Raw genomic sequence first — 67538 nt, 5'->3', positions numbered from 1 at the left:
ATGATGAGTGGGACCTCGTTGAAACGTCACCAAGAGTCTATCAACCTAACACGGGAAAAGACCTGAATATGTCAAGACACACACATACACACATATGAAATCTCTCTATATAAAAGCAAAAATCACACACGCATTAATTACAAAATCTCCAGAACCATAAAGCCTACAAACTTTAAATTTGCCGTGTATTTTCCTCTTGGCTTCTAGGTGCTCACTAAAAGGATTTTTCAAAATGACCATTGGAGCATGAGTATTTCTTACATTATTACTAGCTGATACCCATGCTTTGCTATGAAACTTTGTGATGGGGCTTGATAAATTGACACTTAAAGCTTAAAAATTAATGAGTACTTAAAAAGGGGACTGTATTATTTTGTTAGAGATGGTAAGCTAAGTTTCTGTTACAGGAGAAGATATTATTTGTGTAGCATAGACTTTGAATTTGTCCCTCAGATGAATTGCTCAGGACTTCTCTATAAACAACATTCCTAGTTTTGCTCTCTGGCTGGCGGGTGACCAGGCTATCAGGTGAACTGACTCTGCAGCATGCCACATAGAACTGCCCATGGGAGAAACAGTCAGCTTCCCTTACTTGTGTTTTTTCTAACTGCATCTGTAAATCTTTTCCTGCATTTTTTTTGCCTCTTTCCTAAAGTAACCAGATTTTAAGATTGGAAAAGAGGGACACCATTGAGCGTGGGGGGGGGGGGGGGCGGCTAAAAAAATTATTTTCTTTCTTTCCTTCTTTCTGTTTCTCTATTCCTTCCTCTTTTCTTTCTCTCCCTCCCTTTTTTCTTTCTCTCCCTTTCTTTTTTCTCTCTCTCTCCCTCCTTCCCTCCCTTTCTTTCTCTCCTTCCCTTCCTCTTCTCCCCTCCCTCCTCCCCCCTCACAAACCTAGCCCCTTCCCTGGGGCTCAGTAGGTGCTCCAGCCCAGGAAAGAGAGGGTGGGGCTTCCACTCCTTCGGGCTCAGAGGCCGATTGGCGGGACGTCTGCCCTGATGGTGTCCGGGTGGAGGCGAAGGCGGGAGAGGAGGCGGGGTGGGGAAACAGATGAGCAAAGGCCCTGCACAGCTGGCTGGAAGTAAGCACAGAGACCTCCGGACAAGGTGGGTTGGGGCAGGGCGGGCGAGGCAGCAGCGGAGAGCTCAGAATCCCCTCCCTCCAGCATCTTCCCAAGGGGGCTGGTTGGGAGGGAAAAAAAGCGGGACATTTTTCAAAAGGCGGACAGGGGACAAATAATGAAAAAGTGTGACTGTACCGCTGAAAGCGGGATGCCTAGTCATATTACTTTCCCCTTTAATTCGTGTTACAGTAGATGGAACAAATTTGTCTGAAACTGAGAAGGAAATTAAGGGGGGGGGGAGTCTACCAGCATCCACCGGTATTCATCTGGCTAGCTTCCTGTTTGTGTATGACAGAGATGAGGGGTCTTTGGAAACTCAGAGTATTTGCTGTGTGAGCAAGAAAGAGACAGGAAGTAGTCTATGTGGCTTAACTCAACTGTTCTGTAAAAAAGCTGCTTGCTGCTGTGAAAGCAAAAGCGAAACTGAAACTCCTGCTAAAAAGGATATGGCTTACACACCCTTTTTATGGGTTAGCAGTTACTGTTATCAACCTGGGTGAGATCATCCAAGGGCACGGGCTGAGTTACCATCAGAACACTGATGATACTCAGCTGTACATCTCCACCCCTTGTCCACTCAGTGAAGCAGTGGAAGTGATGTGCCGGTGTCTGGAGGCTGTCAGGGTCTGGATGGGTGCCAACAGGCTCAAACTCAATCCAGACAAGACAGAGGGGCTGTAGACACTGCCTCCCAAGGACATTTCCATCTGTCCGTCCATTATCCTGGGGGGGGTGTTGTGGTTGGCTCTGGCCCAGCTCCTGCCCCAAGGAATGTGGAGGTGGATGCAGGGGAAACATCAACATGTCATAGGCCTGTTTTATTGCCGACAGAGTCAGGTAGTGCAGTTTCCTCGGACGAAGGTGGGGGTGACTTGGAAGAGGGGGGCTTGGCACACAACCCAGGAAGCCAATCTCCATTATCTTCGGTTGATTCGGATGAGGAAGTGTTAGACCCACGCAGGCACAGACTTATGCATAGAAGAGACCAATTGAGGAAATATTACAAGAGATAAGAGAAGCCACCTGTGTTTGGGTGGAGCTCCAGTAATTAGAGCCACTGATATAAATAGCAGCGTGCTGGCTTGGGCTGTTGTGGAAGATTATCTGATCCTTGTTCTTCAGGACCGTGCCTTGCTGTTTGTTGATTTTTCACGACTTTGAAACCAAAGCAGAGCAAAGTGTGTGTATTTCACTTCGTGGAAGGAGGGCTGTGACATTTCTTCACAGCTGCTAGCTAAGTACTTAAGGACTGATTAAGGGGATTGTACAGACTACCACGTTGTTTTGGGACGAGTGCTCTTTGCAATACAAAAAGGGTGCTTTGTTTCTTTTCAATTTTTGTGATAAAGAACATTGTTTTTGAACTTTCAAGTGTGTCTGTGTCTGAAATTTGTACCCTTGAATTTTCGGGAGACTCATACCATAGAGCCCGGCAGAACAGGGGGGGGGTTATTACCCCCTCAGAGAGGGTCCACAACTTGGGCGTCCTCCTCGATCCACAGCTGACCTTAGAACACCATCTTTCGGCTGTGGCAAGGGGGGCGTTTGCCCAATTTCGCCTGGTGCATCAATTGCAGCCCTATTTGGACAGGGAGTCTTTGCTCACGGTCACTCATACCCTTAACACCTTGAGGTTCAACTACTGCAATGCTCTCTACATGGGGCTACCTTCAAAGAGTGTTCGGAAACTTCAAATCGTCCAAAATGCAGCCGCACGAGCAGTATTGGGCCTCCCGAGGCATGCCCATATCTCAACATCACTCCGCGGACTGCATTGGCTGCAGACTGGTTTCCGGACACAATTCGAAGTGTTGGTTATGACCTATAACACCCTACATGGCATAGGACCAGATTATCTCTGAGACTGCCTTCATCCCCACGAATCCCAGCGACCAGTGAGGACCCACAGAGTTGGTCTTCTCAGGGTCCCGTCAACCAGACAATGTCGACTGATGGGGCCTAGGGGAAGAGCCTTCTCTGTGGGAGCCCCAGCCCTCTGGAACCAGCTCCCTCCAGAGATACGCACTGCCCCCACTCTCCTTGCTTTCTGAAAAAGTTTGAAGAGTTATCTTTGCCGCCAGGCCTAGGGCCATTAGATCTCTCCCCTCCTGACCAACGGATGTGTTTAGAATAATCTATGGATTGAGTGAATGAGAATTGAATGTTTTTAAGCTTTTAGGATGTTTTTTAAGTCTTTTAACTGTTATTAATTGGATCAAATTGTTTTATTATGTACCCTATAGAAACATAAAAGTCCGACGGCAGAAAAAGACCTCATGGTCCATCTAGTCTGCCCTTATACTATTTTCTGTATTTTATCTTAGGATGGATAGATGTTTATCCCAGGCATGTTTAAATTCAGTTACTGTGGATTTATCTACCACGTCTGCTGGAAGTTTGTTCCAAGGATATACTACTCTTTCAGTAAAATAATATTTTCTCATGTTGCTTTTGATCTTTCCCCCAACTAACTTCAGATTGTGTCCCCTTGTTCTTGTGTTCACTTTCCTATTAAAAACACTTCCCTCCTGGACCTTATTTAACCCTTTAACATATTTAAATGTTTCAATCATGTCCCCCCTTTTTCTTCTGTCCTCCAGACTATACAGACTGAGTTCATTAAGTCTTTCCTGATACGTTTTATGCTTAAGACCTTCCACCATTCTTGTAGCCAGTGTTCCCTCTAATTTTTTTGGGGGGTGAGCGGAAAAGTATAGTGTCTGAGTGGCAGTCCCTTCGGGACTGGGCGGCACTCTTTCCCTCTCACTCTTTCCCTCCCGCTTCTGGGCAGGTTTGAAAAACGCTGAGTTGATGATGATTTTTAAGTGAGCCATTGCTCATTGCTCAGCTTAGAGGGAACTATGCTTGTAGCCCATCTTTGGACCCATTTAATTTTGTCAATATCTTTTTGTAGGTGAGGTCTCCAGAACTGAACACAGTATTCCAAATGTGGTCTCACCAGCACTCTATATAGCGGGATCATGTTTGTTTGTTGTGACCTGCCCCGAGTCCACAGAGAGGGGCAGCATACAAGTCCAATTAATAAATAAATAAACCACTATATATTCCTCCTTTCTCCCTTCTGTAAGGACTTCTTAAAACTAAGTTTGAGACATGGTCTTGTTTTGTGGATTTCCTCAGGGAAAAAAAAATGTACAAAGTACACAAAGGTTTGAATTTTGAATTTTAAAAGTTTACAAGGCACATTCTCCAACAGCATTGCAATACTGACAGCCAAGGTTTAGATCTTTGAGTATATGTGTTTTCAACAGCTATAATTGTTTTTGAACGATATTAAGTGTGGGGAATACATACTTATCATGCTTACATGATTCCACAACCTTGTTATTTTCCAAATCCAGAAGGAATAGCAAAAGGTTAAACACAATTCCCTAAATGCTCCAACACTTAATTCAGAAACCAGAAATGGAATTTAACACTGTTATAACTGAGCATTGGTCTCTGTTAACCTTTAGGAGCTGCTTTTTTTACATTACAATTCCTTTTCCAAAGCATCTCATTGTAACTCAGCATTTTAAAAGAGTTCACAACTTGAAAGTTCTTATACTTCAGTTCAAGCATAATCAGTGAAGTATTAGAAGATAACCCTCCTATGCACATTATTTAAATTATAAAAAACACTGACACTCAAGAGAGAGATACACATTTCTTGCTCATGCTCACAACTGTTTGCTGAGAATATACAGAACTAAAATTTTGTAACATCAATGTGTTACTATTCTCTAAAACTTTTACAATACTCAGCACTGGGAATAATAATCAAAAGGAATTCATTTTAGGATTGTGAAATTTTAACTGCACTGGTTGGAAGGATTGGGATTCATGAAAGGCCAATCCAATCCAACCATTTCAGAGAAGTAGAATTTGTGTTAAAAATTCAAGACTACCCAACAAAATGCTATTAGCTTCTAGCTGTAAATATCGCAATAGGCTTTGCAAATAAAAGTAAAAGAAAACAGCTTAATAACAAATGAACAGAGCATTTAAGAGCACCATTTCTCATCTCTCCCTCAAATGTCACAAAACCATGGTTAACAGTATTCTTGCAAAGTTAATTTCTTTTAGAACTTAAAGCAAATGTATCTTTCGTTAACTTACTAAAACATAAAAGCACAGAGACATAAACTTGTACAGAAATAAATGACTAACATTAAAGAAAATTATATTTCAACACATTTCAGATTTTAGTCCTTCTGAAGACAATTTTACTCAAACCCACTACAACAGATTGTGTGAAGTGATTTGGATTACAGTAGACCCCCGCTCGTTGCGAGGGTTCCGTTCCAGGACCCCCCGCAACGAGCGGGTTTTCGCGAAGTAGCGCTGCGGAAGTAAAAACACCATCTGCGCATGTGCAGATGGCGTTTTTACTCCCACAGCGCTAGCGAGGAGCCGAAGATTGGGGGCGGGGCGGCTGTTTGCCGCCGGCATGGAGGGCTTCCTAGCAGCCCCCCAAACCCGGGTTGGGGGTCCGGGGGGCGCTGGCTATCGGCGGTTTTGAGCTGAGTCCGGAAGCGAATTCGCTTCCGGACTCAGCTCAAAACCGCCGATACCAAGCGGCAAGGAACGGCTTGTCTCGGCGCTTTCGAGCTGACAGCTCGAAAGCGCCGAGACAAGCCGTTCCTTGCCGCTTGCTATCGGCGGTTTTGAGCTGAGTTCGCTTCCGGACTCAGCTCAAAACCGCCGATAGCAAGCGGCAAGGAACGGCTTGTCTCGGCGCTTTCGAGCTGACCGGACTCAGCTCGAAAGCGGCAAGAATGAACGGCGTGGGCGGGCGAAGGGCGGGCGGCAGCGAGGAGTTTGCGTGGGCGGTGGGGAAACTCCTCGCTGACGCCAGCAAGAGGGGGAAGACCCAGGGAAGCCGCTGCCATCTACGCATGCGTGCCCGGCACGCATGCGTAGATGGTATTTTTGACTTCCGGGTTGAAAAATAGCGAAGTACCCTGTTCGCAATGGTTGGGGACGCAATAAACGGGGGATCACTGTACACCCAAGACTGGTACACCCCTTCTCTGAGAAAATTGTCCCCTTCCCTGGACGGCACAGATTTGGGAGGGATGCACAGGGCACGGTGAAGGAGGAAGTGGACACTGCCTAGCCAGTCAAATGAAGCAAATCAGCCCTGGCAATCAATGGGGTCAAAGATGTCACAGCTAGATTGCCCGCACATCCAGCAGATTTGGAGTGATTATGGCAGGAAGCAGGGTAGCCTGATGTGAGGGGTCCAAAAATATCAAGATGGTATCCTAATTATGAGACCAAAGCCCTACCCTTTTTTATATGCACTAATGCACTTACTAACCTACCCAGGCTTCATGCTACAGGGCAGTGATGGCGAACCTTTTTTTCATCGGGTACCAAAAGAGCATGTGCGCACGCTATTGCACATGCAGGAGTGCTCACACACATAATTCAATGCCTAGGGAGGGTGAAAATGGCTTCCTCTGTCCCCCGGAGGCCCTCTGGAGGACAGAAACAGCCTGTTTCCCAACTTCTGGTGGGCCCAGTAGGCTTGTATTATGCCCTCCCCAGGTTCCAAAGGCTTCCCGGGAGCCGGCGGAGGGAAAAAAATGCCCTCCTCCATTTCCTCTGAGGTTCTCTGGCAGCCAAAAACGCCCTCCCAGAGCCTCTGTGCAAGCCAAAAATCAGCTGGCTGGCACACAAATGCATGTGTTGGTTATGACTTATAAAGCCCTTCATGGCATCAGACCAGAATATCTCCAGGACCGCCTTCTGCTGCACGAATCCCAGCGACCGGTTAGGTCCCACAGAGTTGGCCTTCTCCAGGTCCCGTCGACTAAACAATGTCATTTGGCGGGACCCAGGAGAAGAGCCTTCTCTGTGGTGGCCCCGACCCTCTGGAACCAGCTCCCCCCGGAGATCAGAACTGCCCCCACCCTCCTTGCCTTTCGTAAAGTTCTTAAGACCCATCTCTGCCGTCAGGCATGGGGGAACTGAGACATCTCCCCCGGGCCTATACAGTTTATACATGGTATGTTTGTGTGTTTGTTTGCTTTTAATAATGGGTTTTTTAGTGTTTTTTAAATTATTAGATTTGTTCTTACATGGTCTTTGTTATTGTTGTGAGCCGCCCCGACTCTACAGAGAGGGGCGGCATACAAATCTAATAAATAATAAAAATAATAATAATAATGTTGGAGCTGAGCTAGGGCAATGGCTCATGTGCCAGCAGATATGGCTGCGCGTGCCACCTGTTGCACCCGTGCCATAGGTTCGCCATCACTGCTCTAGGGAATCCAGAGTATGATACCATGGTCTTTCGACACTGAAGGATGCCAATGCAATGCACATACAAAAAAAAACAAAAAAAAGGACAGGGCTTTGATGTGGGCACCATATTACCATTTTTCAGCCTCTGGTATGGATATCCCTGGCAGGGTATTTCCAAGCTCAATTAAATGTAAAATAAAACAATTCCATTTTCAAATTCTTATGCTCAAGGAGCTTTGATTTGCACAATAAAAGGCAGCATTGATTAGCTTCCCTAAAAATGCCATACAACACAAGACAATGATAAAATATTCTCATTTTTTTTCCTCTCTGGCTATTTTGTTAACCATTGTATAAAGTCAGAAAAAATATAATAATTTTGGAATAAAATACTTTTTCAGCAAGTACACTAGGCACATTCACAAGGCATACACTTAAATAACTTTTTGATTCAAGAACATGAGATCAAAAACAGGAAAAAGTCAGAGGAAAAAAAAGTAGAAAAGAAAATTTAACAATAAAAAAGCTGCGAAGAACAAAGCTGTACTAAAATATAATAAGAACTTTTACTTTATGAAAATAAGCCAATTTGTATTATTAGTTTGGTCAGTAGTGGCATTTTAACTTCATTTTGCAGAAATATTTTAACCAGACAATTGCCACATTCAGATGTCAAGCCAGAAATCTGAATTTAATTACAAAAACAAAAATGAGTACATAAATATGGTTTGCTTGGATTTGTATGGATTTGTATGCCGCCCCTCTCCGAGGACTTGCCCCACCATTCAAATGGATGAAGAAATCAGGAATAAATAAAATTTAACTGCAGCTACTAAAATACATCAGGATTCATAAACAAAATCTATTCTTTTATTTTGGTTTACAAATCCAAATTTATCTGGGCATATTATAAAACCAAAGTATAGGACAAGAGAGCAAATTAAGACAAAATGGATAATTTGTCCTTATAATGTCTAGGACAAAATGATAAATGCAAATCATAAAAACATAAGAAACAAACAGAATAATCCCACAAAGTAGCAAGTAGTTGAAACTAAACTTCTAGAATATGTGCCGTCAACCTTTTCTTATTAAAGGGCTACATTTTATGTTAGTTCTTTACCTTTTTTAGATAGGATATAAGAGTGCCTAAAATATATGTTTTACAGGATTAAATAAAGGAAATCTTTATTTAATTCAACTTATTTAGAATACTGTTATTGACTGGGTACCTAAACCAAACCTTTCACCAAACATAAGAGTATAATAATGCTCTACTAAGAATAATAATAAAAGACAGCCCCAATTGGAAAGTTGCTCTCAGCCAACAGTTAAATCTGCACAGTCTTATTTCCAAGTCTATCATTCTCAGCCATTTGCCTCCCTATTTTTTCTATAATAACAAATTCCAGGAATATAGTGGGATTTCCAAACTATGAAAATAGCAGAACAATCCCCATCCACCCCACTTCCAAACCCAGATATATGCATATAACTGGAGAATAATGTCCAGCAAATTCTCTTATTTGGTTTTGTTTGTTTTTTGCATTTGCCAACATAAATAAACATAGCTAAAAAAGCAATTGCTATGAAACGAAATTGATGTTAAAAGTGAAAAGCGGGAAAAATGCCTTTTAATTCTTGGAAGACAGTTGTATCCTCTATGGTTCTGAGCATATCTCCTACTCGTTATGTCAGTCTGTAATAGTTGTGCAGAATACACTACACAGTTTTCATGTAGTCAGTGATGTGTCTTTGTGTGCATCTGCAATGCATACGCAATAGAAAAAAAGGTTTTTTGGACACCTTAACCTTTTTAAAAATTACGCAAAGTCCATCTTCAAAGGATGCGAATATCTCAGGATTGAAAAGATATTATAGAATTGATTTTATATACCAAGTAAGACCTATTCCAGTATACTCGTGTGAAGTAATTCACATATGGAGAATAGTTCATTTTGATCTCCTGACAAAACCGCCCATATTTTGAGTAGCTGGAGCTGTCGTTTTCTTCATAATAAACCTAGAGAAAAATAAGAAAAAATAAATAAACAACAAAATATATATTTATCTTTAGGGACGAATCAAACATATTTTACATTGGAATCCTTAATTAAATTCATGTTAATAATGCCAGATGTACCCTATGTAATATTTATCGGTGGCAATCACCATTGAACAAGTAGTTCTTACTTCCAAAAAACGTGCTGAATTTGGCTCACTGGTTTGTAACACACTTATTATGCAAATTATTAATGTATCCTGTAAACTACACAAGCTGGTGGCTGAACTATGTCACATAATTACTTACATGACCATTGGCAATATCTAGTAAGTCTTTAACCCTGCATCCTCTCACTGGTCCGACTTCATTGCAGATTGAATCTTCTATGACCAGATACGTAGCTTTGTAAGATGTGAGTATTTTGTAGATATCCTCAGCTGATCTTTTGGAATAGATCTGAAAAATCTGGATTTAAAAGATATTTAATTGAATACATATATATATATGTTGGAAGCAACAGCTGATTATCATTTTGGAAGACAAGATGGGCTGGAAGCAAAACCACCCATCCTCTCCCCAACTTAATCCAAAAAGACGACGAATTATTGAATGGTCTACAGCGAGTGTTCGGAAACTTCAGATCGTGCAGAACGCAGCCGCGAGAGCCATCGTGGGGCTTCCAAGATTCGCCCACGTTTCCTCAACACTCCGTGGCTTGCATTGGCTGCCGATCAGTTTCCGGTCACAATTCAAAGTGTTGGTCATGACCTTTAAAGCCCTACATGGCATTGGACCAGATTATCTCCGGAACCACCTGCTACCGCACGAATCCCAGCGACCGATAAGGTCCCACAGAGTTGGCCTTCTCTGGGTCCCGTCGACCAAACAATGTTGTTTGGCGGGCCCCAGGGGAAGAGCCTTCTCTGTGGTGGCCCTGGCCCTCTGGAACCAACTCCCCCCGGAAATTAGAATTGCTCCCACCCTCCCTGTCTTTCGTAAACTACTCAAGACTCATTTATACCGCCAGGCATGGGGGAGTTGAGATATTCCTTCCCCTTAGGCCATTACAAGTTATGCATGGTATGTTTGTCTGTATGTTTGGTTTTATTATAAGGGTTTTTAGTTGTTTTATTATTGGATTGTCACATGCTGTTTTTATTATTGTTGTTAACCGCCCCGAGTCTACGGAGAGGGGCGGCATACAAATCCAATTAATTATTATTATTATTATATTATGCACAACCCATAGTACAGTGATGGCAAACCTATGGCATAGGTGCCACAGGTGGCACGCGGAGCCATACGGGTTGGCACGCGAGCCATTGCCTTAGCTCAGCTCCAACGTGCATGTGTGTGCTGGTCAGCTGATTTTTGCCTTGCACAGAGGCTCTGTCTTGGAGGACGTTTTTGGCTTCCAGAGAGGCTCCGGGACAAGGGGTGAGGGCGTTTTTTTCCTTTCCCTAGCTCCAGGGAGGCCTTTGGAGCCTGGGGAGGGCGAAACACGAGCCTACTGGGCCCACCAGAAGTTGGGAAACAGGCCATTTCCTGCCTCCAGAGGGCCTCTGGGGGTGGGTGGGGGAAGCTGTTTTCGCCTTCCCCAGGCATTAAATTTGGGTGTGAGCACTTGCGCATAAGCACTTATTTATTTATTTATTAAATTTGTATGCCATCCCTCTCCGCAGACTCGGGGCGGCTCACAGCAACAGAAAACAATATATAATACAAATTCAATAATTAGAAAGCTAAAAACCCATAATTTAAAAAAATACAACATACCATACCTAAACAGTATGGGCCTGGGGAAGTTATCTCAGTTCCCCCATGCCTGATGGCAGCGGTGGGTTTTAAGGAGTTTACGAAAGGCAAGGAGGGTGGGGGCAATTCTAATCTCAGGGGGGAGCTGGTTCCAGAGGGCTGGGGCTGCCACAGAGAAGGCTCTTCCCCTGGGACCCGCCAAACGACATAGTTTAGTCAACGGGACCCGGAGAAGGCGAACTCTGTGGGAACTAATCAGTCGCTGGGATTTGTGCGGCAGAAGGTGGTCCCGGAGATATTCTGGTCCAATGCCATGAAGGGCTTTATAGGTCAAAACCAACACTTTGAATTGTGACTGGAAATTGATCGGCAACCAATGCAGACTGCGGAGTGTTGGTGTAACATGGCCATATTTAGGGAAGCCCATGATTGCTCTCGCAGCTGCATTCTTCACGATCTGACTTTTCCAAACACTTTTCAAAGGTAGCCCCATGTAGAGAGCATTACAGTAGTCGAATCTTGAGGTGATGAGGGCATGAGTGACTGTGAGCAGTGACTCCTGGTCCAAATAGGGCCGCAACTGGTGCACCAGGCGAACCTGGGCAAATGTCCCCCTCGCCACAGCTGAAAGAAGGTTCTCTAATGTGAGCTGTGGATCGAGGAGGACGCCACTTGAGGAAAAAAGCTTTGCCATCATTGCCATAATATGTAGAAGCACCCCAGAATATAAAGTAAAGCTAGACGGAGGGGGCAGAAAGATGGGAAAATATGACATAAAGGACCAAGCGTTTCAGGGGGGAAAAATGATGTCTGCAGTTTCAGAATAGATTTCAATGCCTCCCTGTGAGAAATCTATCTGGATCTCTGGATAAAGAGCAGCTGCCCCAAGTTTCAGAGATTGAAAAATTGTAATGTTTCCAAATGTAAAATAATGCACTTGGGGAAAAGGAATCCTCAATCTGAGTATTGTATTGGCAGTTCTGTCTTACCAAATACTTCAGAAGAAAAGGATTTGGGGTAGTGATTTCTGACAATCTCAAAATGGGTGAACAGTGCAGTCAGGCGGTAGGGAAAGCAAGTAGGATGCTTGGCTGCATAGCTAGAGGTATAACAAGCAGGAAGAGGGAGATTGTGATCCCCTTATATAGAGCGCTGGTGAGACCACATTTGGAATACTGTGTTCAGTTCTGGAGACCTCACCTACAAAAAGATATTGACAAAATTGAACGGGTCCAAAGACGGGCTACAAGAATGGTGGAAGGTCTTAAGCATAAAACGTATCAGGAAAGACTTAATGAACTCAGTCTGTATAGTCTGGAGGACAGAAGGAAAAGGGGGGACATGATCGAAACATTTAAATATATTAAAGGGTTAAATAAGGTCCAGGAGGGAAGTGTTTTTAATAGGAAAGTGAACACAAGAACAAGGGGGCATAATCTGAAGTTAGTTGGGGGAAAGATCAAAAGCAACATGAGAAAATATTATTTTACTGAAAGAGTAGTAGATCCTTGGAACAAACTTCCAGCAGACGTGGTAGATAAATCCACAGTAACTGAATTTAAACATGCCTGGGATAAACATATATCCATCCTAAGATAAAATAGAGAAAATAGTATAAGGGCAGACTAGATGGACCACGAGGTCTTTTTCTGCCGTCAGACTTCTATGTTTCCATGTACATTATTGAGTATTGTACATTATGTATTTACCTACAAAGTTTGAGTTCAGGTTATCTGTAAAGAGTTCCAAATTTTAGTTTTCCATGCAAGACACCTTCTATCTCAGGGTAAATAAAGACTCACATTTTCATTTCTCTTTTGCAGGTCATCATCATTATAGAGGGGTAGATTTGTCACCATCCATCCAGTGCACAGTCTGATTACACCCATTAACTGTGGACTTCCAGCAAAGACGGCAGCAATAGGAGCCTGTCTTCTGTAAAAAATAATAATAATAATGAAGCTTTGACTCTCACACATTCAATGAAGAATTCCATGAATTCAGAAATCCTGCTTGAGACAGATTTTGTTCCTGAATGTAAAGATCAGTTCTTAGCAAGAATCTAGGTGGTAGTTTTATAAATAGCTTACCAGTAACCAGTAAAAAGACCTGCCTTCTTGCCAATTGTTATTATAATTATAATGAAATTAGAAAAGGCTTTGTAATGAAATTATAATGAAATTACAAAAGGATTAGCCCAATTGATTTAGGGCAGTGTTTCCCAACCTTGGCAATTTGAAGATATCTGGACTTCAACTCCCAGAATTCCCCAGCCAGCAAATGCTGGCTGGGGAATTCTGGGAGTTGAAGTCCAGATATTTTCAAGTTGTCACGGTTGGGAAACACTGATTTAGGGGACAAAAGACTTGTAATGCTGGCAACCTAATCCCCATGACTTCAATAAATCTTAAAACAATTCTATAGGTTTATGCCTAGAAAAATAATTGCTGCCCCAAAGCCTGGCACCTAATGGCCCAGAAACAATGAGTCAGTGGTACTTTGGCACAGTTTCTAGCTGAACACACCTTTTCCTGCACAATTATACAGGTTCCCATAACTTCATAAAAATCTGGTAATGTGTTCCTTGAGGTCCTGCCTCTGAAAGGTTTTTGATTGAATATGTAGCTTTATCACTTTGTTTCTCTGTCTGGAAATGCTGTTTTTGCTTGTTAAGCTGGTGAATAGTTTGGGCCTATGTCAACGATAGAAATTTCCTCCTTCCTTCTTTATCTTATGTAAATTGAACTGTTTTCTTCTGGTGTGAGTTCCTGATTCAAATATTAATGCTACAGAAACTATGGTTTGTACAAATGCATCATGATAGTTTTTAAGCAGACCTGGGCATTGTACAGCCCAGGGGTAGGCAAAGTTGTTATTATTATTATTATTATTATTATTATTATTATTATTATTATTATTATTAATTAGATTTGTATGCCACCCCTCTCCGCAGACTCGGGGCGGCTCACAACAGTGATAAAACCAGTATACAATGACAAATCTAATATTAAAAGTCTATAATAATAAATCTAACATTAAAATTCTAAAAAAAACCATTGTTTAAAAATCATACATACAATATACCATACATAAAACTACATAGGCAAGGGGAGATATCTCAGTTCCCCCATGCCTGACGGCAGAGGTGGGTTTTAAGGAGTTTACAAAAGGCAAGGAGGGTGGGGGCAATCCTAATCTCTGTGGGGAGCTGGTTCCAGAGGGTTGGGGCCGCCAAAGAGAAGGCTCTTCCCCTGGGTCCCCCCAGCCGACATTGTTGGACCCGGAGAAGGCCAACTCTGTTGGACCTAACCGGCTGCTGGGATTCGTGCAGCAGAAGGCGATCTCGTAGATATTCTGGTCTGGTGCCATTAAGGGCTTTATAGGTCATAACCAACACTTTGAATTGTGACCAGAAACTGATCGGCAACCAACTTCTATGACTTGTGGACTTCATCTCCCAGAATTCCTGAGCCAACCATGCTAGCTCAGGAATTCTGGGAGTTGAAGTCCACATGTGAAAGAAGAGCCAATTTTGCCTACCCCTGCTACAGCCCATGGGCCATATCCATCCCTTTGGTGGTTTCTGTGAAAGTAGTGGCAGATGTGGTGGCATCATCCCTATTAGTTCAACCCTCTGACCAGTCCCAGTTCCCCAGGTGGCCTCATGGGAAAATTAATTGCCCACCCCTGTCCTGAAGCCTTCTCAATCACCATGTAATAATCAAATTTCAAACATGTGAAAATGATGGTGTATCAATTAAAGCTCATGTGGTTAAACAAGTCTGGATGTGATAAATGATGACTGAATCATAGATTACCAAAATATTCTGCAGTTAGGGGAAAAAAAATAAAGACTACTTACTTAATCCAGGTCATGAGTCCTGCTGTATCAGGGTCATAAAATTCTTGGAGCTCTGAGAGTTCTGCCATTATCCTAGGAAAAAACTAAAAGGAAGCACCAAGGCTATGAACTGTGGGAAGACAAATTACAAAACTTTAAATAATGCAGGAAAGTGGACTAAAAACACCTTTCTAGCTCCACCATCAAACCACCTTTTTACATGCTCAAAAACCCATTTGCTACATACAGCAAAATTCAGTTTCTTTATCATAACCTACCTTAATAGAATGCATCTAATTAAATCCCATAGCTTATTAATATGAGTACTCCTAGTTTCGTTAAGGTATTCAATATCATTCAAAGATCTTTTAAAAACATTGTTAGAATTGCATGCTGCACGAATCCCAGCGACCAGTTAGGTCCCACAGAGTGGGCCTTCTCCGGGTCCCGTCAACTAAACAATGTCGTTTGGCGGGACCCAGGGGAACAGCCTTCTCTGTGGCGGCCCCGGCCCTCTGGAACCAACTCCCCCCAGAGATTAGACTTGCCCCCACCCTCCCGCCAGGCATGGGGGAACTGAGATATTCTTTCCCCCTAGGCCTTTGCAATTTTATGCATGGTATGTTTGTATGTATGTTTGGTTTTATAATAAGGGTTTTTTAGTTGTTTTAGTATTGGATTGTTACATGCTGTTTTTATTACTGTTGTTAGCCGCCCCGAGTCTATGGAGAGGGGCGACATACAAATCCAGCTAAAACTTCCTTCAAGCCCACTCTATGTAATTTTCTTGGCAGCACTATAAAAAGCTTTTGCCACTGTTTTCTTCCAAGTTAGTTCTCTCTCTAGCTAGCGTGTTTCAAAATCTCCGCAACTTTAAGATTTATTTATTTAGCGTATGGCAAATGCATAGACTTATAGTACTGTATTTTTCGCTCTATAAGACGCACCTGCTGATAAGACGCACCTAGATTTTAGAGTAGGAAAATAGAAAAAAAATATTTTGAGCCAAAAAGTGGGCTAAAGAAAAGTTTGGACAAAAAAAATCTCTCTCTTCCTCCCTTTCGCTCTGTTTCTCCCTCCCTCATTCTCTTTCTTCCCTTCTTTCTCCATCCCTCTTTCTTTCTTTCTTCCTCTCTTTTTTGCTCTCTCCCTCCTTCCTTCCCTCCCTCTATGTCTTTCTCTCTCCCTTGCTCTCTCTCTCTCTGTCTCTCTTGCTATCTCTTTCTTGCTTTTTTCTCTCTCTCTCACTCTCTTCCTTCCTCACTCATCTTTCTCTTTCTTTCTCTCTTTCTTTCTTCCTCTCTCACACTCTCTTCCTTCCTCTCTCATCTCTCTTTCTTTCTCTCTCTCTCTTTATCTCTCCCCCTCTTTCTCTATCTTTCCCCCTCTTGCTCTTCTCTATTTTTCTCACTTTCCCTCTCTTGTTTTCTTTCTCACTCTCTTGTTTTCTCTCTCACACTTTCTCTCTCTCATTCTCTCTCTCTTGCTATCTCTTTCTCTACCCCCTCTTTGTCTCTCTCTCTCTTTCTCACTTTCTATCTTGCTCTGTCGCTCTCACTCTCTCGTTCTCAGGAGGTTAGCGAAAGTGATTTTTCCAAGGGTGCACCCGAAGCCGCGGCCGTCCCCCTGCCCCGCGCCCCTGGCCTCTCGCTGCTGCCTTCGCCGAAAGCGCTTTTCTCCCGGGCTCTCAGCGAGGGGGCTGCAGGAGAGGCGGCAAAGGCGATCTCTCTCGTTCTCCGGAGGCTGGCAAAAGTGATTTTCAATGTCGGAGGCGTGGTCCGGCGTGCGCTTTCCCCCTCCCCCTGTCACATTCAAAGTAAGCCGGCAGGGGGATGGGGAGAGAGAGCACGCCGGACCGCGCCTCCGACATTGAAAATCACTTTTGCCAGCCTCCGGAGAACGAAAGAGATCGCCTTCGCCGCCTCTCCTCAAGCCCCCTTGCTGAGAGCCCGGGAGAAAAGCGCTTTCGGCGAAGGCAGCGGGAGTAGCCAGGAGCGCGAGGGTGCATCCGACTAGCTCCTTTCGGCCCAGCATCCCGGGCCAAGCGGCTGCCTTCCGTCACTGAGCCTGGCTCGCCCGGAAGATCGTAGCTGGCTTCCTTCGCCGGCGCAGGCAACACGCGCTACGATCTTCCGGGCGAGCCAGGCTCAGTGACGGAAGGCAGCCGCTTGGCCCGGGATGCTGGGCCGAAAGGAGCCGGGCTTAAAGATCGCAGCGCGCGTTGGCTGCGGTGGCGAGGGCTTGCGATGGAGGGTGGAGGAAGCGGCCATGGGAGGGCGAGCTGCCTCAGGGAGGAGGATCGAGCGGGAACAGGTGGGGGCTGGAATTTCTCCGCTGGGAAGAAGCGGCGATGGAGGGGTTCGTATCTTCGCCGCCCCCCCTCTGCTCCAGCGCCTCCCCCCCCTCCCTGCCTGCATCTTCGCTCCATAAGACGCGATTGATTTTTCATCCTACTTTGGGAGGGGAAAAACTGCGTCTTATGGAGCGAAAAATACGGTAGTTCAAATGTTAATATCCATTCTACCCAGCCATTCAAGGATAGGATGGTCTATATTGAAAAAAACCCCAGACATTGCGCCGGTATAAGTTCTTGATGGACATTCGGACACAATGTGATGGATATTTTGTCAAGGAGCAGCACAGTTACACTGAGGGATTGAGATAAGAGCACACTTTATTTATTTATTTATTTATTTATTTATTTATTCATTCATTCATTCATTCATTCATTCATTCATTCATTCATTCATTCATTGGATTTGTATGCCGCCCCTCTCTGGAGACTTGGGGCAGCTAACAGCAATAATAAGACAGCATATAACAATAATCCAATACTAAAAACAATTAAAACCCATTATAATAAAAAACCAAACATACATACAGACATACCATGCATAAAATTGTAAAGGCCTAGGGGGAAAGGGTATCTCAATTCCCCCATGCCTGGCGGCAGAGGTGGGTTTTAAGTAGCTTACGAAAGGCAAGGAGGGTCATTTCTGGGGGGAGTCCGAAGTTAACCAAAGTTGAGGAAGGTCAAAACCTGACAACTTTAAGATGTGTGGGCTTTAATTTCCAGAGTTCCCCAGCCAGAATGTTCCAAAATTGGGAAACACTGCTGTAGCTTATCACCCTAGTATTCACTGGTTGGTTCCCATCCAAATGTTAACCAAGCCCAATCTTGCACATCTTGTGAATCCAAAGTCAGCCAAGTACAGTCATAGTTAAGATCGAAAGTAATATCTAGTTTTGTGTTCCATTTTAGGGTTACTGTTTTAGGTGCAGACATTTGGTTAAATGTCATTACAGTGTTCCCTCGATTTTCGCGGGGGATGCGTTCCGAGACCGCCCGCGAAAGTTGAATTTCCGCGAAGTAGAGATGCGGAAGTAAATACACTATTTTTGGCTATGAACAGTATCACAAGCCTTCCCTTAACACTTTAAATTGCAATTTCCCATTCCCTTAGCAACCATTTAGATTATTACTCACCATGTTTCTTTATTAAAGTTTATTAAAAAAATATTTATTAAAGGTGGACGAAAGTTTGGTGATGACCTATGACGTCATCGGGCAGGAAAAACCGTGGTATAGGGGGGAAAACCGCAAAGTATTTTTTAATTAATATTTTTGAAAAACCGTGGTATAGACTTTTCGTGAAGTTCGAACCCGCGAAAATCGAGGGAACACTGTATAGGAAAATTTCTATGTACATAATGTTGCGAACTGTATCAAAACCAAGTATTAGCTCTTATCATTAAATCTTCCAATATGCTGCATAGTTAGGGGGGGGGGGGAGGCAATAGTTATATTTTATATAATACTCTATTCTTACCTCTTTCCACAAACTAAAACCTATAATAGCTGGAACAGCCATACTCAGAATGAGAGCCTAGAAAAGTAAATAGACAGATAAAATAGTTATATATTTCAGACTTTCTTTATGGTCCCCACCCATGCAGATTCTTTCAAATCACTACTGTATGTCTTGGGGCTACAGATCTACTTAGGAATACACCTCATTGATCTTTTCTTTTTCTTAATAGGCATATTATATCCTAACATTGATGAAAGATGGCATATAGAGTTCTTTTGGAACAGAATAGCAGTCAGTAAGTACAAAAATACATGGTTCAAATGAGGAAATCCTCATTTAACGTTGCCAATACACCACCGTTAAAGGGCAAAAGAATTGTACCTCTAATGTATGCTCAGCTAGCAAAGAGATGTAAAAAACATATCACCTAGAAAATACCAAATTGGCAGATGGCAGCTCTACCAGGCTTGAACCTATGTTCAAAAAATGGCCAATAAATGTACAAAAGGAGCACGTTTTCGGCTATGTATTTATCATAGAAACATAGAAGACTGACGGCAGAAAAAGACCTCATGATCCATCTAGTCTGCCCTTATACTATTTTCTGTATTTTATCTTAGGATGGATATATGTTTATCCCAGGCATGTTTAAATTCAGTTACTGTGTATTTACCAACCACGTCTGCTGGAAGTTTGTTCCAAGGATCTACTACTCTTTCAGTAAAATAATATTTTCTCATGTTGCTTTTGATCTTTCCCCCAACTAACTTCAGATTGTGTCCCCTTGTTCTTGTGTTCACTTTCCTATTAAAAACCCTTCCCTCCTGAACCTTATTTAACCCTTTGACATATTTAAATGCTTCGATCATGTCCCCCCTTTTCCTTCTGTCCTCCAGACTATACAGATTGAGTTCATTAAGTCTTTCCTGATACGTTTTATGCTTAAGACCTTCCACCATTCTTGTAGCCCGTCTTTGGACCCGTTCAATTTTGTCAATATCTTTTTGTAGGTGAGGTCATGTAGGTGAGGTATCATGTAAGCATATGTGAGCCAGCAGACACACTCATAGAAGATATCAAAATGCCTGTATTTCTTCAGCTCCAGTGAGACAACCATCGACAAAGTTCAGACATTTACTCAACCAAGTACAGTATTCAGATTGCCATATGTTACTACAGCCTCTGCTTTGCAACCAAAAAAAGGGAAAGAAGAAGACAAGATATAATTTAGGGCCCCCTTAGCATTTTAAACAGGTTGCCTATATAGTCTTTCCTTCTCCTGATTTAGTCCTTGGCAAGACTGTTTTGCCAGGTAATCAGGATCACAGAATAAGAACAGTCACAGAATACCAATATTTCTGCATTCCACCTTGTCACGATCACACTGTGCCTCGCATTTTGCCTGACGTTTCTCTAAACCTGTAGCTCTTGAGCCAAAGAGCAAATCAAATACAGTGGTACCTCATCTTACGAACGCCTCTTCTAACGAACTTTTCAAGATACGAACCCGGTGTTTAAGATTTTTTTGCCTCTTCTTCCGAACTATTTTCACCTTACGAACCCAAGCAGCTGCTGCTGGGATGAAGGGGTTTCTTTTTCCCCCCTTTTTTGAAGAAAGAAAAGGGAGGGGCTGCTTGGAGTAGGAAACATTTTGCAGAGAACAACATGCTTGCAAAGGAACTGAAAGGGTATCTTTTTAAGAAAGAAAAGGGAGGAGGGAGGGGCAGCTTGGGGGAGGAAATTTTTTGCAGAGAACAACATGCTTGCAAAGGAACTGAAACGGTGTCTTTTGAAGAAAGAAAAGGGAGGGTTGCCCCCCTTGCCTTTCTTCCTTCCCACTCACCCTTTAGCCTAGCCTTGCTTCTTCCACCCGCCCCCTTTAGCTGCTCCTCCCTGCCCTCTGTTCGCCTCCCTTCTAAAGTTTGGGATTTTCCTGAAGGATTTGCACGCATTATTTGCTTTTACATTGATTCCTATGGGAAACATTATTTCATCTTACGAACTTTTCACCTTACGAACCTCCTCCTGGAACCAATTAAGTTCGTATCATGAGGTACCACTGTACAGTGATTCATCCTGAACTGCAACAATCATGTTAAAATAATATGCAACTTAGAGATAATACAAGTCTCGACAACCACAAGTCTTTTCCTGCCTTTACCTATAAAATCTATAGGGCAAGCCCCATCCATAAATCATTCCCTTTGAATCCTACTTACCATATTTTTCGGAGTATAAGACACACCTTAGTTTTGGGGAAGGAAAAAAAAGGGGGGGGGGGAATCTACCTATCAGGTATTCATCTGGGTAGCAGCCTTAGTCTGATCAGCTTCAGCACATTATTTTATCCCCTGGTTAGGCTGAAAAAAAAATCTATTTCGGAGGGAGTAGCAATGAAAACAAGCCTGCAAATACTTAGGGCTGGAAAAAAACTAGAGGGAGTAGGAATGAAAAAATCCTGCAAACCGGGAAGATCGCTAGCACCTCATTAGGGCTGGGAAAAAAATTGTTTGGAGGGAATAGCAATTAAAAACAAGCAAGGAAGAGCTGAGAAGATCATTATCACCTTAAGGCTGGGGGGGGGGAAAGTTTTGAAAAAGCTACATTCGGAGTATAAGGCACACCAAAAATTTCAGCCTCTTTTAAGGGGAAAATAGATACGTCTTATACTACAAAAAATACAGTACAGTGGTTCCTCATCTTACGAACGCCTCTTCTAACGAACTTTTCGAGATAAGAACCCGGTGTTTAAGATTTTTTTGCCTCTTCTTCCGAACTATTTTCACCTTACGAACCCAAGCCGCTGCTGCTGGGATGAAGGGATTTCTTTTTCCCCCCTTTTTTGAAAAAAGATAAGGGAGGGGCGGCTTGGAGGGGGAAAGAGTTTGCAGACAACAGCCTGCTTGCAGAGACACTGAAAGGGTGTCTTTTGAAGAAAGAAAAGGGAGGGGCGGCTTGGAGGGGGAAAGACTTTGCATTAACAAAAGTAGAACAGCGTGCTTGCAGAGGCACTGAAAGGGTGTCTTTTGAAGAAAGAAAAGGGAGGGGCGGCTTAGAGGGGGAAAGAGTTTGCAGAGTACAGCATGCTTGCAGAGGCACTGAAAGGGTGTCTTTTGAAGAAAGAAAAGGGAGGGGTGCCCCCCTTGCCTTTCTTCCTTCCCACTCACCCTTTAGCCTAGCCTTGCTTCTTCCACCCGCCCCCTTTAGCTGCTCCTCCCTGCCCTCTGTTTGCCTCCCTTCTAAAGTTTGGGATTTTCCTGAAGGATTTGCACCCATTATTTGCTTTTACATTGATTCCTATGGGAAACATTGTTTTGTCTTACGAACATTTCACCTTACGAACCTCCTCCTGGAACCAATTAAGTTCGTATCATGAGGTACCACTGTATATCATTTTTTCTTAAAATGATGGTCTCCTAAAAGACTCAGAACAGCCTTTGACCAAGGACCCAAATTTCAGAAAACTGCAGTCTGACCATATCTAGAAGATACCAGGATAGAAAGGCGTGACTATATCCTGTCTGCAGTCCATTATTTTAATAAGAGGTGATTTTTTTATATTCTTACCAGTGAATATCATGCCTTATAGCCACTATAAACAAGATGGACTCACCAGCAGGACAGGATGCACAGTTTTCAGTCGGATCCACTTGAAAAGAGTCGTCCAAAGCTCAGGAGAACAGACTCCAAATGCCGCAATCATACAAACATACGGAGTCCACACATATTTCATTCTAGAGAAACAACAAAAGTCCAGGGAAAAAAGGATAAAGGGCAGTACTGATGTGGCAAAAAAGGCAAAGTTTGGCAGAACTCCCAGAACTCGGACTTGGGAAATGAGAAGGGTTAAATTTCATGTACAGTGTTCCCTCGATTTTCGCAGATTCGAACTTCGTGAAAAGTCTATACCACGGTTTTTCAAAAATATTAATTAAAAAATACTTTGCGTGTTTTTTCCCTATACCACGGTTTTTCCCACCTGATGACGTCATATGTCATCGCCAAACTTTCGTCTGCTTTTAATAAATATTTTTTAAAATAAACTTTAATAAATAAACGTGGTGAGTAACAATCTAAATGGTTGCTAAGGGAATGGCAAATTGCAATTTAGGGGTTTAAAGTGTTAAGGGAAGGTTTTTTATACTGTTCATAGCCAAAAATAGTGTATTTACTTCCGCATCTCTACTTCGTGGAAATTTGACTTTCGCGGGCGGCCTCGGAACGCATCCCCTGCAAAAAGCAAGGGAACACTGTACACTATATTGGTACTTAACTGCCAATTCTAAGATAGCTTCATGGGCACCAATTTCATGTGCACAAAGAAGAAACAAATAGAAATCTGTGAGGCAGTTGTAACCCTCTGCAAATTTTGCAAACCGACTTCTGGGTAAAAGTCAGTTACCACGTGAAAACATTTCTTGCATCAACTGGTGCCAACTGTTTCTAAGAAGTCAAGAACAAATGGGGTTCACATTCTCCCTGTTCTTCTCCTAATAATGTCATGTATCAGGATGATCAAGGCTTTTATAATGCCAAAAGTTAGATGTCTTCTAGGTGCATCTAAGCAATTCTTTTTATTAATCAGTGCCCAAATTTGTATCATGTCAACTCAACAGGAATGTCAGCTATTTGTATCTATAACATTTTGCAAGTCCCTGGAAGATTCACCTATGTGTGACTTTTCTTTAAGGCTGGGTAATATCAGATATTATACTAAACAATAAAACAAAATACTGTTCGCTATGAATATGAACATTCCTTATTCAGAAATTTGGTCTTGATTCTGTAGTTTTCCCTAAGTTAGAAATAGCAGATAATGTTTCCCTCGCATGTTTATTTACCCATATATAAGAGACAGTTGCAAGAAAGTTTTCTAAAGAGCAAATAATTGTCTGGCCTCTATTAGTCCCAACCCTTATTATTATTATTATTATTATTATTATTATTATTATTATTATTATTATTATTCATTAGATTTGTATACCCAACCCATATTTATCTATCTATCTATCTATCTATCTATCTATCTATCTATCTATCTATCTATCTATCTATCTATCTATCTATTAGATTTGTATGCTGCCCCTCTCCGTAGACTCGGGGCGGCTCACAACAATAACAAGAACAATGTAAGAACAAATCTAATAATTTAAAAAACACTAAAAAACCCATTATTAAAAGCAAACATACACACAAACATACCATGTATAAACTGTATAGGCCCAGGGGAGATGTCTCAGTTCCCACATGCCTGACGGCAGAGATGGGTCTTAAGAACTTTACGAAAGGCAAGGAGGGTAGGGGCAGTTCTAATCTCCGGGGGGAGCTGGTTCCAGAGGGTTGGGGCCGCCACAGAGAAGGCTCTTCTCCTGGTCCCACCAAACGACATTGTTTAGTCGACGGGACCCGGAGAAGGCCAACTCTGTGGGACCTAATCAGACCTGCTAGAACAAGGCTGTCAAACTCAATTTCATTGAGGGTTGCCTTAGGGTTGTGTTTCACCTCAGGGGGCTGGAGTGAGCATGGCTAAGGTTGGCATGGCCAGCTCAATGTCTTTTTTGTTGGGGGTGCCTGTGGTGGCACGAGCGCTCTGGAAGCGAAAACGGGCTCCCGAACTCTGTTTTTGGCTGCAACGGCCTCCTGCAACCCTCTGCCAGTGAAAATAGAGCTTGGGAGGGCCACCCATGGCCCTTGTGAGTTTCGTTTTGCTGGCAGAAGCACTGCAGGGTGATCCTTCACGGCTTCCACGATGGCCCCACGGGCCAGACCTAAATACACCGGAGGCCAGATCCAGCCCCTGGGCCTTGAGTTTGACACCCCTGTACTAGAAGGTACAACCAAAACGTTTCAGAGCACCCAAGATAGCTTTATATCAGGTCATCCAAGATGTCTAAACATTGCTTTCAGAACTTGAAAGAGGGAAAATATAAACATTACTGGACCTACCTAACATTTATTTCTAATGAAATACATTTATGTTTAACTACATACAAATAAAATTAAAGCAAATTTTGATCTGGTTTTACTACTACTCCTTGGAGTGCGGATGATGGCATAAAATTCAAAGATCAGATGAAACCCTCATCCGTGGTTCTAAGATAGGAATCCCCAAACCTAACAACTTTAAAACTTGTGGACTTCTACTCCTGGAATTTTCTATGCTGGCTACATAATTCTGGGAGTTGAAGTTCACAAGTCTTAAAGTTGCCAAGTTTGAAGACCTCTGTTCTAAGATCACAGGTTGCCTACCTAAATCTGATATTGCAATGATCAATACCAAGTGTAAAAGTCCGTAATGCACATTAAGCTACATTTTATTTGCAGTCAAAAGTTCACACAATGACAGTAGGTGCTAGAATTTAACTGGTTGTAATTTTTTATTTTAAAGGGAACCAAGATAATAACAATATCAAAAATCTTTATCTTTTAGTTTGTATTTTTTATGGTAGCCAATTAAATACTTTTGGGAAACTCACAACATGAGAATGTATTCCTCCTTTATTACTGTTTCTACGCAACTATGCAGAGATATTCCATAAGCAATATTCGAAGTAACATAAAGCTAATCATGGTCAGCATTCATTTATATTCTTATCTCTACCTGATTTTTCTAAACTGCCTTTTAAAATCATCTAATTTTGGTGATTAATGCTGCACTTTGTAGGAGCAAATGCCTTAAGTTAATTTTCAGCTATGTTATTAATTCTCATCTTTTTACATGTGCAAAACACCTTTTGATGAGTACAAAAGTAATAATAACAAATTCACTTAAATAGATATTCCCACTGGAAGTCTCCCTAAATTCTTCTTCAATATAAAGATTGTTGTAATTCTAGCCTGTTATTAGCCAGCCAAAAATATTTATTTAAAAATCATAACAATTTTTATCCAAGTTCAGGGAATTCTTTTAAAAAAAACCCATATGTATATAACATAAACAATAATATCTTCCACCTTCCCAGTGAAAAGAAATGCATGCAGTATTCTTACAGACTCACCCTTCCATCATCATAGAAAGCAACCCCAAAGAAACTGTGTGCAATATATGGTAGGCTACTTCTGGTCTTTCACCAATCCCGCCCTCATGTGCGATTGGCTCATTGACTTGTTTATTGCTGTAACATTGGAAGAGAAAGAAGACAGGGTCATCATGGATTATGATGCTGTATTGTTTTTATATGTTGTAAGCTGCCCCGAGTCCTCGGAGATGGGCGGCATATAAATCCAATAAACAAACAAACAAACAAACACATAAACAAACACATAAACAAACAAACAAACAAACAAACAAACAAATAATCAAACAAACAAACAAACAAACAAACAAACACTTATCTCTCTCTCGGAGTGCTTGATAATTAAATGATCCATCAGACCCAACATTCATTCATTCATTCATTCATTCATTCATTCATTCATTCATTCATTGGATTTGTATGCCTTCATTATTGTACTCTTCATTATATATTTTTTCTTAAATCTAAACTCTGAGGTCTTAACAATAATTCAAGAAAACTGTATAGCAAAGGAGATTCAAGGACAGAATGAGGCAATCTAAACCCATACTATAATGTATTGATCAATAAACAGAGTATGAATGGATAGTGAATTCTACCCAGTTCAAGAAGTTATCCCAAATTCTTGGATTATTCTAACTATCCAGATATGCTTTCTAACATAAAGAATGTTTAAAATAGTCACAAGCTATTTGCAATAGGCTCCAATTATAGAAGTATTCTGGAAGTATTTAGAAGTATTTGGGGGCGGTGGGGGGTGGAGGAAAGTCTACAACAAGCACAAAGGCAGCTCATGTTCTTTCTAATTTTGAAGAGGGACAAAAGTGTTAAACACATATGCAAATATGACATGCAGGTATTGTACTTATACCATATGAAAAGGAAGTTAGATTTCAAATTTAATTCTACCACTTTCTTCAGCTTGGGAGCCCCTTATGCAACGTATAATGGGTGTATAATTTACACTAAGTAACTACTATATTTTCCCGAAAATAAGACCCTGTCTTATATTTTTTGAACCCTGAGATAAGCGCTTGGCCTTATTGCCATGAACTCAAAAGCCCAATTGGGCTTATTATCAGGGGATGTCTTATTTTGGGGGAAACAGGGCAGTATCTACAGAAACTCTGGAACAAAAATGAAACTTGATCAAAATCAACTTACCCCATTTTCCTAAAGGAAGCCTGACCTACAGAAGCAAGGCAAATAATTAGCACTAAAATGTAGAATGGCAACAGCGAGGAATGAGTGAGCCGCAGGAAGAAGTCTTGGGATGGCGTCTGAAGTGATTCTTGACAAAGCATCCAATTAACTGTGAAGTTCCTATTAATGTTAATGGAAGCGAAACACATTAAATAGCCAGACATGATCCTAGTCAATCAGAATAACCTGTTGCACTGACTGGGTTGGCATAGGAAAGGCTGTTCCCTAAACAAGTCTTCATTTTGCACAGAAATAAATGTTTAAAAGGACAAGCAACAGGGCCACCTATGGAGTTTATTTCATTGGTTTTATTTATTTGTTAATTTTTATGCTGCCCATCTCTTCTATAAACTCTGTTTTAAAAGCAGAGTGGCTCATTTTGGCCTTTCAGTGGCAGACTCTCTGAAGTAGAACAATGAGAATAAAGAAAAGTGTGTAGTTTTAAGTCAAGGGTCTCCAAACTTGGCAACCTTAAGAGTTGTGGACTTCAACTCCCAGAATTCTAAGGAATTCTGGAAATTGAAATCCATAACTCTTAAAGTTGTCAAAGTTGGAGACCCCTACTTTAAGTTAATGTACACTTTAATTAAAATATAATGTTTTTTCCACAATTGTTAATTTTGGGGGGGGGGGTACCTTAAAATTAAGATTTGAAAATGTGTTTTAAAAAGTCTTAGGGGCCGTTCTTAAGTTTTTCAGGAACCATGTGCATGTTTGGCCGGAGTCTATTCAGTCCCATTTTATCTGGAATTCTTCCACTTTCACAGCCTCTGAGCATTTCCATTTTCTACAGAAAGACAACTTCATACTCTCAGCTGAGGCCATCTTCCCAACTTCCCCTGAACATAAGCATGTTTCTTTCTTCCCAAATGTTCCACCTGCTTCCTTGCTTGCTGTCTACCTAACAACTGTTCTGCCGGCGTGTGCCAAAAGCCCTTAATTACAGGTTATTAGTCCAAGCAGACACACACACACACACGATAGAAGGCAAATAAATGTTCTTTATCAACAGAAGAGAAGAAAAAACTCCCTTTTAAACTTCAAAGGGATTTCTTGTAGCAACAAGGCACAGTTGAAATACAATACAAGAACGAAGTCCAGTAATAAATTCAATTACTAACTCAGTAACTGTGAAATTGGGTCACAGCTACTGTTGTCCAAACAGTGATAAACACTCACAATGAATTATAGTCCAGAATCTGGGAATTCAAACAAAGTCTTGAATATAAACAGCAAGTCACGGTCTTGACGAACTACGATCAGATAATCTTCCACAATGGCCAAGCCAGCACGTTGCTATTTATCAGCAGCTCTAATTACTGGAGCCCCACCCAACCACAGTGATACCTTGTCTTACAAACTTAATTGGTTCTGGGACAAGATTCTTAAGATGAAAAGTTTGTAAGATGAAACAATGTTTCCCATAAGAATCAATGGAAAAGCGATTAATGCATGCAAGCCCAAAATTCACCCCTTTTGCCAGCTGAAGCGCCCGTTTTTGTGCTGCTGGGATTCCCCTGAGGCTCCCCTCCATGGGAAACCCCACCTTCGGACTTCTGTGTGTTTGTGATGCTGCAGGGGAATCCCAGCATCGCAAAAATGGGTGCTTCACTGGCAATGGAAGTCCTCAAAACTCCACCTCCGGACCTCTGTGTTTTTGCGATGCTGCGATTTCAGTGAGGCTCCCCTTGCTGGGAAACCCCACCTCCAGACTTCTGTTGCCCATTTTTGCGTTGCTGGGATTCCCCTGCAGCATCACAAAAACATGGAAGTCCGGAGGTGGTGTTTCCCATGGAGGGGAGCCTCAGGCAACGGAAGTCTGGAGGCGGGGAATCCCAGCAGCAGTAGTGGGTTTGTAAGGTGAAAATGGTTTGTAAGAAGAGGCAAAAAAATCTTAAACCCCGGGTTTGTATCTCGAAAAGTTTGTATGACGAGGCATTTGTAAGACGAGGTATCACTGTACAGGTGGCCTCTCTTATCTCCTGTAATATGTCTTAAGTTGTTCTCTCCTATGCATAGCTCTACGTGGGTCTGTCATACGTTCCTCATCTGAATCCAACAAATCCAATGAAGATAAGGAAGATTGATCTCCTCCTGGGCTGTCAGCCAAGCCCCCCTCTTCCATCACATCCACACTTCCTTCGTCATTGGATAATTCACCAGTTGACTCTATCGGGAGCAAAACAGGCCTGTGACATGTGGATGTTTCCCCCACATCCACCTCCACATTCCTTGAGGCAGGAGCTGGGCCAGAGCTAACCACAACAACAACTACTTCAGCTTTGCTTTCCGTTTAACTCCTTGACCTTTTAGGTTCTCCCTCAGGTTTACTAGTCCACAGATCTCACTTAACTAACACCTACTCCTGAGATCTCTCACCAAATAAGGCATGTTTTGAGGAAACCCACTAGATGATGCTGAATTCTTATTTCTATCAATCTCAGGCCAGCGTGTTTGATGATCAGGGCTGATCAAATTGATGTGGATTCCAATCATAAAAACATTCCACAAGAAAAAAGCATGAAACAAAGCAAACTAAAGGAATACAGAAAATTATTCCAGAACTGCTGCTTGGTAATTTATTGTGTTCTTATTGGTACTTGAACCTCAGTTTACAAGGGACTAGTGTCTCATCTTTATTCAGCAATTATTCTGGCTTCTAAGACTTTACCTCCACAGTTCATAGCATTTCCTCAAGGACATTTAAAAAAGAACCCAGAGATGTCTCAAGACCCAAGTTTTTGCTTATGTCAACTGCTACTATATATGGGCAGAGAAGATGCTCAAAACTGATGCAAGGCTTCATCCAGTGCTCCTAGCACATAATTATGAGGACTGTGTGTGCAGGGTTTCCCACTGGACCTCTAAAAGGCCTTGAAGCGTCAATGGAATACCTATCTGCATCATTAAAAGTAGCAATAGCAAAAGCATTTATATACCACTTCATAGTGCTTTTTTGCAGCCCAGAAATACACCTCTAAGTAGCTGTCAGCTAAAAGTAGCTGTCTCCTTTTACACAGCAGCAGAAGCATTCAAAGGAAACAACAGCTTTTGAGAGTACTATAATTACACTGTTATATACCACTCCGAGTCTTCGGAGAGGGGCGACATACAAATCTAAGTAATAAAATAAATAAATAAATAAATAATCCCTTTTGGAAACCAAATACAAAATGCTGTCTAATAAGTATGTGCTATTTGAGCTAAGGTCGGATCCCCCTTCGTTAAAATTCAGAACATAACTCAAAACATACTGTTTAACAACCCACCATACCTCTTAGAAGTGTGCTTATTTATTTATTTGTTTTATAAACTATCATCATATTAAAATAAACAATTGTTTTACAATTAGGTAGATCATTACGTCAAACTTACTTATTTGTATTTAATCCGAATTTTACTTCAAGGACATTCATTAAATGCTCATTTTCTTTATGGGAAATAAATGTCTGGAAAAAAAAAAGACATACTGCATATAGATAACATTCTTTTCACTCAGATAACAGAATTATCAGAGATTAGTTAAGTATCATTTGATTACTGGCATTACATTTTCTGACAGAAAACATATTTATGTAACAAAGATTGAAGGGAAACCTCTGTGTCTCAGATATGGTTGCTCTATAGCTGTGATGGCGAAACTGTGGGATGCGGGTCAGAGGTGGCATCGTCGCCAGCTGCCCTTCTGGTTTCCAGTGGGCATGTGCGCTGGCTAACTGGTCTTCGCGGATGCCAGAGTTGCCTGAAAACAGCCTGAAAAACACCCCAAAACAGATAATTTTCCAGGCCATTTCCAGGCCTTTTTGGGGGCTGTTTTCAGGCTGTTTGGGGGCCATTTTCACACCAGTTGTCAGCCATTTTAGGGTAAAAAATGACTGTTTGAGGACCATTTTCACACAAGTTGTCAGCCATTTGAGGGTCAAAAAATGGCCGTTTTCAGGCTGTTTCGAGAGGCATTTTCAGACCGGTTTTCAACCATTTTAGAGTAAAGAATGGGCCAAACAATGGCCTGAAAACAGCCTGGAAAATGGCTTGAGAATTCTGGGAGTTGAAGTCCACAAGTTTTAAAGTTTGAAGACCTCTGCACTATTCGGAGAGGTTTGGCTGGCTTAATCCATTAACTATTTTACCAGTTTAAAAAAAACACACCAGGAAGTAATTTCATCAGAAGTTTCCTCCTCTCTCGGAACTTACATACAATTTACCTGCATTATTGTGCAGAATTAAATGAAAGGTTTTAAAGATAAAGGTTACCTTCATTGTAAGATTCAAGGTCACTGTCACCGTGAATACCAAATAAAAATAGATGACTTTCAGCATCCTTGAAAGAAGAGTTCCCTTTTTCATACTCATCTACAAAAAGAAGGCAACAGATCTGTTTATTTATCAATAGAAACCATAACACAGAGAAGTGCATAACTACAAATAATGTCTCCAACCTTACCTGAAGGTATTTTGCCAACAAGGCTGTTGCAGCAAGGCTTAATAATGGAGATACTAATAAAGCTGGATTCTCAAACTGCAACACGTATCCCAAGAAGAGGGAAAACAGGTAGATTTTATATATTTCATGCACCTACAGATGGGGAAACAAAATATCAACATTCTTGATTTTTAAGAAATTCCAAGTTGCAGCTGCACAACAATTTGCTCTCTGTCCTGTTTTTTGTTTTGTTATTAAACCCACCCCAACCCAACAGATGGAACTTACAGAAGGCAAAGAAAACAAAACCAAATCCGAATTTCAAAGTACAGTGGTACCTCTACTTACGAACTTAATTCATTCCGTGACCAGGTTCTTAAGTAGAAAAGTTTGTAAGAAGCAGCAATTTTTCCCACAGGAATCAATGTAAAAGCAAATAATGCGTGTGATTTGGGAAATCACAGGGAAGGTGGAGGCCCTGTTTCTTTCCCAGGAGATTCCTAGAGAGGCCCCACAGAGGCTTTCCCCTGCCTTTTCCGGCCCTGTTTCCTCCCAGGAGATTCCTAGAGAGGCCCCACAGAGGCTTCTCCCTGCCTTTTCCGGTTACAATTTCGGAGGCTCTGGTTTGTAAGTGGAAAATGGTTCTTGAGAAGAGGCAAAAAAATCTTGAACACCCGGTTCTTATCTAGAAAACTTTATAAGTAGAGGCGTTCTTAGGTAGAGGATGAACCGATTTCATGACACAATATTTTATTAAAGAAAAGAAGTAGAAAACTCAAGCCAGGTCAGAATTATTCTACTCACGATCAACTTTATTTCCCGTCTTACAAGAATTCAATGTTGCACGAGCAACATCAATGCGATAAGAGAATTCCTCCCACACGACTATCGCATATCACAATCTACAATGCACTGAGTTGATCGCTGTTGTTATTATATGTTTAAGGTCATCGCCATTCCCTTGTGGCAGCCATTCAAAACTTAAGACAATTCCTCTTTCAAATGGCCACCGACTCATTACGTGACGATGAGGATTGAGTATTGTGAACTGAAGCCATGCGTCATGAAATAGGATCATTCTTTTTATTTATTTTATTTATTTATTAGATTTGTATGCCGCCCCTCTCCGTAGACTCGGGGCGGCTCACAACAATAACAAAGACAATATAATAACCCTGTATATAATGAATGTCCAGATACCTTCTCTCTGTGTGTGAACCCCATGACATCGAGCAGAAAAAGAGAGACTGCTTGGATAAACAGTAAATAATGACTGTATTCCCACATCATCATAAAAGTGTATGTTGAAGCACTGACCAGCAGGTAACAAACTCTCTGAAACAGAGCATAAGATGGAAGAGAAGAAAAGGGAAACAGTGGTGTAAAATGCATTACAAATAACCAATTAAACTTAGGAACTTTGAATGTATACTGGGAAAGACAAGGTAGAATTGCTTGGGAGTTTTGTTATCGTGCCGTTGCAGACGTATGAGGGTTATCTAGAAAGTAAGGTTACAAGGCATGTAGCTCTCGCGGGAAATGTTCACGGGGGAAGTTGATATTACTATTGTGTAGTGGGAAGCTAGCAGAAGAGAACAAGCAGTGCCAGTGGTCAGTAGGTCATTGACTGGAGTTGTGGTGAAGGTTAGGGATGAGCATCCTCATTCTGTTTCCCTCCAAGTGCAAAGTGTGTGCTGTATTTTCCTTTTTTAAAAAAAACTGAAGCACACAAAATCGACAGAGTCAGTTCCGTTTCTTGACCGTTTTGAGACTGAAGGCGAGGCGTTTCTCAACTGTATAGTGACTTGGGCTTATCATCATAGTCCAGAGAGCAAACGTCAATCAATGCAGTGGCGCCATGCCCAATCTCCTTTGGCCAAAAAATTCAAAATTCAGCAATCAGTGAGAAAAATCTTGGGCAACCATTGCGAACAAATCTTGGGCACCCATCGCAGCAGCGTTCATGCCCTTAGCATTCAGGTAGTATATTACAGCACGTACTTTGCACTTGGAGAGAAACAGAATTAGGACGCGCATCTCTAACCTTCACCACAACGCCAGTCAATGATCTACTAACCACTGGTAATGCTTGTTTATCTATCTATCTATCTATCTATCTATCTATCTATCTATCTATCTATCTATCTATCTATCTATCTATCTATCTATCTATCTGTTCAATTTTTATGCTGCCCTTCTCCTTAGACTCAGGGCGGCTTACAACATGATAGCAGTAGCACTTTTTAACAGAGCTAGGCTATTGCCCCCACAATCCGGCTCCTCATTTTACCCACCTCGGAAGGATGGAAGGCTGAATCAACCTTGAGCCGGTGATGAGATTTGAACAGCTGACCTTCAGATCTACAGTCAGCTTCAGTGGCCTGCAGTACAGCACTCTACCTGCTGTGCCACCCCGTTGTCTCCTTCTGGCTTCCTGCTACATGATAGTTATACCAACTTCCCTCGCAAACATTCCCCGTGAGAGCTAAGTGCCCTGTAACCTTACTTTCCAGATACTTTCCCTCCGGAGAGGGGCGGCATACAAATCGAATAAAATTAATAATAATAATAATAATAATAATAATAATAATAATAATAATAATAATAATAACAACAACAACAACAATCCTTGTATCTAACCTCCACTAAAAGAAATCTAACCACTGTATATAGGAATGCACATTTTCCTCTGATTGTTTCTTTCCACAGGCATCTCTGAGTTACTTGCTTGCTTCCATCTGAAGAGACATTAATTGATGAACTCTGTTTCTCCACCTCTACCGCCTAAATTTCAGCAATGCATTGGTGAAAGAGTGAGCTGTTCAGCTGCTTCTCTGCAACCACCTCTCCTGCTCTTATTAGCCCCCTGCCCACTGTGTGTTTTCATTCCAAGTGATTCATTATAAATTTGGTTAGACAAGGTTGCAAACAGAATCCTTCATGGTTTTGCTTCAGTGGGAGAGGAGTGGTGGGCCTTTCTTTCATTTTTCTTAAACATTTTTTTTCATTTTTCTTAAACAAGTAAAACTGACAGAGAGTTTTGTTATTTTCCTCCCATAGCACAAGTGATTGGGAGAATGGTAAAACAATGGAGGTATATTTGGTCCACCAACAGGCACAACAATTAGAAAGGTGGCAAGTATGGGGGCAGGAGGTGTGATAATAAAGATTTTTCAATAGAAACTACATGACCTCAAAGACTTGCCTACAAAAATGTAAGTGATTGTCTTCCTGGCTCAGGCAAGAGAGGCAAAGAAGCAGAGAAATCTAGCAACCAAGGGCTAGCACAGTCCAGATTAGGAGTTTCCAGACTTGTGGACTTCAACTCCCAGAATTACTCAGCCAGCTTGGCTTTGCTGGCTGAGGAATTCTGGGAGTTGAAGTCCACAAGTCTTAAAGTTGCCAAGGTTGGAGAGCCCTGTCTCTGGAGCCAAAAGAAAGGAGGGGTTTTAAATATGGAGCAGGACTTCTTAAGCTAGCTCCCTTTACAGGCAGTTTTACACAAGAGTCATGTAACTTAAAGACAGCAGCATGGAAGAGCCCAGTGTTTGAACTTGAACAAAGGAAAATGTCGAAAGTCTCTTTTGAAACAAAGATTCAGAGGAAGAAAATTCCTGCAAGAGATCATAAATATCTCAAACAATCTCAAGGTCAGAAGTTTTAACAGCAGAGTTTTGCGGAATAGGACCACACCTTCAAAAGCGGAACTTAATAAATAGTTTCCTGGTTCAGGAAGAATAATGTGCTTTAGCAAACGTTGTTATCTTTCTAAAAAAAATAAACAGATGTACAGTGTTCCCTCGATTTTCGCGGGTTCGAACTTCGTGAAAAGTCTATACAGTGATCTCTCGATTAGCGCGGGGGTTACGTTCCAAGACCTCCCGCGCTAACCGATTTCCGCGTTATACTGGATGCGGAAGTAAAAACCACCATCTGCGCATGTGCGCCATTTTTTTCATGGCCGCACATGCGCAGATGGTGGAGTTTGCGTGTGGGCGGCGGGGAAGACCAAGGGAAGGTTCCTTCAGCCGCCCAACAGCTGATCTGCTCCGCAGCGAGGATCCGAAGATGGGGTTTCCCCGTTGCCGCGCTGCGGAGCGGATCAGGTGTTGGGCGGCTGAAGGAACCTTCCCTTGGTCTTCCCGCCGCCCAGGCAAAGGGGAAACCCCTGGGCGGCGCTGGGGCCATGCGGAGCCGCTCATCTAGGGGGGCGTGGACCGGCAAGGTGCCCTCCGCTCTCTCTCTTTCTCTCCCTGTTACCGGTGTGGTATAAGAGAGAGAAAGAAAGAGAAAGGAGGGCGACTTGCCAGTCCACGCCCCCCTGGATGAGCGGCCCCGCATGGCCCCAGCGCCGGACTCCGTTGCCGAACGCCGAAACCGGAAGGGGCGAGGTGGGGGGGGAGAACGTGAGGCTCAGCATTCCGTCAGTCGCAGCGCTGGCTGTCAACTTTTCTTTTTAACACTGGGGAGGCAAGTCAGCTCCTGCCCAGTTTTAAAAAGAAAAGTTGACAGCCAGCGCTGCGGCTGACGGAATGCTGAGCTTCCCGTTCTCTCTCCGCCCCCTCGCCCCTTCGCCCCCCTGTGTTCCTAGGAGAAGTGCTGGTGAGGAGCAGAAGGTCTGTCTTGCCTCAATCCCCAGCACTTCTCCTAGGAACACAGGGAGGCGAAGGGGCGAGGGGGGGGGGAGAGAAAACGGGAGGCTCAGGAAGGGAGCTCGGGAAGGAGCCCACGGTCAGTCGGCTGCGGGCGGGAGGAAGGCGATTGTTCCGCTGCCGCCAGCATGGCCTGGCTGGCAGCGGAAGATGTAACGGAGCCCACGGGGGATTCGCCTTCCTCCCACCCGCAGCCGAGACTGATCGTGGGCTCCTTCGCAACCTCGGAGAGCTTCCAGGGCATGAAAGCTCACGAAAACCAGGAAGCTCTCCGAGGTTGCGAAGGAGCCCACGATCAGTCGGCTGCGGGCGGGAGGAAAGCGAATGCCACGGGGCTGGGCTCGGCTCCCCCCTCGGCTCCCCCCCTTACCAGCCCCGCCGCGGAAGGCTCCATTCTGTTCCCTGCCGGCCCGATTGAGCGGCCGGCGCCCCCTCCTCGGTGTCCCCGGCACCCAGCGTCCCCACGCCGCCTCCACCTCCCGGTAATGCGCCCGACCTCTGCCTCTCTCTCTTTCTCTCTCATATACCACGCCGGCAACAGGGAGAGAAAGAGAGAGAGAACTAGCGTGGACTTATTTTTTATTTTTTAATATTTTATTTTAATATTTTATTTTTTTAATTAATATTTTTTGAAAAACCGCGTTGCAGCGTTTCGCGCTAATTGAGACCGTGCTAATCGAGGGATCACTGTACCACGATTTTTCAAAAATATTAATTTAAAAATACTTTGCGGTTTTCCCCCCTATACCAGTTTTTCCTGCCCGATGACGTAATATATCATCACCAAACTTTCGTCCACCTTTAATAAATATTTTTTTTAATAAACTTTAATAAAGAAACATGGTGAGTAATAATCTAAATGGTGGCTAAGGGAATGGGAAATGGTAATTTAGGGGTTTAAAGTGTTAAGGGAAGGCTTGTGATAATGTTCATAGCCAAAAATAGTGTATTTACTTCTGCATCTCTACTTCGCGGGAATTTAACGTTCGCGGGCGGTCTCGGAACGCATCCCCCGCGAAAATTGAGGGAACACTGTAATAGGAGAAAACAAGAGACTGGTTCTATCCCTCAAAAGCATGTTGACTCAAAGTGATTTTAACCCAACAAATTATTCTACTTTAGACCCTTTTTGAAATCCATTTTTTTTAACCATTTTATTTCCACTTAAACACTTTTCTCTTACCTCAGTAGAAGAGTTTATATTATTTTTTAAATAGCCTGTTAGAGCTGCAGCTTGACAAGCAAAATATGGCAGAGCCCAGTTCTCCCTAGCAGGTATTGAATAATCTATTCTTGTTGTGTCCGCTCTAAAAAGCAAGCAGAAAAAAACAACAATGAACTGATTTACTTTTATAACATGAATATTCACTTATGTAGCGTGATTGAAAGAAATGATGTATCTGTAATAATACAGTGATACCTCGTCTTACAAATGCCTTGTCATACAAACTTTTCGAGATACAAACCCGGGGTTTAAGATTTTTTTGCCTCTTCTTCCAAACTATTTTCACCTTACAAACCCAACGTCGCTGCTGGGATGCCCCGCCTCCGGACTTCCGTTACCAGCGAAGCACCCATTTTTGCGCTGCTGGGATTCCTCTGAGGCTCCCCTCCATGGGAAACCCCACTTCTGGACTTCCAGGTTTTTGTGATGCTGCAGGGGAATCCCAGCAGAGAAAAAACGGGTGCTTCACTGGCAACGGAAGTCCGGAGGTAGGGTTTCCCAGCATGGGGAGCCTCGGTGAAATCGCAGCATCGCAAAAACACAGAGGTCCAGAGGTGGGGTTTCAAGGACTTTGGTGTTTTTGTGATGCTGCGATTTCACTGATGCTCCCTTCGCTGGAAAACCCCACCTCCAGACTTCCGTTGCCAGCGAAGCGCTCATTTTTGCGATGCTGGGATTCCCCTGCTGGGATTCCCTTGCAGCATCGCAAAAACACAGAAGTCCGGAGGTGGGGTTTTCTATGGAAGGGAACTTCAGGGGAATCCCAGCAGCGCAAAAACAGGTGCTTCAGCTGACAAAAGGGGTGAATTTTGGGCTTGCACGCATTAATCGCTTTCCTATTGATTCCTATGGGAAACACTGTTTCGTCTTACAAACTTTTCACCTTAAGAACCTCGTCCCGGAACCAATTAAGTTCGTAAGACAAGGTATCACTGTATTTCAAAGTAGAGACACATCTGTAGATTGATCATATAGTCATCTTATTTATGCTTTATATAGCTAGAAACAAGTTCCACTAAAAGCAGGTGCCATTTTTCACTTGCTAATCTTGGGGGGGAAATTAATATCTCAATGAGAGACCAGTAGAAAATTCCATCTTTGTAGGATAAACATGGAAGTTAAAAACTGTATCTTATACATGGAAACCACTTCTGTATGATACTGAGGAAGAACAGGGATATTATGTCCATTTAATCATTAGAATTCAACCTTGATTTGAAGAAATTATTACAATTGCACACAATGTCAGTTGCAATGGGTTTCAATGCATTATTCATTCTACAAAACAGCCAAATGTAACATAATAGTCATAATAACACAAGAAGTACTTTTCTTCTAATAATTCTGTTGTGGTTAGCTCTGGCCCAGCTCCTGCCCCAAGGACATCCACATGCTGCAGGCCTGTTTTGCCCAACCTCCCCCCCCCCGGTGGAATCTGATGATGAAGGCTCCTCTGACCAAAAGACATGAGTGATAGGGAGGAGGAGAGTGGGGCAGACAGCTCAGAAGGAGATCAATTATCTAGCTCCTCCTTGGATTCAGAACAAGAGTTAATGATATAGCCACACATGCGGAGAGCGATGCATAGGCAACAACAACTGAGAGATTATTATCAAAGAAAATAAGGCCACCTGTGGTTGGGTGGGGCTGTGGTAATTAGTGAGGCTGCTATAAAGAGCAGCCTGTGGGTTTGGCCATTGTGGAGGATTATCTGATTGTTGTGTTTCGTGACTGCTTTACTGACTTTGATTTTTTGTGTGCTGATTTTTCCCCCGCTTTGAAACTAAACCAGAGCAAAGTGTGTGTCATATTGTGAAAGAAGAAGGACTGTGAATTGCCTCCCAGCTGCAAGCTAAGTATCACAGAACTGATAAGGGACTTGTACAAATTACCAGTTTGTTTGGAGACCAGTGCTCTTTGCTATACCAAAAGAGGGCTTAGTTTAAGTGAATTTTCATTATAAAGAACATTGTTTTGAATTTTCAAACGTGTGTGTGTCTGAAATTTGTACCTGTGAATTTTTGGGAGGAGTCTACCAGAGAGCCCAACAGAACAAATTCCAATCAAAAAATATTACTTAATGGAAACTGCATATATATCTGCCAATACAATATTTCCTTAAGGGTTCACCAATCCCAGCAAGAATACAGCTGCTTGTTTTATTTAACGTAAGAAAACAAGAGTTCAGTGTTAACAGAAATATCCTCGGAAGGGAAGAAATGATTATCTACAGTTCTAAAAGTTATGGCAGCTCAAACTAGCCAAGGGGAGGCTGGCTTAACCTGACTTTTTAGTATTAGCATATAATAATAATTTAATAATTTATTAAACTTGTATGCCGCCCCTCTCCAAAGACGGGGCAGCTCACAACAGCAATAAAACAGCGTAATACAAATTTAATAGTTAAAACTAGGACTAAAAACCCACTATCGTAAAAAATAATCAATACTATATAATCACAACCACACATAACTCTTAATGGTCAGAGAAGGGGATACATTAATTGTCCCATGCCTGGCAACATAGATAGATCTTCAAGGTCTTGCAGAAGGCAAGGAGGGTGGGGGCAGTTCAAATCTCCCAGGGAGCTGATTCCAGAGGGCCGGGGCCACCACAGAGAAGGCTCTTCCCCTAGGCCCCGTCAGACGACATTGTTTAGTCAACAGAACCCGGAGAAGGCCAACTCTGATATATTTGTTAATATATCCCTTTGATGTCTACTAAGAAGAAATTACGTCCACCATTCCAGAAAGTTATTTGAGAGACCTACTCAGGCAAATCCAAGCTATCCAGAGCTGCTCTCATCTTTACTTTATCCTAAAAGTTGAAAGTGACAAATATGGCATTTTAAGATTGTACCGCAGAGAGAAAATCAATATTTGTTTTACCTGTTAATAATGAACCAGGCAACAGTCAGCATCCCTGCTAGCCAAGTCCCACTCATAAGCCAGCTGGTTACGAACAACGAGGTCACATAGATGCCCTGTAGCCCAAATACTATGCCAATGTAAAAATAGACTGGCTCAATAACTTCCTGAAAAGTAAAAGAGAAATGTTGCTTTATAAACACATAGTATCTGAGTGATAGTTAAACCTACTTTCTCAGCACCATCATAACTTTGAATGGATGCTGAAATGGGGCAACCATAAATGAGGACAAATTGTCTGACTTAATTTGTATGGGATTGGGTGGCATAGAAGTAAAATAAAATAAAATAAAATAAAATAATTTCAAATGCTAAGTGTTGTCTTTGTCTGTAGACTCTGTAAACCACTTAGACAGGACTGAAAAGCATTGTGAAGAGGTATGTAAGTCTAAGTATCCTCTCAAAGGTGCTTTCTCAGGAGGCAACAGGAGTTTCTTGCTTTTTTCTTTGAAGATGTTTCACTTCTCATGTCCAAGTAGTTTATTCGGCTCTGACTGGATGGCAGGGTATGGAGGGATTTATATTCCTTTCAGACAACTGGTCACTACTGACTACTGATGACGGCGAAGGTTTTTCTTACTTTGAATGTTCCGGGCGGGCTGGTAGGGGGATGGGGAGAGCGCGCGCCGGCCCGCGCGCCCGACATTGAAAATCACCTTCGCCGGCCCCCGCTGTGAGAACGCCTGCCCCGCCTCTCCTGCAGCCCCCTCGCTGAGAGCCTGGGACGAAAGTGCTCTCGGCGAAGGGACTGTGAGAGCGGCGGGGCGGGCGTTCCCGCTGCGGGAGGAGCCACGCCCCAAAGCGGGAAGCAGAGGAGAAAGAGAGGCGGATTGGGCGGGCGGGTGGGGGGCAGTGGCGAGTAGCCAGGGGCGCGAGGGGGCTAGAGGCGCGGGGGCGGCCGCGGCTCCATGCATGCCCTTGGAAAAGGGTGCGCGGGGGGGGGCGTTTTGGGGTATGCTGGTGCAGGCGTGCCCAGCCTACAGGGAACGGTGCCCGTAGGTAGTTCACTGCAGCCAGAGCCTGCTTGCCACATCAAACCCCACCTCCTCCCTACATTCATACTACCAGTAGATAGCTGACTTGCAAAAAAGATCAGTAATTAAATACTGATTCAATGTGAAGTGCATAAATGATAATACAACAGGAGTGCTAACCTTCTGAAAATGCCAACATGGAATAATCTAAAATGCAGTTACCAACTGCCAATCTATGCTTTGCTAGCAAAACCCAGGGATTATAATAATGAATATCTCCAAATGAAGTTTCACTGGGCTAGAACTCCTTAGTCCTAACTTCTTCAGAGATTGCTATGATAGATCATTCATGGCCAGACGTTTCTGCTCAGACTTGTTCTTCTGGCATGGCATTCATTAATTCATTAAATAAAATGAAGAGACTGTTTTAATTTATGTAACGCTACTCTTAGCTGTTCGGGGATTTTAAGAAGAGATTAGGAACCGAAGTTAACGAAAGAGTGGCTTCACAAAGGTTAGCTAAAGAATTCATGATAAAACCATGCTATGAATACAGAATTTGCCAGCCCAGAACCTCAATACTTTTTCTATGACTGACCCAAAATTCTTGCTACCATAAGACTGGAATTGCCAGTCTTGATCCTGAGTGTGATCCAAGCATTATTAGCTTCTTATACTTTTTTGGTCTGTCTTAAACACTGAATGTAGCTCCACCCAGCCACCCTCACCATTTGGCCTCTGCCTCTCAGCAATTTACCTCCTTGTAGCAAACAGAACAGAGCCTATTAAGCCAAGAAACATAGAAACATAGAAGTCTGACGGCAGAAAAAGACCTCATGGTGCATCTAGTCTGCCCTTATACTATTTTCTGTATTTTATCTTAGGATGGATATATGTTTATCCCAGGCATGTTTAAATTCAGTTACTGTGGATTTATCTACCACGTCTGCTGGAAGTTTGTTCCAAGGATATACTACTCTTTCAGTAAAATAATATTTTCTCATGTTGCTTTTGATCTTTCCCCCAACTAACTTCAGATTGTGTCCCCTTGTTCTTGTGTTCACTTTCCTATTAAAAACACTTCCCTCCTGGACCTTATTTAACCCTTTAACATATTTAAATGTTTCAATCATGTCCCCCCTTTTCCTTCTGTCCTCCAGACTATACAGATTGAGTTCATTAAGTCTTTCCTGATACGTTTTATGCTTAAGACCTTCCACCATTCTTGTAGCCCGTCTTTGGACCCGTTCAATTTTTTCAATATCTTTTTGTAGGTGAGGTCTCCAGCACTGAACACAGTATTCCAAATGTGGTCTCACCAGCACTCTATATAGCGGGATCATAATCTCCCTCTTCCTGCTTGTTATACCTCTAGCTATGCAGCCAAGCATCCTACTTGCTTTCCCTACCAGTTCCCCCAGCCTCATCTGATTTAAGATGCAGCCACATGTTAAAACTGAAAGTGAAAATAGCTGCAAGGAGGCAAATTTCTGGGAGGTGGATCGCTGGCAATGTTGGACTGCTGAAACTGCAAGGAGGTAAGTCAATAACTATAAACATCTATAGAAGGTTCTAATTATTAGACTTATTTTTTAAGGCCTGCTTTATTATTGTCCTAGAGAACTTAATAAAAATGAAGAAGCTTTTTAAAATAAATGCTAGATCTGAAGAGGACCAGTGCCAGTGAAGGGCTACCAAAATTTTTATTACCACACTGTGGGCGTGGCTTATGCAGGACACCCTGCATTTTCTTTCAACATCTTTCAGTGCAAATTGGGTGCTGTTGTGGTTAGCTCTGGCCCAGCTCCTGCCCCAAAGAATGTGCAGATGGATGTGGGGAAAACATCCACATGCCGCAGGCCTGTTTTGCTTCCGATGGAATCTGTCGACAAAGCCTCCTCTGACCAAGGAAGCGTGAGTGACAGGGAAGAGGGGAGTTTGGCAGACAGCCCAGGAGGAGATCAATCATCTGTATCATCCTTGGATTCTGAATAAGAATTAATGACACATCCACGCATGCGTAGAGTGATGCATAGGAGACAACAACTGAAGGATTATTCCAAGAGAAAATGAGGCCACCTGTGGTTGGGTGGGGCTGCTGTAATTAGTGCTACAGATAAAAGTGCAACCTGGTGGTTTAGCCCCGTGGAAGTTTATCTGATTCATTGTTTCGTCAAGATCGTGGTTTTTGTGCTGTTCAAGATTGTGTGTGGACTCTCTGGACTTTAGAATTGGACTCAATTTCCAAGTTATTGAGTGAGCAATTGGATTGCATTTCACCTGTGCCTTGTGTGTACCAGAAAATCCATTTGACATTTAAAAAGGGAGCTGTTTCTGGTTTTCTGTTTATAAAAACTTTTGGGTTTTCCTTTTATCATGTGGTGTGTGTCTTCCTGGACTAATTACCCTGTAATTACGGGCGGTTGAAACAGGCCAGCAGAACAGGTGCTCTGGGGTGGAGTTCCATTTTCGCTACCCCACTGTGTTCCCCTCCCCGTCCAGGCAGTAGCCCACCCCTGACTAGTGCTATTGTATTTTCTTTTAAATAGCAAAGAATACTTCCTGAAAGCTGCATCAATTTTGAAGATCTGTAAATGTATAATCTGAAATGTAACAGTGTCCTGCTGTAGTATTAAAATAAAGCAGCTGAGTTAGACTCTGCCCTAGTCATGCTTGGAGTAGATCTATTTAAATAATTGGAAGGAGTTAGTGTGACTACATTTAAGAAAACTTTCTAGCATTAATATACTGCCATAATTTCTCCAATTGCTCTCCACAGGCGCAAGTGTATATCATCTGTTTGCTGTCTGCTGGGAGGCAAATTGCTGAGACCTTTTTTCCTTGTTTTTCTCCCCCCAAACTAATTTGCGTCTTATACTCTGGTGGGTCTTATACTCTGGAAAATACGGTAAGTTGGCACAGGAGGAATCATACAGGAGCAAACTGCATTTTTCTCTAAGGAAATGGAGTACTCTTGATGCAAAGTAATAGCATCCTAATAGCTCAATTTGTTTTTACCTGGCCTCTGAAATAAAGCAAGCACCTTTCTTTTAGGCAACTTTACTGGTTCCATCACATGATTAAAAAGAAAAGATGCATACTTCACTGCCAGACGCCTGATATAAAATGCTGGCGATCAACTCCGGATATAAAGTCATCTGTCGTACAGTGTTCATTGTTTTTAGTGACAGGGTCCTGTTGTCATGAATAAGCTGATGAATGCCTGCAAATGAAGGAGGCAAAGAGATAATTATTTTCTATTCTTATACAAAGAGTTGCATGCAGCCAAACAAATAACCCAGATGTCCACATTATTTATATCTGAAAGACATATCTGGCTGTCCCAATTTGTCATCTCAGCAAGTGACTCTATTTGACTAATAATATTAAATAAACAAACAATAAGGCAACCGTATTACAGAGGCATTGTGGACATTCTTAAGAACCTCTCAACATAGAACAGCCAATGGAACATCAATAGGGTCTGGCCATTGGGACCCAGGGGGAAATGATATTTGATTGGGGAGATGTTCCAACAGATCAGATTAGCTAACATGTTTTCATACAGGTAGCTCAAAGCATGTTCAGTTTGTCGAGATGTTTAGATGAGCAGAAACTATTGGAAAGAAGTTGTCCCACAAGTTTGTCTTATGCTCCTACCATATTTGTGTGTGCTATCCTATAAAGACTTCTTTGATAAGTACCCACCATCATCATGCACTACAGAAAGCTCCTAGACGCCATCTCATAAAAATTAGGAGGAATATAAAAGACATTCCGGTCACAAGTCAAAGTGTTGGTTATGACCTATAAAGCCCTTCATGGCACCGGACCAGAATATCTGCGAGACCGCCTTCTGCTGCACGAATCCCAGCGGCTGGTTAGGTCCCACAGAGTTGGCCTTCTCCGGGTCCCCTTGACTAAATAATGTCAGCTGGCGGGACCCAGGGAAAGAGCCTTCTTTGTGGCGGCCCCAATCCTCTGGAACCAGCTCCCCCCGGAGATCAGGACTGCCCCCACCCTCCATGCCTTTCGTAAACTTCTTAAAACCCACCTCTGCCGTCAGGCATAGGGGAACTGAGACATCTCCCCTTGCCTATGTAGTTTTATGTATGGAATGTTTGTGTGTATGTTTTTATATATGGTTTTTTTTAGGTTTTTAATGTAAAATTGTTATTTTAGACTTAATATTAGATTTGTCATTGTATACTGTTTTATCACTGCTGTGAGCCGCCCCGAGTCTGCGGAGAGGGGCGGCATACAAATCTAATTAATAATAATAATAATAATAATAATAATAATAATAATAATAAACAATAACATTTGATTACATAACCTCGCTCTATGGAATCAACTCTCCCCCGGTGTCCGTACTGCCCCCACCCTGCTGGCTTTTCGTAAGGCCACGAAGACTTGGCTATGCCGGCAGGCCTACGGGTCCTAAATCAACAACTAGCTTGACCACGTACATGAATCTGTATGAATGGTATGTTTGCGTGTTGTTCAGTTGTTATACTACGAGTTTTAATTAAGGTTTTATTACTCAAGATTATTTTCTTTCTTGACTTCTTTTTACTGCGGTTGTAATTTAATATTTTTTTGGGGGGGGTATAAATTTTTAATTGTTCTTCACACCTTACAGAGTTTCCAATTTACATACCTCAAATTAAAATATAATACAATACAATATCAAATGCCAATTTCTTGGTCAAATTAATCAATTTTTGTAATTATTTATCCAATTATTTCTGGTATATATCATTCATCCTGTGCTACCTCCTTTCCAAATGCTATCATCCGGATTTTAGATAGTGTGCTTTGCTTTCATTTATATTTAAAGCTATCTAAATTTTTCTTGGCTATTTGCTGTTTTTCCTAACTGTGCCATCGTGCTTCAGTCCCTTTCTAGCGTTCTTAGAAAACATATTCCTACTTTCATTTTAAAAAGAAACCACTCATTTTATCATAAATGCCCTTAACAATAGAAAATATCTAAATTTACATCTCTTTAAAAGCCCAGAAAGAAAAGAAAAAAAATAAAGAAAAAATAAAAGAGAAAATGAAAGAAAAGAGCAGAAAACAATAAGAAAAGGAAAAACACTATTCATTGTTGTGATTCCGTCTGAGGCCCCTCAGGGAACGGCTGACCCTCTGCCGGCTCTCTGCTCAGGGGGGGAGGATGAGGAACAGGAGGGTGACGAGGAGGAGGAATCTCAGCCCGAGGGGGAGCTCTCCCCAGCAAGCAGCCTGGATTCTTTAGATCAGGGGTCCCCAACCACTGGGCCGCGGACCAGTACCGGGCCGCGGGGCATGTTGCACCGGTCCGTGGAGTCAGCAGCTGCCGGCCCTCATGCCGCCACCCCCTCCCTCCAGCGCTTCACCTCCCGCCGGGCAAGAGGCCTCGGGAGGCAGGTTCTGCCGGCCACAGGACGATGGACGGGACAGAGGGGCGGGAAGGACCGAGAGGCTCAAGCCTCTTTTGGCTTCTGCCGTGGGGCACTTTTGCGTTTTTGGCTAGGGGGAGGCAGGAGGGCCAGCCTGACCCCCTGTCTCCAGCGCTTAGCCCCCGCTGGGCAAGAGGGCTTGGGAGGCAGGTTCTGCCGGCCACAGGGCGATGGCGGGAAAGAGGGGCGGGGAGGACCAGCACCCCCATGCTTAATCCCGCCCCCAACCACACCCCTTTCCGCCCCCACCGGTCCATAGAAAAATTGTCTTGCTGAAACTGGTCCCTGGTGGAAAAAACGTTGGGGACCACTGCTTTAGATGACCAGGCACAAGGAATAATAGATTTCCGGCAGAGAAGGGCAACCCAACGAAGGGGACAATTAGCCAGGTACTTCAAGCACTGAATGGGCAACAGCTGGGTTTGGGTGTGGTGCTCTCCGGAAAGGCTAAAAAGGCAGACCCACCCTTCCTGGTTTGTGGAGAATTATCTTTAGGAGTCGTGAGACCTGGCGGTGATCTTTGGCGTCTTGGAATTCTGGCTTGTGACTTTGAATACTGAAACCGTGAGGGGAAAAGGTGGGTGTGCCAGCAAGAGGTCTGCTGTGAAGGCTCATAACCTGCCTGTGGGGAAGAACAGGTTTTCCTCTGTGTTTATTTTCAAATTATAAAGTGCTTTTGTTTCTACCAGCGTGTCTGGCTGTTTTTTCCAGTTGGTGCTGAAGTCTGGGGGCACCCAGACAGAACATTCATATTGTATCTTAATCTATACATAGTAATTTTATATTGTTGTAAGCCGCCCTGAGTCCTTCGCGATTGGGTGGCACAGAAGTCAAATCAAATGAAATGAAATGAATGAATGAATAAATAAATAAATAAATAAATTTGCCTTACCTTTTTTAAAAGAGGAGGCTTTTAACAGTTCTTTATAAAATGAATAGTATATGGCACTGTCACCCTGAAATGTGATTTCTCGTTCAAGTTCCTAGAGGAAAAAAAAGTTACCAGCAAATGTAAGCTAGGAATAACATGAATTCCCCGACCCCTTTTTCAGAACACGAAGATTATACTTTCAAAACTGAACAGTCTACTAAATTCACAAATTTCCCCAAAATTTTTAAATGGACAATGAAAAAAGACACCATTAGGTTGGCTTAAAACATCACATCACGTTTTTTGAAGAATTAACTAACTCTGCAAACAAAATAGTCCCGAAATGCAAATTTCACCCACTCTCATTATGTTTTTGAAAGAGGACTCTTTTAAAATGTCCACAGTAGTCTTTGAGCATCAAATTTTATTTTACAAAAAACTATGTTCCCCATCCACCCAGTTATCTATTCCTCTTTGATACAGTCGATGGATTATATTCATAACAAATTATAAGAAAATATGAATTTGCTACGTCTATTCATGAAAGCTAGAGAGCTCAGGGTTACAGCTACTGTTTCATAAGGACATAGCAGCTAACTTGCAATGATGCGAATGTTTATTTGATATCAGTAACAAACTGCCCATTTTCATCTGGTCTATCAAGATACTTAAAATAGAAGAAGCTCTGAAAAGCTTTAGGAAGGTATTTTCCAGGTTTGCTTCAAATGCATAAAACCTGAGATCTCAGTACCCAAACGGGATGCTTTTAAAAAAAATAATTGTTATTGGATATAAATATTTAAAATACATTTAGAACATTGATTAGACTTATACTCACATAACATAACATGGATACATATAAACATGCATACAAACAGAGCAAAAAATAAAAAAGGAATGAGAAAAAAATAAAGAGAAAGAAAAAAAAGAAAATTCAACTTCTAAATCTCTTCTTTTTACAGTAAACTATACTGTTGTCATATTTCATATGGTAAAACTGTATTTCTTTTACAGTTTTTTTTACTTTCAATATATTTCCTTATTAATATCAGTATTTCAATATCTACATTTTATATAATACAATCAACATGCAAACATTAAGATATTATTATTATCCATTCCCTAATTCTTTATCTCTATCAATATTTTTACACTCTACCATAGTTCCCTCTAAGCTGAGCAGTGAGCAATCGCTCACTTAAAAATCATCATCAACTCAGAGTTTTCCAAACCTGCCCAGAAGCCGAGAGGGAAAGAGTGAGAGGGAAGGAGAGAGAGAGGAAGAGAGAGAAACAGATAGAAAAAAGAGAGGAAGGAAAAGAGAAAGAAAAAGAATGGGAGTAAGGAAGAGAGAAAGAAAATCAAAATCTAGTTTGAAACTAGCTCAACTATTTAAGTGGCATTTTGATATTGATAGTTGCCCTATTATGAGCTCACTGTTATAGACACACAGTACAGTATTTTATTTTGAAATTCTCTGAGGCAAAACAGGGTGGGTTTTTTATTTGTTTGTTTGTTTTTTGTTTGTTTGTTTATTTATTTATTTATTATTTCTGTGCCGCCCAGTCCCAAAGGGACTGCCGCTCAGACATTATACTTTTCCGCCCACCCCCCCAAAAAATTAGAGGGAACACTGCACTCTACAAATTTCTCCTGTTTTCTCTACTCTCCTTGTTTCCTTTCTTTTCTCTATCCAGCTTTTATAGGCTGGCCAAAACTCTGGAGCTATGACCTTAGCTTCCTGTGATATGCTGGCCCTGTTAAAAAGTGCTATTGCTAACATGTTGTAAACCGCCCTGAGTCTAAGGAGAAGGGCGGCATTAAAAAATCGAATAAATAAAATAAATAAAAAATAAATAAATATTAGTATCGCAGGACTGATACTATTGAAGACAACTCTGTTTTTCTTAATAGTTCATAGGAAACTCAACAGTCCCCAAAGTATATTTTAAAGACTGAAAATGTGGTGCATTCATTCATGCTTCAATAAGAGAATGCAAAAACAAAACAAAACCCAGGGTAGAAGTTATAAATTCATTGTGAACTGAGGTGAATTATTTTTCACATAAAAATAATTAAGGATGTGATGTAGCTTATCATTCCATCTTGACTCTAGACTGGGGATAGGCAATCAGGGCTTATCCTTTGGATTAGGTCTCTCATTGTCCACTACCAATGGCCGGGTTAAGTATTCTTTGTCAGATGGCCTAGACCAGTGTTTCCCAACCTTGGCAGCTTGAAGATATCTGGACTTCAACTCCCAGAATTCCCCAGCCAGCATTTGTTGGCTGGGGAATTCTGGGAGTTGAAGTCCAAATATCTTCAAGTTGCCAAGGTTGGGAAACACTGGCCTAGACATTATAGGAATTGCCACATCTGTTTATACATACATAAGCCAACCCTGTGCTTGTATAAAATAACAGACTTTTATTGTTTGAGATTACTTACCGGCCTACCCGAAAACCAGAATTTGCGTTCGTGGTATGTTGAAAGATATATGGCATACAACATCCCGCTTATGATTGCTGTAATGCAGCCAAAGAGAAGCTTTGTAAAATGTGGAATTAAGACATCTGAAAAGAAATATAATAAACATCAAATACAGAAAAACTATCTTTTCATATCAAGTCAAATGCCCAATGCTTGTCAAGGCCCTCCCTCTGCAACGCAATAAGCAGGTAGCAGCAGAGGGCTAAGACCCAACCAGTCCATAAGTACAAAAACACCAGAATATTATTATTATTATTATTATTATTATTATTATTATTATTATTAATTAGATTTGTATGCCACCCCTCTCCGTAGACTCGGGGCAGCTCACAACAGTGATAAAAACAATACATGGTAACAAATCTAATAATTAAAATCTAAAATAACAGTTTTACATTACAAAGTCTAAAAAAACAAAACCCAATAGATAAAATACATACACACAGTCATATCATGCACAAAATTACATAGGCAAGGGGGGATGTCTCAGTTCTCCCAAGCCTGAAGACAGAGGTGGGTTTTAAGGAGTTTATGAAAGGCAAGGAGGGTGGGGGCAGTCCTAATCTCTGGGGGGAGTTGATTCCAGAGGGTCGGAGCCGCCACAGAGAAGGCTCTTTCCCTTGGTCCTGCCAGACGACATTGTTTAGTCGACGGGACCCGGAGAAGACCAACTCTGTGGGACCAAGCTCTATAGACACAAGAATGGAGGATGTGGTAGAAGTCCTGACCTGATGTAGAGAACAAAGATGACTTGATGGAGAAAGGGAAGATCCATTACCAAAGAATCAAAAAGGAAACATTGTTTGCATAGTTACCATTGTTACCATAGCCAATCCAAATAAAAGTACAGTAGTACCTCTACCTATAAACAGCTATACTTACAAACCTTTCTATATACGAACCAGGTATTCAAGATTTTTTTGCCTCTTCTCACGAACCATTTTCCACTTACGAACCTGAGCTTCCGAAACTCTAACCGGACAAGGCAGGGAGAAGCCTCCATGGGGCCTCTCTAGGAATTTCCTGGGAGGAATCAGGGCCAGAAAAGGCGGGGAGAAGCCTCCATGGGGCCTCTCTAGGAATCTCCTGGGAAGAAACAGGGCTGGAAAAGGTGGGGAGAAGCCTCCGTGGGGCCTCTCTAGGAATCTCCTGGGAGGAAACAGAGCCTCCACCCTCCGTGTAGTTTCCCCAATCACACGCCTTATTTGCTTTTACATTGATTCCTATGGGAAAAATTGCTTCTTCTTACAAACTTTTCTACTTAAGAACCTGGACACAGAACAAATTAAGTTCGTAAGTAGAGGTACCACTGTATAGTAAAAACATCATGAAATAGTTTCTGTAAAGACATTAGTACTACTGTAAAGACATCCGCTTTGTATCATAATGTTGCTATTGCATTTTGTATTTTATATATGATCTAGAATCCTTTGGGAATAACATACATCTTGTAATGAAACAAGCAAAATATTTATAGAGTTTGCTCCATGTACATTCACGAGTTTACAGATTATAATTTTATGTTGCATTGGCATCTTTATTTTATGTTACAGATATCAAATAATATACAATTGGGTAAATCAGGTTTGTTAATCTATTCTGATATCTATTGAGTTGTCTCTGTTAAGGAAAAGTGATCCACCCAACAGTCTAAAATCAAATAGGATTGTTTATTTGTCTGAATGGTGAAATAAACAAACTCAGGGCACACGGTAATCAAGGCACACTCCTTAAAAGCAGACATCTGTAAAAGTTTAATCTTCATTCATATCTTGCTCAAAATTCAAATATGCAGCTTGCTTGCATTTTATATAGTAGTAGCTTGTTATATACCAACAGCTGTCTCTGTTTAAATGATCTGAATTTAACCTAAATTGTTGGGAATTTGTGCATAGCGCATTAATCAATTTAAACCTCTTGTGGGGGGTTTTAAAGAAGATTTTTTTAAAAATTATATTTAAGCTGTGCCAAGTAAATAAAATAGATTCAGGTGTTCCCAACAGCCTGAACCAAACAATGCTCGGGGAAAATTTACAGATTACATCCCAATAAGTATAATGAAATCTAGCACCAGAAGAAAACAAGAGTGACAAAGAGACTTGATTTTGAGAAGAAAACTATTGAGTATTGTTATAAGTTCCAGACCAGAAACTGATTATAGTGGTACCTCCACCTAAGAATGACTCTACTTACGAACTTTTCTAGATAAGAGCCGCGTGTTCAAGAACCATTTTCCACTTACAAACCAGAGCCTCTGAAACTGTAACTGGAAAAGGCAGGGAGAAACCTCTGCGGGGCCTCTCTAGGAATCTCCTGGGAGGAAACAGGGCCGGAAAAGGCGTGGAGAAGCCTCTGTGGGGCTTCTCTAGGAATCTCCTGGGAAGAAACAGGGCCGGAAAAAGTCGGGAGAAGCCTCCATGGGGCCTCTCTAGGAATCTCCTGAGAGAAAACAGGGCCTCCACCCTCCCCATGGTTTCCCCAATCGCACGCATTATTTGCTTTTACATTGATTCCTATGGGAAAAATTGCTTCTTCTTACAAACTTTTCTACTTAAGAACCTGGTCATGGAACGAATTAAGTTCGTAAGTAGAGGTACCACTGTACATATAATCCTTGGTTAGCATCCACTCATTCTATGGCCATTAAAATTGGCTCTGAAGAAGAGGCATTTAAAACTTGGTCCTTGAAGTTTTAGCAACCAAAGTGCCCCTGTTGTATCATGATCCTTGCATTTAACAACTAACCCCGATTTCTGACCATTGTAGTGTCTCACGGTCACATAATCGTGATTTCCAACTTTCCCTGCCATCTTCCCACAAGCAAAATCAATGGGGAAGCCAGCAGGAAGTTGAAAGTCGAAGTCACACAAGATCTGTGCTCAATGACACTTGCTTAACAATTTGCTTAACCATGGTAATTGGGGACTGTCAGAACTGCATCCCAAAGCAGCCCAGTCATAAGATGTCACGCTTTACGACCACATCACTTAACAATGGAAATGCCAGTCCAAATTACCGTCATTAAGTGAGGACCATCTGCATTTCAACAGCAGAGACTGCTATTTAAAAAGAAAGAAAGGGGGGGGGGGAGAAAACTTCTGAATTCCTATACACAAAGCAAGTTCAGGTACTGTGCTATTAACACAAGAGAGCAGGAACTCCATCCCTGCAAGGCTGCCAGAGACAGGTATGTGAACTTTCCTCTTCCGTGGCTCTTCTGATGGATTTTTAAAGAAAATTAATTTGCCCAAAAGTTTAGTAGTTATTCTGTGTTGACTGTAAAATATAATTTCATAACCTCAAAGCTTTTGAAGACTGATCACTTTCTACCGGCTCGTGTACAAAGTGGAATAAATATATGGCATACTTTAGCTCACATCTTTTTCCAGAATAAAGATTTCTTATCCATTCTACATAGAAAAATATATTTCTATATCTAATTCCTTAAAAACAAATGTATATGGAATTGAAACACTTGACAGAAAAGTAAAATAACTCACATGTTAGAGGTCTTTTGGATTCTTTGGCTTTTTCACTGTTTTCATTGAGAGGTTTTTCTTCAACTTCGGTACAGCTTGGGTTCTTTCTTTGTCTCAGTTCACCAGCTTTTAGACAAAATATCCAGAAGTTAATCTTAGAATGCAAAACCTACCTACCGTATTTGTAGATAAGATGCATGGGTAGGACTACATTGTTTTAATGTATTTTTTGGAGTATAAGAGGCACTGGAGTTTTTGTGGAGCACCTTAGTTTTTGTGGAGGAAAATAGAAGGGGGGGGGGGTCCCAGATATTTATCTGGCTAGCATCCTTAGTTTGGTTAGTTTCAGCACATTATTTTATCCCCTGGTTATTATTCAGAGAGAGTAACAATGAAAGGGAGTTGAAGTCCTATAGGCTTAAGGTTACCAAGGTTGGAGACCCCTCTTGTAAACAATTTAAAAATTGAGTACATCAGCAAAGTAAAAGTATTTTTAAAAAGAGTAGCATTTCCCCCACCCCCTCAATAGCTCTGTTAAATACTCCTCTGCTATTTGGATTCAGCCGAGATCTTAACCAGCACTGTTCCCACTGCCAATCCTAATAGATTTTGTCCTAGCAAATAACTGGAGAATATGACCTCATTTCCTGTGCCGAGAAGGATGCCCTGCCCCTTCCTCCCAGCTTCTATCATCAAGAACAGAAGCTGCTGCGCTGGGGTGGCACAGCAGGTAAAGTGCTGTACTGCAGGCCACTGAAGCTGACTGTAGATCTGTAGGTCAGCGGTTCAAAGCTCATCACCAGCTCAAGGTTGACTCAGCCTTCCATCCTTCCGAGGTGGGTCAAATGAGGACCCGGACTGTGGGGGCAATATGCTGGCTCTGTTAAAAAGTGCTGTTGCTAACATGTTGTAAGCCAGCCTGAGTCTAAGGAGAAGGGCGGCATAAAAATTGAATAAATAAATAAATCAACATCTGGTAGGACAGTGATGGCAAACCTTTTTTCCAAGGGTGCCGAAAGTACGTGCGCGCATGCTATCATGCATGTGTGAGTTCCCACACCCCTAATTCAATGCCAGGGGAGAGAGAAAACCATTCCCCTCCCCCTGGAGGCTCTCTGGAGACCAGAAATGGCCTGTTTCCCAACTTCTGGTGGGCCCAGTAGGCCCATTTTGCACTCTCCCCAGGCTCTAGTCTAGAGGCTTCCCTGGAGCCTGGAGAGGGCAGAAATGCCCTCCCCCATTCCCCCAGAGGCTCTCTGTAAATAAAAAAATTATAATTAAAAAATAAAATAAAATGGAAAATATTAATACCAGAACAGCTGAAGATGATTTTAAGCCTTAAGTAAGGATTGAAAACAAGGTGAAGGCAACCTCATGGAGCAACATCCAAAGCAAGACCCTATCAGGGCTTCTAGCTAGGTGCAAATAAAGAAAGGGCTGTATTATTATGAGATCAAATCACCACAAACACAGGAGGGCTATATAATTAATTTAAAGCATTCATATCACAGAACGCCACCAACATGGACCATTCAAAAAATGAACAGATGCATTTGTGGAAGATAAGGCTATCAACAAAATGAAAAGGGAATGGTGGTCAAGCTATCTGTTTATTCTGATCCAACAGCTCTTTGGCTAAGTGACTTTATTTTTTTCTTAGCCCAACCTAACTCATGAGGATGTCACGGGAAAAAAGAGAAGTGAGTGCTTGCGTTATCTGTCTATCTGTCTTCTTGACTTTCTAGATATAAATCCAGTACATGAATGACTATTACAAGGGTACAGTTAAGTAAGGTTATTGTGCAAGTACCGTATTTTTAGGATTATACGATGCACCGGAGTATAAGATACACATTAGTTTTGGGGGAGAAAAATAGGGGAAAAAATATGCTTACCAGGTATTTATCTGACTAGCATCCTTAGCTGGTCAGCTTCACCACATCATTTTATCCCCTGGTTAGGGCTTTAAAAAAACCTTATTCGGAGAGAGTAATAATGAAAGAGCCTGCAAAGATTTAGGGCTTGGAAAACATTCTTTGCAGAGAGTAACAATGAAAGAGCCTGCAAAGATTTAGGGCTTGGAAAACATTATTTGCAGAGTAACAATGAAAGAGCTTGCAAAGATTTAGGGCTTGGAAAATATTCTTTGCAGAGAATAACAATGAAAGAGCCTGCAAAGATTTAGGGCTCGGAAAACATTATTTGCAGAGAGTAACAATGAAAGAGCCTGCAAAGATTTAGGGCTTGGAAAACATTCTTTGCAGAGTAACAATGAAAGAGCCTGCAAAGATTTAGGGCTCGGAAAACATTATTTGCAGAGAGTAACAATGAAAGAGCCTGCAAAGATTTAGGGCTTGAAAAACATTCTTTGCAGATAGTAACAATGAAAGAGCCTGCAAAGATTTAGGGCTCGGAAAACATTCTTTGCAGAGAGTAACAATGAAAGAGTCTGCAAAGATTTAGGGCATGGAAAACATTTTTTGCAGAGTAACAATGAAAGAGCTTGCAAGGTAAGAGCTGGGAAGATCGTTAACACCTAGTTAGGGCTAAGGGAAAAAAGCTTCGGAAAAAGCTACATTCAAAGTATAAGACACACCCAAAATTTCAGCCTCTCTTAGGGAGGAAAAAGGTGTGTCTTATACTCCAAAAAATACGGTAAGTGGTATGTGTTCATTCTTTTTCCACTGTGTCATTTCATTGCTGGCAGTTTTCTCTCAAATGATTTATCTCCCTCTTCTTAATTTTATCAGACGTAAGTCCAATGGAAAAAACCCACCAAAGGCAAACAATTTCTTTAATCACATTCAAGATAAAAAGTGCTGCTGTAGCCTCTAAGCTAAGAGGCACATTTGGAAGATTAAGAACATAACCACAGACCATCTCTAAAATGGCTGCCATAATGGGCAATCAGTCATGTTATTAGTGTCAGATTCTATCGGGAAATGAGGCAATATTATTCATGACTACTCTCTCTTCCTTGATCCCAGGATATTCTGAATCACATCAGCTTTTTCAGGAGGTAAGGAACACCAATGCTTTCCAAATGAAGAATTCAAACTCAGCCCCTCACTTGTATGCGTTTTCATTCATAAATATACCGTACTTATGCCAATTCAAAAATTAATCTAGATTTTAGAATCCAGATTTTTTTAAATTAATGGATGAGCATAGGTCAGTGATGGCGAATCTTTTTTCCCTCGGGTGTCGAACGAGCATGGGTGTGCCCTCTCGCGCATGTGCAAGTGCCCACACCCATAATTCAGTGCCTGGGGAGGGCGAAACCAGTCTCCCCCCCGAGGCCCTCTGGAGGCTGGAAACAGCCTCAATTTCCCAATTTCTGGTGGGCCCAGTAGACTCGTGTTTCACCCTCCCCAGGCTCCAAAAGCTTCCCTGGAGCCGGAGGAGGGTAAAAACGCCCTCCACCATCCCCCAGAGGCCCTCTGGAATTCAAAAACATCCTCCTAGAGTCTCTTTGCGAGCCAAAAATCAGCTGGCCAGCACACACATGCACATTGGAGCAGAGCTAGGGTAACAGCTCACGTGCCAGCAGATATAGCTCTGTGTGCCACCTGTGGCACCCGCGCCATAGATTCGCCATCACTGGCATAGGTTATCTGTTACATGTGTGGCACTATTTGGAACTCCCTACAGCCACAAAACATGATTTAAAAATCTATTCTTATTCTTCTAGTCCAGTGTTTCCCAACCTTGGCAACTTGAAGATATCTAGACTTCAACTCCCAGAATTCCCCAGCCAGCATTCACTGGCTGGGGAATTCTGGGAGTTGAAGTCCAATTATCTTCAAGTTGCCAAGGTTGGGAAACACTGTTCTAGTCTATGTTTGCTTCTGCTATTCCTGTTGCTGGTGTCATTGCTCGTAGAACTAGACACAAGAACAGTTTTTCCCCGAACGGCATCACTCTACTAAACAAATAATTCCTTCAACACTGTCAGATTTTTTACTAAATCTGCACTTCTATTTCTACTAGTTTTTCTCATCATTCCTATCCTCCCTTTCCTCCCACTTAGGACTGTATGACCTTAACTTGTTGCTTGTACAGTGATACCTTGTCTTACAAACTTAATTGGTTCCGTGATGAGATTCTTAAGGTGAAAAGTTTGTAAGACGAAACAATGTTTCCCATAGGAATCAATGGAAAAGCTATTAATGTGTGCAAGCCCAAAATTCACTCCTTTTGCCAGCCGAACCGCCCTTTTTTGCGCTGCTGAGGCTCCCCTCCATGGGAAACCCCACCTCCGGACTTCTGTGTTTTTGCGATGCTGCAGGAAAATCTCAGCAGGGGAATCCCAGCATCCGAAAAACGAGCGCTTCGCTGGCAACGGAAGTCCGGAGGTGGTGTTTCCCATGGAGGGGAGCCTCAGGGGAATCCCAGCAGCGCAAAAACGGGTGCTTCACTGGCAACAGAAGTCCAGAGGCAGGGCATCCCAGCGGTGGCGGTGGGTTTGTAAGGTGAAAATAGTTTGTAAGAAGAGGCAAAAAAATCTTAAACCCCGGGCTTGTATCTCGAAAAGTTTGTATGACGAGGCGTTTGTAAGACGAGGTATCACTGTATTCTAAGATTTTTATTAAAATTGCTTTGACCCCTATGACAATCATTAAGTGTTGTACCACATGATTCTTGACAAATGTATCTTTTTTCTTTTATGTACACTGAAAGCATATGCACCAAGACAAATTCCTTGTGTGTCCAATCACACTTGGCCAATAAAAAATTCTATTCTATTCTATTCTATTCTACTCTCAAAGACATTCTCAGAGCATACACAAACACAACAGGAATTAGGAACTCCAAGGTTTGCAGAAATCTAAATATGATTTGAGATGTGAAATAAAACAGACAGTCAAGTGAAGGCTATTGTGTACTTCGCCGCCAAAGAATGCTGTCAGGTAGAAACTTGAAAACAAGGATAGAAGGGTCAATCTCAAAAGGAAGCATTGTATTCTACAGAGGAACATTTTGATGCCCGTCCTACTTGTGAATTTCTTTCCTGATTGTGAAGCTCGAGTTACCCTTTGCCTTCCATTCTCTACAGTTGGCAGAAACAAGAAAATAGAAACATCACAAGGTCCATGTTGCACATCAAACACAGAGCAGCCGGCAAAAACACTGCACACAATGTTTTTGTCAGACTCTGAACTGCTACCATAACACACACACATGCTGTTTCTGTTTAATTTGATGCAGCTTTAAAAAAAATATATGGAAAATGCTGTTATCGTTCTTGAGTATTGTTTAAAAAAGTAAAATGAAAGTCGAACAAGGTTAAGTGCTAAAAATAGAACTGAAATTTTTCACTCTGCAACCTAATTAGATTTGTTTATGTAGATATTTCAGAAGTAGGGGAAAGTTGGAAACTAGAAGAAATTAGTCATTACTCATAATGGTTCAATAGCATGCCCATGTTCATAGGCAAATACCTCTATATATCAGATATTGTGATAAATGCCTGTTATAATAATGTATTAATACTCTGTTAGCAAGCTTCAAGGGAAACCTGGTTTGTCACTGTTAAAGCTACTCTCTGACCTGATCCAGCAGACTTGTCTTGATGAACTAAAGCACAAGAAACCCCATTGACACTAGCAAAAATAAAAATATTGACACGTTTCAGAATATCAGTGAGTCATGATGAGAGTGAATGGTTTTGTGCCTAGCATTCTATGCTATGTTTATTCAATAAGGTATTACTCTTTATGCCGTATAATAAGAGATAAACTAGAATTTCTGAACTTTATCAACAAAAATCAAACAAGTCAAATGATGGCTCTATGCAACTTCAGAATCTAGCCAGTATGACAATACAGTGATCCCTCGATTTTCGCGATCTCGTTCTTCGCAAAACGCTATATCGCGATTTTTCCACCCGATGACGTCACTCTCTTCCTTCTTTTCTCATCTTTCTTTCTCTCTCTCTTTCTCTATCTTGCTTCTTCCTCTCTCACACTCTCTTCCTCCCTCTCTCATCTCTTTCTTTCCTTCTCTCTCTTTCTCTATCTCTCCCCCTCTTGCTGGCGGGCGGGCGGGCGAGCGGGGGCATCAGCGAGGAAGACCCAGGGAAGGTTCCTTCGGCCGCCCAGCAGCTGATCTGCTCGGCAGCGCAGCGAGGAGCCGAATCGGGGTTTCCCCTTTGCGCGGGCGGCGGGGAAACCCTGATCTTCGTCTGCTCGCTGCTGCTGCGGCCGCCCAGCAGCTGATCTGCTTGGCAGCGCAGCGAGGAGCCGAATCAGGGTTTCCCCTTTGCGTGGGCGGTGGGGAAACCCCGATCTTTGTCTGCTCGCTGCTGCTGCGCTGCCGAGCAGATCAGCTGCTGGGCGGCCGAAGGAACCTTCCCTGGGTCTTCCCCGCCGCCCACGCAAACTCCACCATCTGCGCATGCGCGGCCATGAAAAAAAGGGCGCGCATGCGCAGATGGTGTTTTTACTTCCGCAACCCTACATCGCGAAAAATCGATTATCGCGAGGGGTCTTGGAACGGAACCCTCGCGATAATCGAGGGATCACTGTACTGTACTGCTATTATTAAATAACTGAGGGTCAGAAATTGTTGGTCTTCTATTGCAATTCATGCAGCAGATATACAGCTGTAAAAGCAACATTTTGAGAGTTGAACTGGTATATCAAGCTATTATCTATAAACAATGCATGCATGATCCTTGAGCAGGAAATAGTTACAAAACTAAGCAATCCTGAAGAAATTACAACACACTGCACCCAGTAGAACTTGTTATGGAGTGTTCAACCACAGAAAGGAAAAAAATATACTTTCTTTTAACAGTATTATAGGTGTTATGAATGAAATGCAGAAACGTCCAAAGATATTTCACCAGAAGAGCCCTTCACTCCTCCACTCGAAACAGAATACCCTACGAAAATAGACTAACAATCCTGGGTCTAGAAAGCTTAGAACTACGGCGCCTAAAACATGATTTAAGTATTGCCCACAAGATCATATGCTGCAATGTCCTACTGGTCAATGACTACTTCAGCTTCAACTGCAACAACACAAGAGCACGCAACAGATTCAAACTTAATATTAACCGTTCCAAACTTGACTGTAAAAAATATGACTTTGACAATCGAGTTGTCGAAGCGTGGAACTCATTACCGGACTCAATAGTGTCAACCCCTAACCCCCAACATTTCTCCCTCAGACTATCCACGATTGACCTCTCCAGGTTCCTAAGAGGTCAGTAAGGGGCGTACATAAGTGCACTGGTGTGCCTTTCGTCCCCTGTCCAATTGTCTTTCCTTTATCTCATATATCATATATATTTTCTTCCTTTCATATATCTTCTCCTCTATTTTTACATATTATCTTTATATATATTACTTCATGTCTATTCTCTTCCATATGTATTGTGTATTGGACAAATGAATAAATAAAATAAAATAAACAGCTGTTCTATGCAAATGATTTCTCTCTCCCCCTCCCCCCCGCCCAGCATTCTTCCTTTAGCTGTGGAATATAAGAGTTTCAATGAAGTTGCTCAAAACCAATTCCTTGGGTTATTTCAAATGGGAATAGTCCATTTACATTTTAATAGTAACTAATCCCAATTTAACAGGCCTCGCAGATGTCGAAGGCCAGGGAAAAATACACACAGAGTAGGATATATATGCCTTCCAATATCTCAAACATCAAATACGCTCACCTGCAAGATACTCAAAAATAATAAAAGGCTAGATTTGCTTCTTTGGATAAATTCGCCAAACTAGGAAAATTTTAAACTTCAATGAAAGAAATTTACTGCATCTGAGATTATGGAAAAAAACACTTCTGTGGCAGCTTGCAGCAGAAAATTACGATTGTTGCAAGAAAAAGTACAATAATCTATACTTAAATTGAGAAAAAGAACTTTTCCCATGAAGCAAATCTGTTTCAGTTCAAAAAATGAATAAACGGCTTACTAAATAACATCTATGCCATATGGCCAGAAGGATTAATTGGGGGGGAAAAGATGGGTGTTGGGAATATTAGACCACTAAGACAGACAAGCCATCCTTCTCAGTATTTCTTCTGCAATTTGAAAAAAAAAACTAAAGAAAGAAATTTTTGATAAGTTTGAAAACATCCATGCTTTCAATTCACATATTCACATAGAATAGGTTCTTGGGTGACTGTTGTTTTTGTTTTGTAAGTGAAAAAAAAATCTTTTTATTGGTACAGTGGAAGCTTTTTAAAACTTCAACTGAACATAACACCTATTTCATGCACAAGCTGAGAAAAGTGTTTCCATGTAAATACAGTATTATATTAATATGGACATATATAAATCTAGCATTGTGCTGAATGGAAAAGTTTCTACAGTATTTTCATATTACAGTATATTAGCTGATCCAGCCTTATGATAATTAATGTAGTTATAATCAAAGATAATTAATGTAGTTATAATCAAAGTGTTTTTGAGAGGGAATTCAAACATATATTTTCTGCTACATAAGAGACCACTGCATTACTTCCTCTTTTCCACGCAAAAAAACCTGCATTTCCCCATAGACAGAAGCAGACATTCCATTGTGGTTGACAGAATGACAGTGGATCATTTGCAGGTACATTTTGTATGTGCAACTCCGCCACTTATTTTTTCATCCTGCTCTGCTTTTCACAAAGTTTTTGCGAGCAAAGCAGCTCAAAGGGGAAAAAACCCCCATCAGATGGTTACCTGTATTAAAATGATTTGCTGACGGTTGAAAGTTATTTGCAAAAAAAGGAGAGGTTGAAGTTACTGCTAACCTAATTTGATTCGTAAAGAACGCTAAATTGTTTTTAGAAAGGCCACTTTTCTCGGTGCTTTTCTCCCAACCCTAATGCCAGTAAAGCCACAGACTTTGCCTAGACCTCTTTGCATCTGAGCGGCCTCCTTCCCTCTTTCTATCACCGACTAGCGTCGATCACCCCCCAGCCGCCCAGGTCTCTGCCTGCCCGAGGCGGAATAAAAAGGGAGACACAACGCGCGCACAAGAAACCTCACCTTCCTCCATCTCCAGTTATCTCCCACCAAACGATCGCACCGAAGCAACCCCCAGCCTTGCCCCGACTGCAGAAGGAGATCCTTTTCACTTCCTGTTAGCTCCCCGATTTTTGATCTTTTCCTTTTCTGCAAGGCGGCGCGGAACGAAGGGAACGAAGGCACGAGCGGAATCGAATTCGCGGAGGTGCTGAGGCTAAGCCAGGACTCCGTATTCAACTTCCGCCCTGAGACGCTGCCTGCTCCTGGCTCTAATTCCTGTGATGTCAGTTCGTTCATTCATGAATCCAAAAGAAAGAGAATCTCCTTTTGAGGAGGCAGAGAAGTAGTTGTATCTTGTAAAAAGGATAGATAGATGGATGGATGGATGGATGGATGGATGGATGGATGGATGGATGGATGGACGGATGGATGGATAAATAAATAAGATAGATAGAAGATAGATGGATAGATGAATAGATAGATGGATGGTAGACAGACAGACAGATAGATGATAGACAGCTAGATAGATGGATAGCTAGATAAATAAGATAGATGGATGGATAGATACATAGAAGATAAGAAGATAGATAGATAGATAGATAGATAGATAGATAGATAGATAGATAACTGATAGATGATAGGTTGATACATTGATAGATACATTGATAGATAGACCAGTGATGGCAAACCCTTTCTGGTTCACGTGCCAAAAGTGTGTGTGTGTGTGTGTGTTAGCAAATTGTGCATGTGCCCACACCCCTTCCCACTATGCATGAACACAGCCCATGCATGCTGCCCTTGTGCCTGCACACAATTCTCCTCCATTCCCACGCATGGGCACAGGCCTCATTGAAGCCTGGGATGGTGAAAAAAATGGCAAACAGGCAAACCGGAAGTGCAGAAAATGGACTTCCAGTTTCCCAGTTGTGCTATTTTTTGCACTCTGGAGCATTCAGGGAAGCTTCCTGAAGCCCCAGAGTGCAAAAAACAGCACAACGGCCAAACCGGAAGTCCATTTTCTGAACTTCCGGTTTGCCCATTTGGCTGTTTTTGCACCCCGGCCTTCCCCAAGACTGAAAATCAACTGACTAATATGCGCATGTGCATTGGAGCTGACATAGGGCAATGCCTCATGTGCCCTCTGATATGGCCCCAAGTGCCACCTGTGGCACGTGTGCCATAGATTTGTTATCATGGTATTAGACCATAGTTGCCCAATCTAGATTGGCTTCTAGCTATTTTGTCTGATGCTTGGCTGCATAGCTAGAGGTATAACAAGCAGGAAGAGGGAGATTGTGATTCCGCTATATAGAGTGCTGGTGAGACCACATTTGGAATACTGTGTTCAGTTCTGGAGACCTCACCTACAAAAAGATATTGACAAAATTGAACGGGTCCAAACACGGGCTACAAGAATGGTGGAAAATCTTAAGCATAAAACGTATCAGGAAAGACTTCATGAACTCAATCTGTATAGTCTGGAGGACAGAAGAAAAAGGGGGGACATGATAGAAACATTTTAATATGTTAAATGGTTAAATAAGTCCAGGAGGGAAGTGTTTTTAATAGGAAAGTGAACACAAGAACAAGGGGACACAATCTGAAGTTAGTTGGGGGAAAGATCAAAAGCAACATGAGAAAATATTATTTTACTGAAAGAGTAGTAGATGCTTGGAACAAACTTCCAGCAGACGTGATTGGTAAACCACAGTAACTGAATTTAAACATTCCTGGGATAAACATATATCCATCCTAAGATAAAATACAGAAAATAGTATAAGGGCAGACTATATGGACCATGAGGTCTTTTTCTGCCGTCAGACTTCTATGTTTCTATGTCCTTTATTGTTTCTTTGGGGTTTATTATATTTTGATGAGCCTCCCAGAGCAAATAAAATAAACATAATAATTAGTCAGATACCAAATGCAGAAAGGGGGCAGCAAAAGCCTCGATGAGATTTGGAGCATTATCAAAGCTAAACAATGCACTGTGGCGGAAGAGATTTACTTTAATTGACTGCATGAGAAATAGACAGATACTAAGAGAGAAAAAAGCAAGGACTAATGATGAATGGGGCCAGGCAGTGCAAAAGACTATTACAAGGCAAACAAGGGCCAGCAAAACTGTAAAAGATTCCTTCAGAATGGATGTGACCCACTGCCAGCTAATAATGAATAAGGGGAAAAAAAGATTATTAGTGTACATGAATACCTAACAAGGGAACAATTACCTTTGGCTGTGAACTAGTCAATCCCCATCTCTATTCTACCCAACTTTGATAGTGTCAAATTTGCATATGAATTTCAACTCAGGAGCAGACTGACACTAGATTGACACTCCAAAACCAGCAGGGAGCTTTTCAGTCTCCCTGGACATTCAAAAGGACTTGAAATCTGCTATCCTTGGGAGGGAGTGGGGGTGGGGTGGGGCGGAGAGAGAATTTCAAAAGCAAATCCCAGCTTAAAGCTCAGGGCAGGGATTCATATGTAGATTTTTCACTATCAGAAGAGGGAGATGGAGAGTTCAAGGTTAATACAGAAAGCAATTGTCCCTTATTAAGTGGTTGTGGCATGCATGCTTTCAATGTTCCAATTCACAGATCCATTAGGAATGGATCCCACAATCTCCATCTTCTCCACTGTGGATTTTCACAGATGACATTGCTGGACTTGTAATGACTTTAAATAAAAAGACATTTGGATGATTTCCACCATGGCACCTCCATTTTAACCATTATCCTATTTTATATATATATATATATATATATATATATATATATATATATATATATATATATATATATCCTATTATATATATATATATATATATATATATATATATATATATATATATATATATAATATTATATATTTACTTTGACAGGCCAAAGTCCCTAACTCAGATGATGGCTTTGGTCTATCAGGTAAGTAAGGTAAATAAGTAATAATACTTATTATTATTATCATCATCATCATCACCACCATCACTTTCATTAAATCACATAATCATACTCATATTCTTATAGGAGAGAGGGTAATTTAAAGCCTTGCTAATTAAAATCATCTGCCAAAAGTTTTCCCAAGAAAGATGCTTGAAAATGTCCAAAGATACTTCACCAGAAGAGCCCTTCACTCCTCCACTCGAAACAGAATACCCTACGAGACTAGACTTTCAATCCTGGGCCTAGAAAGCCTAGAACTAAGACGCCTTAAACATGATCTAAGTATTGCCCACAGGATCATATGCTGCAACGTCCTGCCTGTCAGCGACTACTTCAGCTTCAACCACAACAACATAAGAGCACACAACAGATTTAAACTTAATATTAACCGCTCCAAACTTGACTGTAAAAAATATGACTTCAGTAACCGAATTGTCAAAGTGTGGAACTCCATAGTGTCATCCCCAAACCCCCAACACTTTACCCTTAGATTATCTACGGTTGACCTATCCAGATTCCTAAGAGGTCAGTAAGGGGCGAGTAGAAGTGCACTAGAGTGCCTTCCGTCCCCTGTCCTATTGCTCTCCTATATCTCCTATACCTTTCTTCTATTACTATATCTCTTCTTCTATTCTTTCATTGATATGTTCTATTACTATATCTTCTTTTCTATTCTTTCTTAGCTATATTTTACTATGAGTATCTCCTCTATAACCTTCAGCATGTATTTTACTATGTGTGTGTGTGTATATATATATATATATATGACAGTCTTGGTATATTCGGGTTTTTTCCCGTGTAGGATTTGGAAATTTCCAAATCCTACACGGGAAGAAACCCGAATATACCAAGACCGTCATACCTGTACCCGTGAAAATCTACGAAAACATATGTATGTATGTATGTGTGTGTATATATATATATATATATACCCACTAAAACTCTCATTGTGTATTGGACAAAATAAATAAATAAATAAAATAAATAAATAATGCTATTAGGATCTCCTGATACATCCTATTCTGCCTAGTTGGGGAGCACCTAGCCCTTCTAAACAAGGGCTTCCCCCTTCAGATCAACACTTGGGAAAGAAAAAGGTAGGATTTTTTGGATCCTCTTATTGAAAACTCAGAAATGCAGACCTTAGCAAACCTTTTAATGAAACCCAAGACTGTATCAGCACTCTTGTTCAGAGGGAACATTTTAATTAGACATTTCTTAATTAAACTATGATGCAAGCATGAAATAATCAGCACAGCAGAGGAACCTATTTGCACTTCAGTCCTTTTCCTCTAAACTATTCAAGATTTATTTCAGATACATTGAAACTAAAATGGAGAAAGTAATGTTTGTTTATTTATTTGTAAAACTTGTGGGATCCTTGGTGCTCCCTGGGCATAGTTGTTACCTTGCACATATTTCATTACTAAACTAGGTAAAATCATCAATGCTAGTAGGGAGTGGGTTTGTCCTCATTTTATATATTAATAGCTTGCGACCAGTGTTGGTAGGTGTTACAGGGTGGCATCTCCTCAGGGACAGCCGGAGTGCCACCCATTGGTTATTTGAGAAGCGGGAATTTCCGAGCCACTGATTGGCTGCCGTGTCTGACAGCCCGGTATAAAATAACCAATGGCTTGCGCTCTGGCTGTTTCCGGGAAGAGGCCAAGATGCAACAGTAGGAATGATCTTGGTGGTCCTTCGATTGGGCTGTTATTTACTGCTAGCTTGTTTGTCTGAGTTGGTAGTTCCTTGACTGGAGTATTTATGGGGGATGCAGTGGCTCAGTAGCTAAGATGCTGAGATTGTTGATCAGAAGGTTGGTAGTTCAGCAATTCGAATTCCTAGTGCTATGTAACAGAGTGAGCCCCCGTTACTTGTCCCAGCTTTTCCCAACCTAACAGTTTGAAAGCACGTAAAAAATGCAAGTAGAAAAATAGGGACCACTTTGGTGGGAACGTAACAATGTTCCATGCGCCTTCGGCATTACATCACACCAACCACATGACCACGGAGATTATTTCGGACAGCGCTGGCTCTTCAGCTTAGAAATGGAGATGAGCACCGCTCCTAGAGCCATAAATAACCAGCACAGGTGTGCAAGGGAACCTTTATCTTTTATTGATTGTT

General features: G+C 41.8%; 1 protein-coding gene across 2 annotated transcripts; it reads right to left on the bottom strand.

Annotated features, from left to right (window-relative positions):
• Positions 1-8223: 8223 nt before the first annotated feature.
• Positions 8224-62617, bottom strand: DPY19L4 (dpy-19 like 4). Of its 2 annotated transcripts, XM_070748071.1 has the most exons (19): positions 62488-62617; positions 53514-53618; positions 49972-50096; positions 47545-47635; positions 44310-44431; positions 40196-40341; positions 37266-37389; positions 32631-32765; positions 31452-31583; positions 31262-31360; positions 30383-30456; positions 26969-27127; positions 25787-25903; positions 22402-22522; positions 18807-18863; positions 14998-15080; positions 12938-13070; positions 9687-9845; positions 8224-9398 (listed from the first exon to the last, which is right to left on the bottom strand). In XM_070748071.1, the coding sequence occupies exons 1-19, from the start codon at positions 62495-62497 to the stop codon at positions 9234-9236; spliced, it is 2157 nt and encodes a 718-aa protein (XP_070604172.1). In that variant the 5' UTR covers positions 62498-62617; the 3' UTR covers positions 8224-9233. The 2 variants fall into 2 exon arrangements, with proteins under 2 accessions (XP_070604172.1, XP_070604173.1); XM_070748072.1 differs by lacking the exons at positions 12938-13070; positions 14998-15080; positions 18807-18863 and having other exon boundaries at positions 9170-9398; positions 62488-62576.
• Between the last annotated feature and the right edge of the window lie 4921 nt (positions 62618-67538).

The sequence above is a fragment of the Erythrolamprus reginae genome, chromosome 3, assembly GCF_031021105.1.
Source record: "Erythrolamprus reginae isolate rEryReg1 chromosome 3, rEryReg1.hap1, whole genome shotgun sequence".
In the NCBI taxonomy this organism is placed as follows: Eukaryota; Metazoa; Chordata; class Lepidosauria; order Squamata; family Dipsadidae; genus Erythrolamprus; species Erythrolamprus reginae.
Note: the sequence above shows the minus strand (reverse complement) of the source record. Positions and strands in the feature narration are given on the sequence as shown.

Excerpts from the sequence above, each read along its gene's own strand:
- DPY19L4 (XM_070748071.1), bottom strand. Across the intron at positions 47,636-49,971 it reads TCTGGTTTTCGGGTAGGCCG|GAACTTGAACGAGAAATCAC; the intron begins GTAAGTAATCTC and ends TTTTTCCTCTAG. Across the intron at positions 22,523-25,786 it reads CTTTCTATGATGATGGAAGG|AATGAAATATGTGTGGACTC; the intron begins GTGAGTCTGTAA and ends TTGTTTCTCTAG.